The sequence below is a fragment of a genome, unplaced genomic scaffold, assembly GCF_019419815.1.
Source record: "Pyrus x bretschneideri cultivar Hongxiangsu unplaced genomic scaffold, Pyrus_bretschneideri_v1 Contig7, whole genome shotgun sequence".
Lineage (NCBI taxonomy): Eukaryota > Viridiplantae > Streptophyta > Magnoliopsida > Rosales > Rosaceae > Pyrus > Pyrus x bretschneideri.
The window spans coordinates 8046182-8112855 of record NW_025999809.1 but is presented as its reverse complement, the minus strand read 5'-3'; the positions used below and the strand labels follow the sequence as shown (position 1 = coordinate 8112855).

The 66674-nt window shown below is 34.5% G+C and overlaps 5 protein-coding genes and 2 long non-coding RNA genes across 9 annotated transcripts; 3 read left to right on the top strand and 4 right to left on the bottom strand.

Moving 5' to 3' along the window:
* Window positions 1-4543: 4543 nt before the first annotated feature.
* Window positions 4544-7174, bottom strand: LOC103933750. 2 transcript variants are annotated; one of them, XR_007254305.1, is made up of 4 exons: window positions 6874-7174; window positions 5503-6169; window positions 5335-5424; window positions 4544-4972 (listed from the first exon to the last, which is right to left on the bottom strand). It is a non-coding gene; the product is annotated as an uncharacterized LOC103933750 (long non-coding RNA). The 2 variants fall into 2 exon arrangements; XR_007254304.1 differs by having other exon boundaries at window positions 5535-6169; window positions 6874-7172.
* A 3659-nt stretch (window positions 7175-10833) lies between these two features.
* On the bottom strand, window positions 10834-14563 carry LOC103933770 (transcription factor MYB58-like). Its single transcript, XM_009343454.3, has 3 exons — window positions 14195-14563; window positions 12126-12255; window positions 10834-11857 (listed from the first exon to the last, which is right to left on the bottom strand). The coding sequence occupies exons 1-3, from the start codon at window positions 14334-14336 to the stop codon at window positions 11029-11031; spliced, it is 1101 nt and encodes a 366-aa protein (XP_009341729.2). The 5' UTR covers window positions 14337-14563; the 3' UTR covers window positions 10834-11028.
* Window positions 14564-30602: 16039 nt separating this feature from the next.
* LOC103933751 (ubiquitin-NEDD8-like protein RUB2) lies at window positions 30603-32765 on the bottom strand. The gene is made up of 3 exons (XM_009343437.2): window positions 32504-32765; window positions 31043-31302; window positions 30603-30867 (listed from the first exon to the last, which is right to left on the bottom strand). The coding sequence occupies exons 1-3, from the start codon at window positions 32594-32596 to the stop codon at window positions 30756-30758; spliced, it is 465 nt and encodes a 154-aa protein (XP_009341712.2). The 5' UTR covers window positions 32597-32765; the 3' UTR covers window positions 30603-30755.
* Window positions 32766-36720: 3955 nt separating this feature from the next.
* LOC108866079 lies at window positions 36721-37536 on the bottom strand. Its single transcript, XR_007254489.1, has 2 exons — window positions 37261-37536; window positions 36721-37164 (listed from the first exon to the last, which is right to left on the bottom strand). It is a non-coding gene; the product is annotated as an uncharacterized LOC108866079 (long non-coding RNA).
* Window positions 37537-40945: 3409 nt separating this feature from the next.
* Window positions 40946-42512, top strand: LOC103933752. Its single transcript, XM_009343438.2, has 2 exons — window positions 40946-41245; window positions 41794-42512. Exons 1-2 carry the CDS (start codon window positions 41021-41023, stop codon window positions 42331-42333), a joined length of 765 nt encoding a protein of 254 aa, XP_009341713.2. The 5' UTR covers window positions 40946-41020; the 3' UTR covers window positions 42334-42512.
* Window positions 42513-52258: 9746 nt separating this feature from the next.
* LOC103933753 (nucleolar complex-associated protein 3-like) lies at window positions 52259-59487 on the top strand. Of its 2 annotated transcripts, none has more exons than XM_018644118.2 (13): window positions 52259-52508; window positions 52998-53170; window positions 53288-53475; window positions 54026-54234; window positions 54720-54822; window positions 55060-55223; window positions 55880-56018; window positions 56431-56604; window positions 56695-56828; window positions 57517-57834; window positions 58207-58346; window positions 58427-58524; window positions 58851-59487. In XM_018644118.2, the coding sequence occupies exons 1-13, from the start codon at window positions 52342-52344 to the stop codon at window positions 59358-59360; spliced, it is 2517 nt and encodes an 838-aa protein (XP_018499634.2). In that variant the 5' UTR covers window positions 52259-52341; the 3' UTR covers window positions 59361-59487. The 2 variants fall into 2 exon arrangements, with proteins under 2 accessions (XP_018499634.2, XP_009341714.2); XM_009343439.3 differs by having other exon boundaries at window positions 52260-52508; window positions 53285-53475.
* Window positions 59488-60047: 560 nt separating this feature from the next.
* Window positions 60048-62936, top strand: LOC103933754 (sedoheptulose-1,7-bisphosphatase, chloroplastic). The gene is made up of 8 exons (XM_009343440.3): window positions 60048-60234; window positions 60538-60657; window positions 60861-61046; window positions 61301-61382; window positions 61508-61729; window positions 61940-62040; window positions 62138-62209; window positions 62455-62936. Exons 1-8 carry the CDS (start codon window positions 60115-60117, stop codon window positions 62731-62733), a joined length of 1182 nt encoding a protein of 393 aa, XP_009341715.2. The 5' UTR covers window positions 60048-60114; the 3' UTR covers window positions 62734-62936.
* The last annotated feature ends 3738 nt before the right edge of the window (window positions 62937-66674 follow it).

Sequence of the window (66674 nt, the reverse complement as noted above, 5' to 3'; positions counted from 1 at the left end):
AAGAAAGACCCACTTTGGCGTGATGAGATTATAAAAACAAAAAAGAATAATGTCGACCAAATCCAAAACGATTTATAACATCAACTGTATGATGAACACATAAATATAAAATAACATCCCGGTTATATTCTCTGCTATTAATTTATGACAAGGAAGGATTTGCATAAACATATAAAGTCGCGTTAATTAAAGCATTTATAATGAAAGAAAAATAATGAAACATTTCAAGAGGTAAAAAAATATTACAAGAAGCAGATACATTAACAAGAAAGAACCTATCGAGAAATCATTAGAAGCGTGCCTGTAAATATGCATGGCTTCTAATCTTTGATATCCATCCTTTTGCGTACGTCAATGTCACCGTATAGATCAGCTGCATTCGAGGTTTTGTGGAGCTTCTTAATTTCTGAACTTAATCGAGCAAAGAAGCTCCAAAAAACCTCAAAGTTGCTGCTCTGGTGATTCCGTAAGCTTGCGCTCGATCTGGTGGTGATTGTATACGATGGCTATGATATTTTGAGAGAGAGAGAGAGAGAGAGATCGGCATGAGAATTCCTCATGCCCTGTCCCTTATTTATAATAAAAAGGGAAACCGAAATACTTGCTCCCCAAACAACTCCAGATCCTTTTAGGATTCCTATATTTTCGGAAGCGATTGATGGTCACGTTTTCCTTGTTCAAAAGGATTTGATATCTTCTTTATTAGATAGGGTTTTTGTTTACCCTAAATATATATAATTAAATCACCAATTAACCAACTTCATAATCGTAACATTTCCCACACAAGATAGATACCAATGGACTTCTTTAAATTTGATTTTTGATTTTTGATTTTAAATACAACTTAAAAAATCGTGTGACATTTTCCACAAGAATCTCAATCCTTTTCAATTTCGGATTCAATCATTTGTTCTATGAATTTTTCATTTGAATTGTCTTGTAGGTTGTACTAGCGAATGCAGACTATGTGATTGATTCTATATGTCGTCAACTACGCCATTCGGAGATTAACCCTGATGTGCCAAATGTGCTAGCTGCCATGCTTTCCTATAGTGGAGTAGCTTGACTCTATTTGAGGAGCCAGTACGCCTACGACAGCTTGATGTTAATAGATCATTAAGGCAAATCTTGAAGATCATTAAGGCATGCTCAGTTCAGAAATACATATTTCGTGTCGATCCACTGATGAATGAAAAATTTATTGTCCACCCTTTTGCTCTGTATATGAAGGACGGGATTATGTCATTGGCAAAAGTAGAAGAGGCTTATCGCCACGAGAGAGTTACTAAGGAAACAATTGAAGAAGCGATTCAGTCATATTCATTATATCATCTCCAAGATGCATTGGATGGTGCTGATGAAGGGGCTGATGAGAACAGGTTGCTTCCAGCAGTGAATAAAATCTGGCTTTTTCTGCTTGTTTGCATTCGAAATAAAAACCCAGTGGTGCGTGACCATTCTTTCCCCTTACCAATTTGTCTGAGTCCTGCATAGCCGTATTGACATTTTCACTTGCTCTACTCCTTTTGTAATTTTGATGACCCTGTTGCTGGCGGCCTGGTGTGCCTTAAGCTCTTCATCAACAATTTGTTAACGCACGAGAGTGAACTGATTTTGTGGATCCTTTTATGCACTTTATGTTGCACGTCGGTTTGCAGGCTGTTAGAAGATGTTTATGTGTGGTGAGCAATGGGTGCAAATTTGAGGAGATTTCTTTTCACGACGCTCCACACTGACGGCTCCCACTTCTGGAAACTTCTATCTACGTACTTCCCCATTCCATAGAAAGCCAACTTGTTGAATTATAAGTTGTGAGCTGATAGTATTAGAATAAGTTTTGTGTTTTAAATGGTGTATCCATTTGTGTTAAAGAATGTCGAAGTGTAAAATTCTGATATGTAAGGGCAAGAGTGCCATGTGTTTTTTGATCTTTGTTATTAGTTAGATGAGTGGCTGTGATCTAAGCCTAGTGAGAGAAGGATCGAGCATTCTCTCTAACGGTAATATTCCCACTACACGACTTGTGTGTGAGAGAGGTGCGAGTAATCAATCAATGAAAAGTGAATCACTCATCTGTGACTTGCAGAGCGAGAGAAGCAATTGCTAATCTCCATTCTCTCTCTGTGTTTTCTTCCTTCTCAGAAATCACTCTCATCAGAATTTGAATTCAATCTAACAAAACTACTTGAAAGAAGAAAGAATCCCTCTGCAACTTCCTTACTGAAGCACTTCCAGTTCTTCAGAGGAGTCCATGGCTGAAACTTCTAATCTAAAAGTCCAGGTTGCGGTGCTCAACGTGATTGCAGAATTGTCACGAAATGGAAGGAGTGCTCCAGCTTTGGAAGCTGTCCTCAAGAAGGTCAGTGGTCTACTGGCAGGGATAGCTAGCTTGTAGTGGTGTAGTTGGTCATCGTGAGGCATCTGTCAATGCCCTTCAAGGCCTTGTATCTATCGTCGCTGATCCCATTTGGCTTCTTCTAGCTGGCGTTTACTACTCAATGAAGGAAAAAATATGTCATCACCCCCCAAGTCCGACATACCTGAAATCTCCGAAATTCTTCCCCCACCCTTGTCTCCGAAAGAGTACCTTTACGTGCAGTATGGAGGGCAGAGTTATGGTTTCGATATTGACTTAAATTCTGTAGAAATCGTTTTCAAGAAACTGCAGTCTTAGCTGGCAACCATCATCTTAGCTAGCAACCTTTAAGTAATCTTGTAATCATACTAAAAAGTTACAAACATCATCTTAGCTAGCAACCAATGAAGAAAACGAGAAGGGGAATGTACCTACAAAAAAACACTCCTACGCTAAATTAGTGATTGTTTGAATATAAATTATAGCAAAATTAAGAGAGAGGTTGCGTACCATTTTCTCTCCGTTTTCAGGTGAGCAAGTTGAAATTGAATTCTATCATTTAGTTTCACTAATAAATAATACATATATAGGCATTAGGCCGCAGGCCTTATAAACATTTCTACACATGCGTCGAAATGGTTGAAGGAAATACAAATATTACAGCCAAACCAATTTTCTAGACTTAAAGAATAACAAAATTAAACTAAATATCAGAAATTTTGACCACAAAAAGAAACTAACTATTAGAAATAAAAAGTGGCCAACAAAAACCTAAACTCAAACCAAAGAATAAAGGGAGTTTTAACGAAACATGCCCGGTGTTGTTTACTTTTAACGAAAAATCACATTTTTACCTTTTTCTGGTACTATTATTCACTACACATTTATTTGTCATTTTTCATTAAAACTAAGGTTTTTTTGGACTTTTCCTCAATTTTCCTAAGAATATTTAAAACCTACCATCAAAATACAAATTAAAAAAAGTTTAAATAACAAGAGATAGAGATGAGATGAAAAACAAATTAAATAAACAAACGCAGATTAACTTTGAGCATCCCACGAATGCAGAGAGTATAAAATCTTTAGAATTTCTAAACAAACTGAGGCCTGATGAAATTATAAATTGAATAATTTCAACCAAATCCAGAACAATTTATAACATCAACTGTATGATGAACACATAACTATAAAATAAAATCCTAAGTTATATTCTCGGCTATTTTAATGAGAAGGAAGGGTTTGTATAGAAAATATAAAGTCGCGTTAAAGCACAGAATTAATAAAGAAAGAAAAAAATAGGAAATGTTATTGGTACTAAAAAAATTTCATTTTACACTCCTAACAAATGTATTTTTTTTTTCCAAATATAGAAGTATTGGAGCGTAGAATAAGATTCTTGGAGCGCTAATAACAATTCCCAAAAAAATAATAAAACATTAATTTCAAGAAAAAAGCTATCTAGAAATCAGAAAACACATACCTGCAAATATGGCTTCTAATAATCTTTGGTATATCCATGCTTTTGCGTATGTCAATGTCACATAGAGCAGCTGCACTCGAGGTTTTGTGGAGCTTCTTAATTTATGAACTTAATCAACCAAAGAAGCTCCAGGAAACCTCGAATGTTGTTGCTCCGGTGATTCTTCATGGTTGCTGCTCGATCCGGTGATTGTACGATGGCTAGTATATTTTGACTTAGGCTTATAGGGTTTTCTTGTTGTAGGCCGAAAGTTGAGGGAGGGAGGGAGGGAGGGAGAGAGAGAGAGAGAGAACGGGATCGGCATGACAATTCCTCATGCCTTGCCCAAGTAACTCTAGATCCTTTGGGATTCCTATATTCGAAAAATTCCTATATTATTTCTACATTTATATATTTATAAAGGTGCATGGAAGCGATTGGCCACGTTTTCCTCGTTAAAAAAAAGGATTTGATATCTCCCTAATTAGCTAGGTATTTTTTTCCCCCCACAAGGGCTAGGGTTTTTGTTGAGCCTAAATATATAATACTAAACGTGCCCATGATAAAAAAATGTCTCTCGTATGTGCGTGAGCACGTGCCGAGAGGCTAGTATATAATTAAATCACCAATTAACCAACTTCATAATCATAACATTTTCCACAAGGATAGATACCAATCGACTTCGATAAATTTGATTTTCGATTTGTGATTGTAATTACAAGTTAAAATGAGTTCAAATATATATATTAGTTGTTAAAAATGAGTACAAACAGAAGCACATGATACCAACCAGCTTCACTTGCAACTGCTAGTCGATCACATTATCTTTGATTTTCAATCTGTAATTGTAATTACAAAGAAATGAATGAATGAATGGTCTGTCGAGTGCATCCGACAATCTAATTAGCAAGGAGGTCGAAACGACTGAGTGAATGGTCTAAGTCTAATATGGCAGGTTAATTAAAACTGTACAACCAGAGCCAGAAGGGGCAAAAATCAGTTCAGTTCTCTTCAAAACAAGGCAGATTCCATGCCATCTTGCCTGGTTCTCCACAGCGCATGCCGTTTATGAAGTCTGCAGAGGCAAAGAGCAGCCTACCCTGACCTGACCTTGAGATCCGGTGAGCCCCTTTAGCTCTGACATCTTCATCATAGCCCTGGAAAAATTCAGACCATTCTCGTCTGTTGACAAATTCTTGGATAAGATCTTAAAGCACATCAAGCCGCCAACAACAGAGTCATCCAAGTCACAAAAGGAATAGAGGAAGTAAAAATGATGATACGCCTATGCCAGACTAAGGAAAATAGGTAAGGGAAAGCATGATCACGCACCACTGGCATAATTTGATTCTTATTCAGTACACCAATTGATTCATAAAATGGCAAAAATAGTATTTAAGCCTTTCTCATGGTCAGAACTTTGTGAAATGAAGGAGGGGAAGAAACAAAGGAAACCCAAAGTCAAATTTAAGGAATCATTGCCACAAAAGTTAGAACCTACATGATTTCACAAGATTACCTTAGCAACAAGCACACATAGGGTCATAAAGGCTTCAATCCGAAGCTTTACATTACCTAGATGTCCTCATGCAGCCTCATTATCTGCAGCCTAATCATAAAACCCCAAAGGAGTAACATAAGAAAAATTTAAAGCTATAGAATAATCAACTGTCACAACTTAACATACTTTGAGAATAAGTGATAGCCAGTGTCCAACACCTGCAGAAGCAGTCTTTGACCGTAGAAATGCAAGCAAACAGTCATCTGGTTCTGAATCATACTTTGAAGTTCTACTGAGTGGAGCTTTCATGTCTCTGTATTCTAAAAGCATAAGTACACCAAATATTTGTTTACAATTTACATGCACAAGAATCATCAAAGCATGGAAATACATTCAGAAGCAGTTCCCCGAAACACTTAAAAATTCCTTCACGAAACTCTTCTGATGCATCAGATGGAGAAAGCAAAGCCCCATAAGTCAACTTCTTCAGAACTAAAACCAACTGCAAAGGATATTATTGTGCTTCAAATGTGAAGACTGCCTTCTAGGACAACAATTCACGGGAACAAACTAACTAATACAACATACAAAACAATTTTGAACTAACGGAAAAACCATGCCATTTCTTTGGCAGCCAGCTTTGAACTTACCTGATCTACAGATCCTAAACTACACTTCTTGAGCAGTTCTTCCAGGCACTGAAGCAACCTTCAGCAACACTATCGCTCACTTTGTGAGGCATTTTTAGGACCTTATGACTCGCAAGTTTTTCTTCAGAACCAAGCTTCTTTGAGGTTCTACAGTCAAGTCAACAGCTGCATCCAATCGAAGCAGCAACAGAAACAACATGTAGCTGAAAGATGAAAAACGATGTCAAGGAAATAATGCTTACTGATGTATACATACTTACACACTGGCATTTCGAAATTCTTTTGCAAATTTGTACGACAAGCATAAGTGATGAAACTATGCTTCCTCAGGTGTGGATCACTAGGAACTTTAATGTTGAACCCGCCATTCACTGTGACTTTGAACAATGGGACACCGAATCCACTAATGGAAAACTGAGAATTTTGCTCCTCCGCCACCTCGGATCATATCACAATATAGTACTTAACAAATTTCAATACCAGAAACTCAAAAACAATTTGACTTTGTGTACACTAACCCAACAAGTATAGCTCAACCACACCAACACGAAGTTCTGTGCAATCGGGGTGAGGACTTTGGTTTCTTTTAACATAATTCAACCCAATACCTTCCACTCTACCAATTCCCTCGACCTTCGAACATTGCACCGATCACTAAAACTTAAAGACACAAGCATTCACTCTTTAATTCAAAATTTTTAACGCAACAACTCGATTAAGTTACGAATGCTTCATCCAATTCCAACCCTCAAAGCTCACCCCCGGTGTAATATACGTATACATGCAAGCATATATAACGACACCTATATACATATATATTCATATACATAAATACAAGTACACACACATATAAAGAATGCAATTTAAGGCAAAGAAGAAAAATTTACAGAGAGGTTGAAGTGCTTACTCGAAGGATGGCTGGAGAGCATGAGGCGGAGACCGGCGAAGAAAATGGTGCAGAGAAGAGAGAGCAGAGAGGTGCTTCTTAGGGTTTTGGAAAAGCTAGAAGCTCAAAGCAATATGCTTTCAGCTGCCTAAACACTCTGCTTCCTTCTTCGTCCTCTGGGAACGCGAGCTCGTTGATTTCCACCACTGCAGACGGCGGACGGAGCGGAGACGGGAGTTGAGAAACGCCAAATTAAAAGACGATTCCATGGGGAGGTGTTTAACCCAAAACGGGTTGCCGACCGGTTTCAATATAATTGACCCGTTTTTGTTGGGCCTTAAGTTGGGCTGACTCTTGCGTAACATTGGTTCTCTTTATTTCTTTGGTCTTGAGGAAAACAATGGCTCGTTTAAAATTTATTTCAATTTCTTAAGAATATAATGAATGACTCGTTTGGAACACATAAATTTGATTGGAATGGATTACCTTCAAAATTTAAGGTATATTGATGGGAGAAATTATAAATTTATGATCATTTAGAGGATAGAAGATGAATTACTTACAAAAAAAACTTATTCGTTACAATTCTCGTTAAAATGGTAGGATTAGAAGAGATAATTTCTTTTATAGTTAGTCCTCTTCTAATCCCGGCCAAATAAAAATCTATTCACTTCCACCCTCAATATACCTTGAAATTTGAGAGGCCTCCATTTCTACTTTATCCAATCATGTGTACCAAACAAGTATAACTTTTCTATAATATAACAATGTTAAGTTTGTTTTGCATAGAGTGAGATTAAAAATAGGATTTGCTAGGTCTACAATTCATCCAACACCATCATGAACCATTAGGTTGGATTGCTGCAAGAATGAATAGCGAATACATAATATTAACAAAAAAAAAAAAAATTAGGAAAGTGATTTCTATACGCTTTTTTCTTTTTTCTTTTTCCACCTCCTGCACACTTCTCTTAATTATAATCATTGATTTTTTTTTTATTTGTTCAATCTCACAGCTAAAACAGGGGGGTATAGGGTGAGTGTGATCGTAAATCATTTTATAAAGATAAACCACTTTTTTTTCTTTGACAAGCAACAATAGAGATATTTCATTAACACAACAAAATTACAAGAGTATACATTCTCCAGTGACCAATTTCTAGATTTGAATATAATTTGCACAGCTAACAAATGAGGTAAAAGCCTTACATGACTACCACGCAGAAGAACTAGGTGCAAACGGTATAACTTGCTCCAACGTCAATAGAGACGCGAGAAATCAAGCATCGAAGCCACCACTAAATTAAACAGCGAGACTGCATCATGCTACTGCTAAAACAGCGAGGCCACAATACTCGCGGAACTGACACAACACAAACCAATAAACTTCTAATGTTGATTATTTCATGTTTCATAAATTTCAACTTTGAGATATTTTAGCTGTCCGAAAATTCTTTCAAATTGTTTACAATCCCGCACGAATGGATTTATAATCGTGTGTGTACTTTTCTTCAGAGACAAAAAAGGGTTTTGCTCGATCAGTTGTAGCTACTGATTCAGCTCACAGACTTTGACTCTATTTCCTGCTTGTATTTGTCCTAAATTCCTTCGAGGAGCTGGAAATGAAGGAAATATGTCAAACTAGTTGGAGTAAGTGGAAATTATCAACTACCCACTAAGATAATTAGTCATACAGTTAGAAAATACTGGTTTTGAATTTAATTGGACCAATGCACCAACCCCTCCAGGACCTTAATCATCCACTTGACAATAAGAATTATAACAGCAGCTAATTTTTATTTTTATTTTTAACAAACGGTATTATCTACACTAACAAAATTAGGGAGTAGGTTAAGCTTCACAATTAACAACAACTAATTATTAGCAATAAAAAAATAATAATAATTCTCTCTTTACTCAACGCTTGGTGCAGTTAAAGTTGATTTCTGGGTCAATTTTAGGTTAACTAATGATTACAAGTAATTTGACTCCCAGTGTGGCTGAAATTCAGATAAGAAGGGGACTGTTGGAATGTTGAGAAAAAACTTTGTACCAGATTGTACATGTCATATGATAGTGTTGATTGGCACAAGTGTTGGCATTTAATTGTGATAGCTAGTTACTCATAATATATACATACATATACATACATACATACATACATATATATATATATATATATATTCTTTTCACTTTTTAAACACATACCAAATTTTAATAATATTGTGCAGATGACCTTTTTTGCAATATCAAAAAATAACTATATATATGAACCTTAATGCGAGTTTAATCCATACAAATTCTCATCTCCCTAACTACTAACCTTACCTAGCCCACTAGCGCTACGTTTCTACTCACTTTTTCTTAACAATATTGTGTTGGTATATGATCCAGCCCATGATGAATGTTCTAGATTATTCTAGTAAGCAAGTGAGGTGGCTGGAGTAGACAATGCTAGCAAGTTATTAAGTTGGTGGAAGAAGCTAGAAAGTACTAGCTTCCCTGGTTGCAAATGGAAAGATCTAGAAGCTACAATTTTGTGGCTAGTCTAGAATTATCTAAATTAGAGGCTTGTAGAATATACTAGAAACTAGTTCTAGTTTGTAGAAGGAATTAGAAACTAGTAGAATGGCAGGCCCTCACCTATAAATATTGGTGTGATGTTGTAGTGATGTAACCAATCAAGAAAGAAGTGAGTAGAAAATGATCAAGTCCAAAGCTAGAGTTCCACTCCAAGAGTGAGAGTGAGAGTATTCCACTACACATTGTGTGAATGAAGTTTAGAGTAATAGAAAGCGTGTGTTATACTTTCTTGTATCCATCAAGCCTTGTCTTTGGCTTTGTAAGACTACTCTTGTTGTACTCATCTTTTTCATATAGTGAAGATTGATCCTTGTTTCGTGGACGTAGGCATAAATTGCCAAACCATATAAATTTTTTATGTCCATTTTCTACTTTACTTTGTGCATTCTCTATCTTGTAGTACCGACATTCCTAACATATTGTACCCTCATACTCAACATTATCACTTAACATACAAGCGCACAAAATTATTTTTCTATAGCATTAGTTATTGTACAAGTACATGTACTTGTTCAGTGAACCAAACTACTTTTTGATGTAAAGTAAGCTGAAATGCTGCATCTGTTTCATATGTATGTGTGATATTGGCCGTCCAAAAAAATGGAAACCAATACATAATCGCACTCTAAAATAAGTTTTTTATTTACAAATAATAAGATAATTTGTACTGAATTTATTTAAATTATAAAGAAAAATCGTATTTAAGTGAAAGAGGATATTGTACATTCTAACCGACTTGATTAAAGTTTGAAGTTTGTTGATTCTTATTCTATTCTATATATTGTAGTTTCTTACGTATATTAGGCTCAATTGAGATGATTGGTTGCATGTCTTTACCATATACATTTTCCCTCAATTTTTATTTTTATTTAATATCAAATGTTCAAAAAAAAAAAAATTGTTTATTACCTACTCACTGTGGGTAGGGTGCCTTTTCACTCAAATTTCATATATATATATATATAGTCACTGTGGGTGGGGTGAAATCAAAGTGGTCGAATTGCCTTGTTACTAAAACATGTGAATTGCTGCTACAATTTTCAAATGTATTTTTCATCTGAGCTAATTATATTTGGGAGTTTTAACAAAAAGCTCACGCGGTACTGTTCACTTTAACGAAAAATCACATTTTTACACTAAAAAGTCAATTATAGTACTATTCACTTTAACCTTTATTTTGTCCTTATCATTAAAACTTAAAGTTTTCAAACCTTTTTTTATTAGTTTTCCTATTATTTTTCATCAAGAGGGGAACTATCTCACCCAACCACTGGAAGATGTTTGAACATCATCACATGTAAGGAGGAGAATTTGTTTGCACTTATTATATATGTTATACATCTTTCTTCTTAGAATAGATACGTAACGTATAAACAAAACTTTCAGAAAAAGATTATAATAACTGGAAGACAAATACTTTTTTTATAAAAATATTTGATGATGTTTAATTGTTCAACCTACACTGTGTTTTGACATAAACTATGAAAAACTACATCAAAGATTCCATCATCATAACATAAGCAATTCCCCTATTTGTAACTTTAAAACTGTCGTCAGGATGACTCAACTAATATTAGCATTAATTTCACTAACTTAAATGGCGGAATTGTTTTCTGGCCAAGAAAGCCACGTTTGAAAGTAATCCATGCTCTCGTCATATCCTGCAGGGTTTGGCATTTTGTCAAAGGTCTCTGGGATGACTGGTTGTTCAGTTGCACCCTTTGGTAATATCTCCTGGTTGTTGATCTCACTCTCTGTTGCTGCGGCTTCAAATCCAAGCTCATTTTGCAAGTAACTAAGCCAATTCCCATTTTCCACTTGTCCCAAGCCTGAGCTCTGGTAATTAGCCTCATCAGCCTCATGAAGTACTTGGACTTTATTTGATTGGAGTGGCTGAAAGTCATCCAAAATGTTCCAAAAGTCAGAGTCAGACTCATGAAATGGATTATCAAAAAGTCCTGAAAGGTCAATCAAATCATCATCCATTTGCTGCTCTTCTGCTCCTGGCCTTGACATACCAACAACTTGGCTGGAATTACTTGAGCCGTTGGATTCATTAGATGAAACATTAGAAGAAGTGGTCAACTCTTTCAACCCCTTGGGATCATTTGTTAATTCCATTGGAGAATCCTGATGATTAGGGTTTTCTTGAATAGTCAAACTGCATGGCTCATGTGGCTTGTTGTTGGTGGCCATGCTAGTTTCTTGGTCAGCAGATTGATGCTCAATTATTTCATCCCCTCCTCCTACGGTTGGTTTTCCACTAGACAATAATGTAGTAGTAGTAGAAGAAGATGATGAGGAAGAGGATGTTAAGGAAGATAGGTTTCGGCAAGCCAATCTTTTCTTTAGATGAGTGTTCCACACATTCTTAATCTCATTGTCCGTTCGTCCTGGGAAATGTGCTGCAATTGTCGACCACCTGCACAAGTTTCTGGTAATTAGGGATTTGAACTTGAGGCATCTTTAATATTAAAAAAACGAATATATACCACTAGATTGAAAATAAGGTAGTAATAAAATATGGTTTTATTGTGTATCAATAATGAGTAATGGAGTGGCTTCAAACCTGAAATATTTTTCATATCAAAAATAGAATTATATACCACTATGCCGAGAATAAGTTAGTAATAAAATATAGCTTAATTAATCCACTAATTATATTTGATGAGATTTATGTTGGATCTTACTTGTTTCCCAAGGCTTCATGTAGCTTCATTATGGACTCCTCTTCCTCTCTTGTGAAGTTCCCTCGCTTCACATCAGGGCTAAGGTAGTTAATCCATCTCAAACGGCAACTTTTACCACATCTCATCAAACCTTCAAAACAAATTAATATTAATGTTACTGGCATATATTCTGAAACAAATTAAAATGGTCCATAAGATTTGCATAACTCCTCACTTTGATCTCTAGATTTGAAATCAATAGAAGTGGTCCCTAAGATTGTCCACCATCAATAATTTTGGTCATTCTGTGAAAAATTTCCATTAAATAAGAATAAATGATAAAAATACCCTCAATTTTTTGTCAAATCATTTTGGCCTATTGTTTATTAAATTGAAGGTATTTTTGTCATTTTGATCCGTATTTAACATAATTTTTCACGTAAGGACCAAAATAATTGATGGTAGACAATCTCAGTAACTACTTCTATTGATTTCAAATCTCAAAGACCAATGTGAGAAATTATGCAAATTTCAAAGATATTTTAGCTAAAAAAACCTTTATCAAATACGAAATATAGATTAATGTTGGTGGGAAATAAAAAGTGGAGAAAGGGACATTTCATCTCGCAGCCATGCAAAGACTTAAAGGAAACTTGATATGACTGATAATGTAGCGCACTCGTTCTCAATTCCTAACTTTGTTGACACAAAACACTTGGTATTTCTAGAGGTAATTGGTGAGATTTTCCAACCATATATATATATATATATATATATATATATATATATATATACATATAGTCACATGAAAGATACAAAACTTAGGAAACCTCTCCCTATCACTCTTCAAACTTGGACCAACATTCCACAATCTAGTCCAGCTAAATGATGAAGCCAAAGATAGATAACAACAAGGCCCTTGTGTGTCCATGCCACAAAGAAAACAAGAAAAAATTGTTTGTGACTGTAACACAAATACGTTGTATTAGTAATAAAAAGTAACATTGAATTTATAAAACCAAGTCAATAACATTTAGTTCGTTTGTAGAAAGGGCATTTTCATAATAATTTGTCATGGAAAAAAAAAATTCATAATTTGTAGTATAGAAGGTAAGGGGCATCGATATTCACGAAAATTTGACACATTCGAACAGGATATGCATGTTTCAGAAAGCAAGTATTGGATGCACACAATGGTCATGACAGTTAGGCAGATATGCAATAACAAGGATTAGGTATTAACATGGTAACAATCATTAATGTTATATAGCCTTCCAAAAAGTAATTCTTAGAGGTTGAATAAAAATTTAAAATCAAATTAAAAACGTTTCAAACTTGCCTTGCTTTTTATTGTTTTTGGTAGCTAATTAACAAAATTCTTGTCAACACACTGTCATAAACAATGGAAGCCATATTTCATGCCAGTTTAGGAATAAAAAAACAGATTCCAAATGAAGTTAAGGAAACTACTTTTTATTTTTTATTTCAACATTTGGATTCATTAAAAAAAAAACAACATTTAGGAGGACTTGAGAGGTAGAGTACCAATTTAAACTTTCGCGCGTAAAATAAGTACTCTATCTTTAAATCTGGTAATGGCCTTATTTCACATAAAGTGAAAAAAATTCAACGTTTACAAGACTTGAGAATTAAACTTCGCGCGTAAAAAAAGCTATCACTTTATCACTAAAACTTGTAACGGCCTTCTTCCATATAAAACCCCGCGAAAAAGAAAGCAAGAAACAAAAATGCAATTCATTGAAAGATAACTGAAAGTGTTTGCCAAGAAGAGGAATTTGAAGGCAATGACATCTTTTGTTGTCACCAAAAACATAATAGAATTTGAAGGATTCATTCTTTGAAAAGGGATGTTCAATGCAAGTTTGATCCAAAATATTGTAACCCAGATAAAAGAAATTACTTTGTCTAAATAAAAGATAGAAATTCGATTTTTTGGGGAATTTGATCAAGAATTTGTAAACTTATATCCTTGAACACCATTTCATTTTCTCATACATGCCAAATCTATGAAAAATCAACATGTCACCAATGACAGAGAGAGAGAGAGAGAGGATCAAGATTAAGATTACCTGCTCGCCTAGGGAGAGCCCTCCAGTTATGATGGCCATTTTTCTGAATGTAAGTAACGAGCTTCAAGTCCTCAGCAGGGCTCCACGGACCCCTCCTCACTTGCTCCTTATCACAACATAGTGATTTTCCCTTTTCCCCCATCTCTCTCTCTTTCGATCCAATCAATAGTATAACGATAATAGAGATTGATCCTGTGTTTTTCCAACGCACATGTCACCCGAATCACCTCACTCTCCAGATATCTATATTTACGATGTCTTTCTTTTTTGTATATATGAGAAATTCATTTATGCATCACCCTCTTTATATATATAGGGAAGAGGTGGTGATGGAGATATGCAGGAGGAATGTCTACAGAGCAAAGGCCCTCAAGGTTCATGCCTCAAGGTGGGGTCACTCTATGCTGTAATAAATAGGAGATCCAGGACGATTTCTAAATATCTACAATTCTTCCTAATTTACTTATTGCTGATTTCTCCTTCACTGTAACTGATATGCTTGACCTGAAATTCTAACAATATCCTCACTCATCATGAGAATGATATCTCAAACAATGATAATATAAATGTTATATAATTTACTGCAATCACAACGATCCACGTCAACTAGAAAAATGACATCATTTGCCACGAGTACTATCAAATGTCCAAGACTTTGGGTTCTTCGTTTTGGGTTCAACCTTTCATTTCTTCATGCTGCATGTTTATAGTTTATGCTATCCCAAAAAAAATTTTAGGACTATCTAGTATATCATTCCTTTGTATATGAAAAATAATATGGTCTGTTAAGGTAAGATAGTACAAATTATTTTATTGAATCTTTCTTTTTATAAAAAAATGAGGACGATTGGTGACGATCACGGTTATCCACCTTGTTCGGGGCACCTTATCTATGGTCACAATCAAACGAATTCATAGCTTACAAAGTATCGGACCGATGATATTTCTTGTGCTGCCATTTTACTCCTTTGTGCGTAGATTGATATTTATTATATTGTCACTTTTGTTATTATGTAAATTGTCAACAGTTGGATATCTTTCCATTTCCAGTAATTACAATTAAATAGCATATCCGGTGGTGGCAATATTACAATATTTACATGGCAAATAACCTAATAAGTCCCAAAATTTATCCTTAAGTTGTATTTTTATTTCTTTTGTGTAAATTCAACCAATACACTAGAGCAAATGTTTAATTATTTACAGAAATGATGTGAGACCCGCACCCAAAATGAAAGGATTTTTTCCTTGAGGATTGTACCCTCCTTGACACATAATCACAAAATGTATTTGAAAGATAAATACTCTTAAAACAATTAATATTAAGATAGGAAAAAACGTCATGTTTTTATCTGATCATTGCAAAAAAAGATATTACAGCTCCAAATTACCTCATGATTTTAAAGCATCGTTTAATAGTAAAATCAACAAACTCAAACAGCGCACATCTGGTACTTTGGTGTGGAAACTACCAAATTGACCTCACAACAAACAAACTCGCATATAGTGAGGATCATCATACTTACTTGTACCGTATAAAGAGATTACGTACAAAGTTTGCTTGAAGAGAGTCTGCAAAACACAAGCAACTCTTATTTTGATTATTACAAACATAAACTAAATTTGACAAGATCACCAATCAGCTCCACCTCTACAGAGTAAAATTAGCCAACACCATCAACCACTCCTAAAGATATCTACATCAACCTCGTGCTAATCAAGGCAAACCCCGCCATCCCCACCCCCAACACGACCCCACCCATAGAGCTGACAAGGCAAGAAAGGCAAACTATAGATCTAGTCAAAGAAGACATAGTAGATTCCCACACCCCCCCCCCCCACCCCCCCAAAACAAGCGCATATCTGGTACTTTGGTGTGGAAACTACCAAATCGACCTCACAACGAACAAACTCGCATATAGTGAGAGTCATCATACTTGCCTATACCATATAAAGAGATTACGTACAAAGTTCGCTTGAAGAGAGTCTGCAAAACACAAGCAACTCTTGTTTTGATTATTACAAACATAAACTAAATTTGACAAGATCACCAGTCAGCTCCACCTCTACAGAGTAAAATTAGCCAACACCATCGATCACTCCCCCCTCCCCCCCGGGGGGTCTCCCCCAAAAATAAAAGATCTGACAAGGCAAGAAAGGCAAACTATAGATCTAGTCAAAGAAGACATAGGTAGCTACTATGGAGAGACAAACCATATAAGGCAAAAACAATCAAAACAAACCTTACAAAATAGTAGGGAAACACAAATTTACACATAACGACTAGAATAAGATTATCTGTAGAGGGGTTCTAGGAGATCTCTAGTTTCTTACGGCTCTCTCTCGTTTTCCCTTTGTTATGCGGCTAGAATTTTAAAATTTTTGGTTTGTTATTCTTTTTTACCTTTAAGTTGAACAAGAAATTTCATTAAATTAATAAGTGAGTAATGTTTCATTGATTAATCTAAGCAAAGATATATAGCGGAATATCAAAATATTTATGTCATAAATTGTTCATATATTAAATATGTTACGGTGGTCGATAGGGAAGATTTTTTACTTTTCATGCAATTATTAATTCACATGCTATACGGGTGAATAATAGTATTTCATGGACTTGTGTAGGTTATTAATAAATAGATACATAACTTATAACATGAGTGAATTAGTAATACCACATGTTATTAAAAATTAAAATATTAGATAAATTAGAAAAACAGGAAAGAAGTATGAAAAGAATGACTTATTGTATTGCGATTGCCTCTTCTATGCTAAAGCTTCCTTATATCCATTTACATGAAGGCATAACGGTTTTTTTTATTAACAACGGCAACAGTCTTCAACAATTCCTCTAACAGCTTAAGTAATCACACAAGCTTATATATAGTGACAAGTTTCACAATTTTACCCTTTATATCCTAACATCCCACCATGAAATGAGATTTCATTGGCATGTCCATGAACTGACACACTTGCATTGACAAAAAAAAGAAATTATATGGTCAATAGTAAAAGTAAGATTAACTATAGTTTTAAACTACTCAGGACTACGAAGGTTTATCATCTTTCAATATATAATCTGTAGTATGGAAGGTACGATGTAGCACAGGGGTTGGAATCCAGCAGTAAATCAACTTTTATCATGCATGCATGCAGGCATGGTGAGTTGGTCCCTTTCATGTGAATGTTTGATCGTTCCCCACTACTGACTTAAAATTGTTAATCAAGAATAGAAGATGATCGTTGCATGTGACCGCGTGATTGGATATTCAACCTCAAGTGTAGGTATAAGACCAGCCCAATTTGCTCTGATATTTGACTTTGTTCGTTCTGTATATTGCATAAGCTCCAGTACCATATCATCTTTTGCTCTCTTTTTTTTTCTTTAAATGTAGTATAGATAATGAAGCAAAGAACTTTTGCATGAAAGTCTACAACTTTATACTAATTAACTCGCCAAATTTTACCCGTACTAAAGTCATCCAACCATCATTTAACCAACTTAAGAAAGAGTAGTTAATTACGTTATCTTACAACATCCAGAGAGGGTTAAGCTTCTTAAGCACATTGATGCTAGAAATAAAAAAAGGAAAACTAATGAAAATAACTTGAAAATTTTAAGTTTTAACGATAAGGACAAAATAAAAGGTAAAGTGAATAGTACTAGAATTGACTTTTTAGTGTAAAAATGTGGTTTTTCGTTAAAGTGACAGTACCGGAAACTTTTGTTAAAGTTTCCAATAAAAAAAAGTTTGAAGTTTCCCAAGAGCTTGAATAGGGACGTACTTACGTACCTTTTTTCAGTTGCTTTAAATAAAAGAGTCCGCCTATGAGAAGCTTAGTAGAAATTAAAAAAATGGGTTTGTCAACAGCAGTTGGGCACGATGGCAATCTTTAGCAATGTTGTTATTATTTTATATGAAGGTGAATAATCTCTCATCGCGACCAAAGGGACATTGGTACATATTTCGCCGGCTTAAGTACAATAAGAGATCGAGTATTAAAAAAAAAAAATCATAATTTCCCCTTTGTTTTTTAATCTTTCCCGAGTTTTATCACATGAAATAGCAAGTGGAATCAAGTGTACCGTGTGGATATGATAGTTATAAACGCCATGGTGACAAAACCTTGTCGTGTATATATGATTAGGTCACCCGCCCTAGTTCGTGCCTCTGAAAATGGTATCAGATATATATAAAATTGTTAGTTGATAGTTAGTATAATCCTTATGCCAAAACCCTGCCCCATGCATATCTAACATTGAGTGAGTAGTTTGGCAAAGTCTTTTTTCGGGATGAGCCGAGCAAAAGTCTATGTGATGAGAAAGACCCAAAAATAGTATTAATTTGGTTAGGGAAACTAACATTATAAGGCTTTTAGGGCCATTTGGTACCTAATATTGACATCTTTCCGTTTGGTTAGTAGAGTTCTACTAACCACTAAGACTTTTTATGAATATCCAATAGACAAAATCCAAGAGGAGACAGTAAAACAAAGATCATCCCTGAAACTGAAAATGCATTATGAAAAAAGAGGATATTCTCTCATATGGACTCAATGTGACTCTCTAATATTTACTGCATTTTATGTATGATTATGTAAACAATGAAAAATTCTCTTGATGATTATAGGAGGCTTCTCTATTTATAGAATGTGAGATACATTTTTGGAAAGCATGTGACTATTCATGAAGAGTCAAAAGTTGCAACACTTCATTTAAGTAGACATATCTTTCTACCAAAAAGCTCCACTTCTAATTTCCATTCAATTAATAAAATATCAGTTTACTACCCTCAAGTTTCGTAGTTTTCAACATTTAGTACATAAAGTTTTTTTCATCCCAGAGTCATACCTAAAGTGTTAATTTTGGGACAGTTTCATACATCCGTTAGTCAAACTGTTAATTCTCTTGTTAAGTGATGACGTGATGCCCATGTGGACAATGAATGGGGGTCACGTGTCATTAAAAAATATTAAATTAATTAATTAAATAAAAGTAAAAAATTTTAAATTTTAAATTTAAAAATAAAAAATAAAAACCCACAACCCTATCGTCTTCCCCACCCCGACCGCCCTCCCTTCTCTTCTCTGCACCTACCCAACCTCTGCACATCCATCCTTCCCCCTCCCTCTTCGACTCCACCCACTCATCCCTCATCATCTTCGACAGCCCCGTTTCACAGTACACAACCACCACCTTCCCCCACCCCCCATATTCCCCCCACTGTTCATCACTCTCTCTCACTCTCACTGCATATTTGACGGCAAATCTTGAAAAATCGACCATAACCTCTGCACATCCATCCTAACCCCCACCCTCCTCTTCCTCCTTATTATCCTGCACCCTAACCCAAACCCAGACCGAAAACCCCATCTTCTTCCTCCTGATCTTGCACCAAAACCCTAGATTTTTCAACAAAGCAGCAATTTTCAATATCTGTTTCCCCAACTTCGTACTTAGAAACCCAATCAAGAAAAAAGCTTTGTACCTTGTTATGGTTGCAATGCATGAAGAACTTGTCCAAGGAAGCCATCAACTCCAAACGGCTGTTGAAGGTGCGAGTGGACTCCGAGGGGAATTCAGTGAAGTTCGATATGGGGTTTCAGTCTGGGTTTGGGTTATGGTGCAGGATAAGGAGGAGGAAGAAGGGGGTGGGGTTAGGAGAGGAATGGTGGAGGAGATGGTGAATGTGGAGAAAGGGGGATAAAAATGGGGGAGAGAAAAGGGGGAGCCAAAGAGGGTGTTGCAGAGGGAAGAAGGAATGGAGGTGGAAGATGGGTGTGTGGGCACGGGTGGGGATTTGGTTTTTTTTCTTTTTTTTTATTTTTAATTTTTTTTTTAATATTTTTTACTTTTATTTAAGGGTAAATATCAGTTTACTACCATTAAGTTTCGTGGTTTTCAACATTTGGTACATAAATTTTTTTTCGTTCTAGAGTCATACCTAAAGTGTTAATTTTGGGACAGTCTCATACTTCCGTTAGTCAAACTGTTAACTCTGTCGTTAACTGATGACGTGGTGCCTATGTAGACAATGACTGGACGCCACGTGTCATAAAGAGGTCCATGTGGAAATTAAAAATTTTAAAAAAATAATTATTTAAAGAAAAGTTAAATAAAAATAAAAAAAAAGCAAAACCCAGACCGTGGGTTTCGCAGTTGGATAGAGAGAGGGAGACATCACGAAAGAGGGAGAGGGAAGAGTATAGGGGATACCTCGCTGAGGGTTTCGCAGTTGGGAAGCCATGCTGAGCGAGAGGGAGACGAAGACGGAGACAAAGACAGAGTCAGAGCGACAAAAAGAGGGGGAAAAGGAAGAGTGGGGATCTCGGTGCCATATCTGCAAATCCTTGATTTCATGAGTGGGAGAAGGGGTACACTCAAAGAAAAGCATGTGCTTCGTTGAGATTTGAGGGAGAGGGGTAGGGATCATGGCCAGTGGTCTGGGTTTGTCCCTTTGGCGAAGGGTGCAGGTTCCGTTTTCAAGTCGCACACCCACCACTGCAAGGGTCCTGCCCGCTTCCGGAGTATGGGTTTACAGGCAACTGTATGGGCTGCACAAAGAAAGGGAGAGAAAGACCTTGCAGAGAGAGATATCATCGGTGTTCTCAGTCTTCGACCCCCATGTCTGTTTCATTCAACAAATCAGCACCAACCCAGATATATTTTTAACATTTACAACAAAACTCACCAACCAAATTCCAGTAATTTATCCAGAACTCCCTCTATGTCACCAATTCCAAGTTTATAATTTCTTTGGAATATGTTTCAGACTTCTCTCAAAGCGTCTATGGCATTGAACCTAAAACACCACCCTTTTTAACCGATCCAAAAATTTCACCCTTTCTGACTCCCAAAATAACTGACTATTTATGGGTTGTTGCTGATTTCGCTGCCCATTCAAGCTTTACAGTGATGGCCTCGAGAGAGGTCAAGAAGCCGCCAATTGAGCCCATACTGCCACCTACGGTGGAGGAGATGCGCGGCCAAGACATTTGGAACAACTGCGCTTTCCGCAGTGTCATTAGTGGAGTTATGGGTATGGCTAAAGTTCTTTCTTTTGGCTTAATTTTTGGATTTTCTCACATGGGTTTTGATTCTTTTTTCGTCTTTCTCTGTTTGGTTGCTAAGAAAATGTGGGAAAGTTTACCATTTTTGGTATTGGTTTTATTTTTTCTCCTTTTTCTATGTTTGGTTGCCGATGAAACGTGGGAAAGTTACTATCTTTTTGTTCGTCTGTTGCCTCGATTTATATTCTTTTTTCTTTGGGGAAGACGATTTGGGTTTTGCCTTTTTTTTTATATATAAATAATTATTTTTTTGAATTTTTTATTTCCACATGAACCCCTTAATGACACGTGGCGTCTAGTCATTGTTCACATAGATGCCATGTCATCAGTTAACGTCAGAGTTAACAGTTTGACTAACGGATGTATGAGATTGTCCCAAAATTAACACTTTAGGTATGACTCTGGGATAAAAAAACTTCAGGTACCAAATGTTGAAAACCATGAAACTTGAAGGTATTAAACTAATATTTACCCTTTATTTAATTAATATTTTTAATTTTTTTAATGACACGTGGCGCCCAATCATTGTCCACATGGGCACCACGTCATCACTTAACGGGAGAATTAACAGTTTGACTAATGGATGTATGAGACTGTCCCAAAATTAACACTTTAGGTATGATTCTGGGACCAAAAAACTTCATGCACTAAATGTTGAAAGCCACAAAACTTGAGGGTAGTAAACTGATATTTACCCTAAATTTAATATAATATTATTATTATTAAATTTTCCAACAAATCCCCCACATGAATGTAAGTTAACTCAATACCATGCAAATGACAATGCAAACACTAGAGAGAGAATTCAGTAGGAAAAGTACCGCATCGGGATATGTGGCATTTGGCTTTGAACCATCCGTAGTGAATTACTATCGGATTTACTTGGCTAATCAGTGAACGCGATGTCTTGAACTGCTAAACCATTTGTGTAAACAGAGACAATAGTAACCACACAATACCCTTCCAGACACCTCGTGGTTGCTTAGTTGTGTTTATTTTGGCCCTGAACAATTCTTGGTTTCTCATGAGTGTTTTTAGAGAATTAAGCCCTTCAAAAAATTCTCACAAAAACGGCCTCATTCCTCACTCAAGATAGGTGACTTCCCATTAAGAGCATTTTGCAATACCCCGCTTGTTATTTCCAAGTATAGGAATCATTAAAAGCAAAGCTTATCCTAAATACGTTGCAGATAGCACTGTTTCATCATAGGACATGGGTAAGAGATTATCTCTGCAGTGCTCCCATTGAAGCATCCACAATTCGGTTGTCATTTTGAACCTAGATCTTGGGATCTCCAGTTAACTAGATTGGGTTGCCATTATGACGATTCTTAAGACGTAGGCTTTTAACCTATTCCCCTCGATGATACAACTTACTCTTTAGTCAAACCTTTAAAAATTGGTACCACTAGGTTGACTACTCATTATATGGCCATCACAAACTTTATATCCATGCATGGACATTATTTCCTTTGAGAGTAGTTGTTTTCCAACGTAATTTCTCCAAACATGTATTTTGGACTTGCTAAGTAATTTGCTAACACTTGGGTAAAATCCCCCACATTTAAGGTATTTGCTAGAAGATCTCCAACCTTTCAATACCTTAAAACTTCAATTATAAGAGATAATTGTTATATCTTTCTAGAAGCAAATAACTTTTACATTCTTTTTATGTATATCCTATTTCCCAAAAATAGCTAAGCCACCCCCACAATTCCCTCACATTGTGGTTGCTATTTAATGCTATCAATTTCTCATTTTTCATGAAATAAGAACCTATGAAGATATATATATATATATCTTCATAGGTTCACTTGGTCTATTTTCATTTATTAGGCCTTAAAACCCTCACTAGAACTTTCTGAGGAGAAACACTGCTAGCACTTTTTGTCTTTAGCCTTTAAACTTTCAAACTTCTCATGCTAGAACCAATTATGTCTAATGTGCCTTCCAATGAGAAAACATCACTTGAGTTGTTATCACTCGCATTGCAATTTCATTGGACTTAGTATGACTTATAACGGATCTTCTAAAGCATGTCAAATGTATATCACTGCAGAATCTGCATCTATTCCTTTAACCAACACAACTCTTATGATAAAAGAGTCTACCCTTTTCATTTGAAAGTGCATATTAATTGTGGTTTCTCTTATTCGACTGCAATCCATCAGCTGCATAGTTGAACAAGTAGCCATTTCCTTAATGGCAACTGACATGCCTCGAGAAAAACTACCATGATCTACATCTCGCCCACTTGGCTTCAAGGTAAGGGACATACATGAAGGTAGGAAATTAAACAAAGACATATCTAGTGAAATATCTCTTCACCATATGTTTCTGCATGAACAAGAATATGCTCCATTCATGTTTTTCCATAAACTTTCCAAGAGACCCATCTTCCCATTAATTGAAAGATTGTGTTCGCTCACACATATAGGAACACAAATATGCAAGCCATAAAAATGCATTTTTATTTCTGTAGTCCAAGACGCACCACCATTTACATGTTTACTTTTACGGTAAAGAAAATATCTACAATTGCCATAATGTGGCTTTTCGCATATACAACAAAGCCAACTGATCGATACCACTCAAACGGCATCATCGATCTTTTCTGTTTTTCCAGCCTTTTTGGAAAGAAGGCATCCCTTTCCTTCAAACATTTGTTCGGATTAAAACAGTTTGGGCTTGACAAAAGGATGCAATTTCCAGCCATGTAGACATATACATTATGCACAGATGCATATATACAACATAAGGGTTCACAGGTCAAAACAGTTCTACAAAGAAATGCAAGTCATATGTTCAAATAAATTACGTGTCAAAACTAACATTGCAAAATGACATTTTAGAGAACAAACATACAGACAATATTCATTACCTTTCATGAGACACAAGCACCGTTACACTTTCCAAAGTGTACTCACAAGGACTAGAAGTAAATGAAGAAAATATACACAAATATATATTCCTATAATCCAATGTGAAAATTAAGCAACTATAGAACACTCTAATGACCTATCACGCACGCATGTATCTAAATCGTGAGACAGATGTTCAATTGATTTTCAAAACCAAAAGTATAGCAATCAAACCTAAACTTGTCTTAAGATTGTTGGAAAAATAGGGTCTAACTGCTTTATTAAATCACATGAAAAATCAAGAAATAATTCATGCAATTATATATATATATATCACAATAATGCATGGAGTAACTAATGTTAAATGAACATGATATAATAGATTAGAAAAACCTAGAAAATACGGTCGAGACAAGTGTTGGACACTTTGTCCTTAAGATAAGTTTACGCCCCACCACGGTTCTCATGGTTGATCGGCGCATGTCTCCCAAGATATAACTACCATGTCTTATAATAGTAGCACTCCAAATCACAAGGCTCCATGAACCACGATTGTGTTGAAAACTCTCTCATATGGACTCAATGTGACTCTTTAACATTTAGTGCACTCTATGTATGATTATGTAAACAATGAAAAATTCTCTTGGTGATTATAGGGGGCTTCCCTATTTATAGAATGTGAGATACCTTTTTGGAAAGTATGTGACTATTCATGAAGAGTCAAAAGTTGCAACACTTTATTTAAGTAGACATATCTTTCTACCAAAAAGCTCCACTTCTAATTTCCATTCAATTAATAAATTTAATATAATAATATTATTATTAAATTTTCCAACATATTCATCATAATTGAAACAGTTCCTTTTTTTAATCATTTTAAGGATCACTTTTATAAAATTTATTTAATTCATGAAATTAGATATCCAAAATTAACCTTATTAGGTCTCAAATTATAGTGCTCGCAAGTATCTGAATCAGATGATAGCTAGTATATGAATCGGATGATAGCTAGTATAATGAATGACATGGATATCGTCCCACAAATATCAAATTGATTCTAAAAATCTTAAATTGAAACAAATTATAAAATTTTTTAACGGAAAAGATATGGGATTATGAATTAAACTAAAATATAAATTAAGCATGAAATTAAAATGCATGGAAACGGAATTCATCGTAACCAATTCTACTTAACCCCTTAATATGTTATGAACAAGTAACATCTAAGGTATCTGGTTGCATCAAAGGTCCTTACATATTGTTAACCATCTATGACATCTTGACGAATTTAAACAAGTGAGAACCCATTAGCTTTATGAAATCATTGAAAAATCACACAAACCCTAATTGCATGGCATCTACAAGAAATTCATGGTATCGACTGCAACTTGCATGTAATCAACTTAACAACACTTAGATGATGATCAAGCATCTAAATAAAATCCAAGCGTTATGAATAGCAAAAGATACTCAAAATGGACAAAAAGCTTGATAATAACAATACCAAAAAAAATTAAGTATTCATAATTAGACTACATCGTAGCTCTAAAAAAAATCTCTGACGTATCTTCCATTTTGTGCCGCAACCCTCTGTTTTGTTCTGTCTCTTTTTCTCACAAGAAGAAAGAAACTCCTTATATGAAACTCACGGTAAGGCAAGGGCAATTTATTTCTTAACCTAATCGACTTAGGTCCTTATTAAAAATAAAAAGAAAAAGTAAATTAATAACAAACTAGTATTAGATCTCCCCTCAAATAACTTGGACAGTTTTTTCAAATTCTCTAAAACCGAGCCACTACTTTCCTTTGCTTGCTTCAACACAACTTCAATATTGTTATCGCTTCGACTCGGATCATCAAATCCTTTTGCATGGAAAAATTACTCTAAGCACCCTAAAAGCTTGTTTTTCTTTTTGCTTTCGTGTAACTCTGAGCACCCTATTGTGTAACCCAATCGAAATACAATTTTTCTGAAAATATTCGTTAAAAAGATAACAAAATATGGACACATCAGAGCTATGTGGCATGCCCTTAACTATGTATATGGGTTTTAAGTATTAATTTTCAACCGTATGTGAGCTTTTCAATCGTGAACAGGATGGGGTTATATCGACTAGGGCTTGGATCAATTTCTTATTTAAGAGTTTTAAGTTTCAAAATAGTTCGATAGGTAGCTACCGATTCTTACAAAATGAATCTAACTAATGCACATTCACTTTAGTGATTTGGGAGACTAATATATCATGCATGCCGTCTATTTTTCAAATGGAGTGACTAAACTCGGAAGTTTGTTTATATGTTCATATTTCGAAGGGGGCAGCGTGGTGCATGGCCTAATGTAGTTAGTGATTATTAATTTATTGTAAATACTAAATGGCAGCGGATATGTTTTGAGATGTAGGCAAATAAATTATCAGAATTTTTTTGTGCAGACTAAAGAATGGACTTGCATTAATATTGTTAAAAATACATCAATAATATGTCAATATGATTTGTTGTAAGCAATTAAATTATCAATAATATATCAACAGTTTGCATTCATAATATATATATATATATATATATAACTGCTCTAATATTACCTTTGCATACAAAATCTATTCAAATACGTACTTTAATGCCTTGATGAGAAGATGTGATCATCTCAGGAAATTTTCAACTTGGACAGAAGGTATATGGACAAATGATTTTCATTTCAATAAAGGTACTAAAAATCCTTATCTCAGGCCTTGCAAGAATAAATATGACCTTTAAAAACGATGAAGATGAAGTCATAGTCAACTTAAATAATAAGCTTCTCGTCTCTTGCAGAAATAATATGTTCGACTCATAATAGGTTTAAGTTCAATAATGAGATGTATTTCTTTGAAAGCAGTGACTACCATTTATAAAGACAAACAATCTATACGATTCTCCTATTAAAATTCACGTAGAACACTAAAATAATCTCCTTATCAAATTATAAGTGGTAGCAACCAGTTTACATACTAAGTCCAATTTCATGTAAATTATGACAAAGTAATCTTATTTTCATAAGACTTTTTATGCATCAATTTGAAACAACCAGCTATAACAACCACTTACGTACTCATATTCTTACAAGTACGAATTTAAATTTTTTTGTACAGGATGTGTATTTACAATTGTATATTAAAAAATGGATGCGTCATCCCATATTATCAATAACAATAATGTTTTGAGCAACATGTTAATACATTTCATAACCAAAAAAACATGAAGAAACGAAGAGAAATGCACACTCCTCACTCTAAAGTGTCCAGCTACTTAAGGAAAAACTAATGAAAAAGGCTTGAAAATTTTGAGTTTTAACGAAAATGACAAAATAAAAGGTAAAGTGAATAGTATCATAATTGACTTTTTAATGTAAAAATGTGGCTCGTTATAGTGAACAGTGCCGGGAGCTTTTCGTTAAAGTTTCCTTAATTTAATCATTAAAAAAAAATTTATACTGTAGGTATATTTTTTTAGTAATACTAAGGAGATTAAATTTGGAAGCTAAATTTGTAAACTAAATAATGTGTCATTAATAAGAATAAACATGTTTATCAACGTTTAAGTAATAAACCAATCGTCAACTTCCATATCCTTTAGTTTCCAAAACCTAACCTCCAAATTTTATTTCTTTAGCATTATCCATATTTTTTTTATTGTGAACTGCTTTTTTGATAAGTTGTGAAGTATAAAGTAGGGACTCATTTGGATAGGTTTTTTTATATAAAATGGTCCTGAGATTTGCATAACACATAACTTTGGTCCCTGAGATTTAAAATCAATAGAAGTGGTCCCTGAGATTGTCCACCATCCATTATTTTGGTCATTCCGTTAAAAAAACTCCATTAAGTTGAAGGTATAACACATAACTTTGGCCCCTGAGATTTAAAATCAATAGAAGTAGTCCCTGAGATTGTCCATCATCCATTATTTTGGTCATTCCGTTAAAAAACTCCGTTAAGTTGAGAGTATAACACATAACTTTGGTTCCTGAGATTTGCATAACACATAACTTTGGCCCCTAAGATTTGCATAACACAAAACTTTGGTCCATGAGATTGTCCATCATCTATCATTTTGGTCCTTCCATTAAAAAGCTCAGGAACCACTTAACAAAGTTTTTTAATGGAATGAGCAAATAATGGATGGTGGACAATCTTATGAACCAAAGTTATGTGTTATGAAAATCTCAAATACCATTTTGGTTAAAAAGCTCATTTGGATATTCCGGAGTACTGGTATTCTAAATTTTTTAATTATTAAATCTTTATTTTAAAATATAAAAATATCTAACTGTTAAAACATTTGAGTATTTTGTACTGCATGAATTTTTGGTACAAAATAGGAGTTGACTTTGATAAACAATAAAGTAGGTACATTGACAACCAAAAAATAAATAAATAAAAAATATTAAGTAGGTACGTTGTATTGATTAGTACCTGTTAGGGGTGCAACTCAGGCGAGTTGGAAGGTCAACCCAATTATAGCCCAACTTTTACAATTCGAGCTCGGATTCGGATTGGGTTTCATTCGGGTTTATTTAGGTTCGGATTTAATTGGGTTAGGGTTTACTTAGGTTGGGTTTGGGTTGCCCAACTTTTTTAAGTTTAATCTTATAACAACTTAGTTTTCAAGAATTCCTTAAAAATTAAGCCAAGTAGCATCAAAGCTAGCTAACTTTAATTTCATAAATCCATCTACTATAAAGCTTTAGGATTTAAAGACTACAAATATGGGCTGACTAATCAAAGGATTTAAGTAATTATAAAGGGTAATTTATTAAAAAAAAATATTAGAAAGTGCGTTGGTTTTTGGACTTAGCTCACTTAGGTGTAGTATAAGCATTAATTAATACGGGTCACAATCTGGTTATACTGGGTTTGGTTAGTCAGGTTGGGTTGGGGATGAATGGGCAAATGATCAACCCAACTCAACCCAATCAATGAACGGGTTTAAATTGGGTTGAGCTCGAGTTGGTTATAACTAAAAAAAAAAACCACTTGTTTGGATTTAAAATCGGGTTGGACATAGGCGGGTTCGGATTGGCTCAACCCAAATGGCACCCCTAGTACCAGGTTTGAGCCTAGATAACGCTCCTACAAATATTTATCAAATCTATGACATATATATTATGGGTTATTCTTAGTCCTCATCATTTTTACTTTATTTTGTATTATATTTTCTTTCCAAAGCGCAGTTTTTAATGTTTCCTTAATGCTCCCACAAAAATTAATGATATATACATGTTAAAGAATTTTTATTTTTTTTTTATTTTGTCAAATAATGAATTTTTACTGACGGGATTCGAATCTATACCATCATACAATGATTCAATACATTTTCAACACTGTGATGTGATAAATGGTCACTTGCCATCTATGTTAAAGAATATAAGAACAATTACTTGTTGACACCCGAAATAATACATAATTGTTGAAAAATATAAGTTCAAATGGGGTAGCATGGTACGTGCCTCTTTATTCTTTGTGCGCAGAAGGTGCCGTATGGCGTAATGTAATTCCTCACTATTTTATTGAGAGAGTGGGTTTCCGAAATTTAGTTGAAATAGAGTCAGCTTTAGATTGTTGTGTTTTTTTAATTGTTTTTGTTGTGGTTTAGGAATAATTAATTATAAAATAAAACAATTAAATGTTTAATTTATTATATTTTGAAAAGTATTCTGAGTATGAAAAGTAGTGCAAACACGTTTAATAAATTTTAATGTAAAAGTGATATAATTGTATATAATAACAAGAATAGACATGGTAATTGGGGTGTTGACGACGATGACGATGGTGGCGGCGGCGATGGTACGAGCAGCGACAGTGGTGGGCGTATGGTGGTGATGCCAATAGTGTGTTGTGATGGTTGGTGTGCATAGGTGACAATTATGGTAGGAGCAGTGGCAACAGCGGTTGTGGTGGGGGTGGTGGTAGTGGTGGTAATGGCAATAGTAGTGTAAAGTTGGTGTTTGTAGTGGTAGGTGATGGTGGTCATTTTGTTCTCTAAGGGATAAAATGTGTGTAGAAAGATTTGTAATGTTATTTTTAGAAACTAATGAGAGTATTACATGAATTGAAAATATTCATTAAAGATTAAACTCCATTTTTTATAAAGTTGTTATCTAAAAACTATTGCTTTTAAATAAACAAAATATTTTATTTTTACCAAACATTTTTTTATTGTTTAACTTTAAAGTGAATCTGTTTTTGACAAAAAAAAAAAAAAATTATATATATATATATCAAACGGGGCATTAATCCTGCACTAAAAAATTGTGATTATTGGCTTCTAATTTACTTTTACTCCAGCATGAAATGACTATTTAGGTCCTAAAAGGTTTAAATTAAATTTCTTTTCTAAATACACCCCAATCATTTATAACGTTAAATAACCTACATTAAGATTGTTTTATTCAAGTTATCAAGCCTACTCTCGCTCTCTATTGTAGAACAAAACCCTCCTAGAGGCGCAAACACATTGATGAAAAATGCTTATTTTTTACAAATGGAACATGAAATTGACTGTTTGAAGGCTTCAAAAGGTTTGGCTTCATTTTTGACACATAAATTTTTAGGACCTCCGATTCGAAACCATAGGGCCTTTTGTGCCTTCTGTTAATGACTGCCACCCCTAAGTGCAAGCACCAGGTGAAGCACAGAGCCACCCTCAATGTTGTAGTCTTTAGCTGTTCTGTCATCTCCAAGCTGCTTGCCAGCATAAATAAGCCTGCAAACAATTGTAAATCCACACACGTAAATGAAACGGCAACAAACAATAATTACTTGAAATTGGCCAGGACCCCGGAGCTAGAATACCGGTTAACCATCAGAAATTACTTTGAGTGAAGTGTTCAACTTATTAGCAGTTAAAAGCTAGCATAGCCCGGAAAAATAAAAAGTACCTTTGTTGCACAGGGGGAATTCCCTCTTTCTCCTCAACCCTTTCCTTGATCCGGTCAATGGTATCAGTTGGTTCAATATCGATCTCAATTTCTTTTCCAGTCAGAGTCTTCACCTTAATCATAGTTCCTCCCCTCAGCCTCAAAACCAGGTGAAGTGTTGACTCCTTTTGGATGTTATAATCTGCAAGAGTTCGGCCATCTTCCAATTGCTTACCAGCAAAAATCAATCTCTGCTGATCAGGAGGGATGCCTTCTTTATCCTGAAAACAATTATGTAGAGTAACCATGACATCCCATAACAACAATTACAACAAATACTCCCCTCGAAGCATGGAAGGTAAAAATAATTGCAAACAAAAGCCTACATGTAAACTTTGTGGAGCTTTTCATGATGTATAGTTTTTTTTCGATAAATAACAAAAAAAAATAAAAAATATTAATCGTGTACCACTTATAAGTTTTTCTTTAATATTATGTATACTAGTCAGTTCTCCAATCAGAAGAAATTCTACGCAATAACACAGACGCCATAGTCTCAATTGCTTTATCAAAAGCTGCTTTTGTTGAGACACCTCACTGGTTTACCACACAAGCCTGGATAAGAAAACTTTTAAGTTTCTTCTCTGTTAACCATTGATTTTCACCACCTCCATGCTTGTATGATTGTATCTCTTCTTTTCTATGATTACATTCCACATATTGAGTCCTAGATCTGCTTATCTTGATCCTTTCTTATTGTATATTTTCTATCCACAACTATATACATCACTAAACTCCTCTAATCGCATCAATAAAAATTAAACCACCTGATAATAGCATACACCAATGAAAATCATTACGTGTTAATGCTAATTTGGATGAGGGACTATAAAGTACCAAGAAACTTTAGACTCGAGTATTAAAATGCACTACAAGAACACTGCCAATGAAAATCAAGCACTGCAAAACTACAAGGCTATTACTAAAACACAACAAATGGACACTAAACAAAGGATATATTGCACCTACTCATTTTCAAATCCCGCTATCTAATTTTCGTAGTTCATTCCTGACAGATTGTCTTAAAATCCATGGAACTTTAAAGTCCCCCGTCCAAACGCACCAAAAGTGTTGATCAAAAACCAAAATCACAACATTCAAAATCAAAATTTCCCTTTTCTCTCTGCAACCAAAAGTATTTAACCACTAAACAGACCATCATCTCCTAATCACATTGAAGCTCTTATGCTGTACATACTTATACCCACTAAGCCAAATAACTCTTAACACAAAATACTAATTAAAGATTATCACAAACCCACCAATTCAACAGATACCTAATTTTTATAGAAAATCCAGCCATAATTATACTTTATACAAATTTTTCCCATAAATTACAGATTTTCCTACCAATAAAACAAATAAATAAACAAATAAGCTGAAAATCCACTATTATAATAAAGAGGGAGAGAGAAAGTGTACCTGGATCTTGGCTTTGACATTGTCGACGGTGTCGCTGCTCTCGACCTCCAAAGTGATGGTCTTTCCGGTTAGGGTTTTCACGAAAATCTGCATTTTTTTCTCTCTGGTTTTGGGTCTCCTCTGAGAGTGAAGGTTTTGTATTTACTTGATAAAAAATTGTTCCTTTTTCTCCACCGATGCCCCCGAAGTATTTATCGATTATCAATTTGGTTCCCCAACTTTCAATTCCATCATTTTAGTGCCTGAATTATTGTATAGGAAAATCAACGTGGTTCTCCAAGCGATATTACTACTTTGAACTACGCTATAAGAGTGGGAGATAGTCTGAATCCGCGACACAGTGAGTTGACGTGAAAAGCTTTATCCACTAGAAACTTATCTCATCCTAATGTTTGATTGTGTTTGTTGCCCTATACAAGTGTCCGAGCACAAGACTCTCTTTCTTACGACATCATTATCTTATGTGTTATTTATGTCTTAATCATAATTTTTGAAATATTAAGTTTTAGAAAAATGTCACAAAAGCTAATTAAGAATGACAAAATTGAAAATTTCACTACCACTTGCATTTTTTCTAGTGAATAAGAGAAGTACATATTCACCACCATCCCAAATTGAAACTTTCAGAACTTCTTTTGGTGTTGGGTATACTTATCAAATGCATGGGTGTAAATACCCAATTTTGGTGTACACTAGCCCAAATTTTCTAGCCCAAAAGAGGCCCAAGTTTTTAGGCTGGATTAGTTGTCAAACCAAAAGTCCTCCTATTCCTATTTTCCAATTGTACAAACCAACTCAGCAATTTGGTTTCACATTATTATTATTTTTGTTTTTGTTTTTTTTTTTTTTTGATAAATGGTATTTCACAAATGTATTATTAATTGCAGCATTGAAATTCATATAAGAAAGGCTAAGGAGACTTTCTCAAAAGTGGAATTCTTGGTGTACTTTCTGTCATCTCATGTTTTTTGTACAATATTTATAATATTGTTATGAAAATTGATGTTAAACTGTGAGGTAGTAAGAAATCCATAGATAGTCCTACTTTTGAGATAGTCTCTTTAGCATTTCTTAATTCATATTTAATACATGTACCTTCCTTTGCCTAAATACATAGACAACGATAAATGCGCTCCCTTGTATTTTTACTTTTCTTATAGGTTATGAAAATACGAAGCTCAAGCATTCAATTCAGTCATGTACTTGTCCACGCAATGCTCATGACTGCAGTGTGGTTTCTTTCTTTGTTTGTTTGTTTGTTTGCAGTGTGGTTTCTTTGATAATCTACGTAAAGAAACCATAGGTTTTAGCTTAAATGGATACAAGATGATGAGTGTGGTGATAGTCGAAATCCTAGGTATCGAACTCACCACACATATAATATCGGTTAATCTAGCCAGATTAAACACGGTGGGAAGAATGTCAAGTCTAATACGCTAAGGAAAGTGATTTTCACAAGTTTTTTTAGCCTTGTACACACTCATGTTTAATCATTGCCGTTGATTTTGTTTGATTTATTTAATCCAATAGTTATAAATAAGAGGAGGGTGTGCGAAAATCACTTCTCGTACGCCAAATACTTACTTGAAATGATGCTTAACTTATCAAATTAATACAAAATTTTCTAAAATTACCAAAAGTATCATGTATTTAGAATATATGAAGAGATCCTCTTCCGATCTCTCCCACCAAAACCACCCAATCCATTAATCCGGGCCATTAAAATTTGATCCAACGACTACAATTATTATAACTTTTAAAGGAGCCTCCTGTTTGTAAATGTTGGATCAAATTTTAATGATACGGATTAATGAATTGGATGGATTTGATGGGAGAGATCTGAAGAGGATCTCTTCCCATAACTTAAAACAAACTTCATGCAAAACTACCTCCACAAGCACCTACCTAACAACTAGCTACTAGGAGATTTTCGTTGACGTCTACACCCAAAACCCAATATCTTATTTGTTTTTTTTTTTTTTTTTTAACAAACAATATTGTCTACATTAAAGGGAAGGGGGTTGGCTAAGCCTCACAATGAGTTAGCAATAATGTGGTTCAAATTTTCTTTTGAAAAAAATCGAACTTAAGACGTCATTTATTTATTGACATCTGACCATTGATTTAAACCTCACTTAACAGTTAACTCTCCAAATTATTTTCTCAATAAAACAATTAAAAACTAAAGATAAATTAAGTTAAAATGACTTGAACTCGCGAATATATGTCTACCAATATTTCATGGCATTCAATGTTATTATTGCTTGCATGCCCCCTGTCTCTTTGTTCTTTGAATTCCTCTCCTAACTCATTAAATAAACCAAAATGCATTTAACGGAACAATCAATCTTGTAGCTAATCACACTTAACTCCTAATTATATCACAAGCCTTGAAATTATCAACCAACTAATCTTTACAACTTTAATAACGTCGTGATCAACCACCGCGAAGCCCTAACTCAGAAGCTTCGTGGTCGAGCACGCGTACGGCCACGAGGAATAATAAACTTACTTTTTCTTGTGCGAGAAGAAATAATTTTTTTTTTCATTTTACCTTTTCTTGGACAATCTTGTTTAGGGTTTTGGTAATCACCGTCTTCACGTAAATCTCAATTAATTATCAACGTACGTAGTGAAATAAACATCAGCCATACACATAAACGAACAGTTAAGATTCATATATGTCACTTACCCATTAACAAACGGTTGTCATTTGTCTGCGTACGTGACAATAGTTAGACTTTCTCAATTTCTAGTATTTTTATTTATAAATGTTATTTGTCATAATTCTTGTTTTCTTTTGTTGATGCACTCCTCCCTCCACTTCACATGCCATGCACCTTCAAAACTGATTACGAGATAAAAATTCTGAGGTCAAAAGAAACTGGAATTATAATTTCCCAAGGAAAATGATTTGATTCCATTTGCCTTCAATAATCGCACCTAAATTCCTAATTATTCATTTCAGTGCCCAACAAAACAAATAGATTTTATTTTTCCATCGATATATAAAAGAAAATTCAAATCTCATAGCATAATCAGTGCCCGACAAAACAAATAGACTCTTTTGTGCAAATACACAAGAATATTATTTCTTGACAGAAGCGATAAAGTGTTTCTTTTGTTGGAAAATTAGTTCTAGTATTATTGTTATTTTATTGATTTTCTTTTGTCGGTTAAGTTTATTATTTCTTGCATTGTTTGCTTTCATTTTCTCTATAAATAAGATAAGATGCCTTGTAACTCGTATCATACAATTCAATATAATGTAGTCCTCTAATTTGTAACCCTCATGACAAACCTTTTTTTCTTCGCTAGGATAGTAGAAGACTAAATTTGTACACTATATTGCAAATTAAATGATGTGTTACCAATAAGAAAGAAGCGCGTTAATTAACACTTGAGTGATAATCCAATTATCAACTTTCATGTCATCATTTAGTTTACAAAATTTAGTCTACACATTTAGTCTCCCTAGCATTACGCTTTCCGTTAATAAACTTATCTTCATTTATAGTCTATTTGTTCTTCGGTTTGTTAGTTTGTTCGTTATGCGTACTTTAATTTTTAACTTTATTACCACAAACAACAAGTATAACAGGTGCCAGAGATGTACATATTCTTCATTGATCAATTTCTTAATTTGAAGATAATTCGCACAAAATACAAATCAATTTACACCCTTACGCCATTAGAACAAAGATGGTGTCGGACCCTATTTGTCAAAAAAGATATAAACGTGACAAATTCCTTAACACCGTGAACCTCACATAAAACCACCGCAAAAAACGAGGCCACCATATATCACTGAAGTGACCCAAAGCTCGCTCTAGGCCGTGTAAACACCAAACGTAAACTAAACTAAAGTCGATGACGTGTCTGCGGAGGAACACACATGACTACGAGTAATGAAGCACTATTAATTCGTGCTCCTCACGAATTTCGTTTTCCTTTTTCCCAAGTAATTAAGATATTTAAAAATACTACTGATGCAGTAACCTGTTAATTCATTTAGAACAATCTAATAAGTCATGCTTTGGTGTCAAACTCACTATAAATTCATTAGCCTTCTCGCTTATGGGTATGCAGAATATATTTTTTGAATCATGGCGTGTTACACGTTTTAAATATATTTATATGCGTAAATTGACAAAAGGAAAGTCAAATATTTGAAGTAAATGAATAATCTTATATCATGCTAAAAGAAATCCCTCATAAACCAATTAAAGTAGCTGAATTCACGTAATAAAATCGATCTTTATAAAATTTACATTAAGAATAGAAAAAATAATATTTAATAAACAATTGATTGAATCACATTATTACTAGCTCATTGTGAGGCTAAGCCCACCTCCTTAACGTGGATAAGATCGACCCGTCCCTCCAACCTTTCTCCACCATCCTCTCTCTCTCGCCTCTCTCTTCTCTCTTGCTGGGCAACTTGCATCTCCAAAATCCCAAAACCCAGAATCTCATTACAAATCCAAAAATCCAAAATCCCATCAAAGCCCCAGTTGGTATCCCTCTCCTCCTCCCTCACCAATCTCATTAGAGCCAAGCAAGAACATAATAAATCAAGGGAGAAAATGCTTACCCGGAATTACTTTAGCGATTGCGAGCTTGAAATTGGCATGGAAGCAAGATTTCAACCCAAATGAATACTGCAGCAAAGTTTCATTCGATTTGAGTATTAGACGTGAAATGCACTTCAAAGTTCAAAAAGTGATAGAGATATTAAGTGAGAGCAGATCATTTACCCATATCCAGAAAAAGTACATAATTTGGAATGCGTTCTGCATGTACCAGAAAACTGATTAGACGATCAGTAAAATAAAATATGGGAGAAATCCACACATAACACTCAGAAATTGATACAAATTCAGAAGTTGGTCGATATGCAGGACGGATACAAGATTTAGAGAGCGGAGAGGGAGGAGAGGGATACCAATTGGGGCTTTGTGAGCTTTGGGAGGTTTGATGGGATTTTGGGTTTTAGATTAGTAATGGGATCCTGGGTTTTATGATTTTGGGGATGCAGGTGCCGACAGAGAGAGAGATGTGGATCCCATAATTTTATATAAAAAAATATTTTTATTTTTAATTTTTTTAATTATTAAAAATATATTTAATTATTTTTTAATCCATTTGGATTAGTGAGTGGGCCTCGTCTTTAGCCACGTCAACACTTAATAGAGAAATTAACAGATAAACTGACAGAGGTCTGACATTGGAACAAATTTGTAAAATGAGGTATAACATTGTCATTTTTAAAAGATAAGGTATGAAAGTGTCGTTCGACCCATAGTTAAGGTAATTTTTTATAATTTACCCATAAAATATTGTGAAAAAACATGAAATTATAAAGAATCTATGAAGTGTCTCACTTTAAAAGAGTCAATTTCTCGTAATATAAATACAAATGTCAAAATGCAATGTTGCATACTACATATTCTGATATGGAACTTATTAATCATTGAATACAATTAGACCAATAATTAAAAGAATAATACACTATGAAATGAACCTTAGTCTTTGATGCCAGCTACTTTGCTGCTAAGTAATTTTCTTAATTATATAGAGTGTATTTTTGCTTACATCCCTTAAGTAATGGTAATACTCACTGTATCATTAACTACCGCTATATGAGTTTGAGAGTTAAACTCATCTAACGACAAATCAATTGGGTGATGAATACCAATTATGGTGAGCGCAAATATTTCCCCTTATGTATATTCATGCACACCAACTAAAATTCATTTAACCACTACATAATGGCTCAGTAGTTAGGACGAATTTCAGATCCATATTCCACACGATGATGGTCAACAAAGGCTAAAATGTATATGTGAGTTTTTCCAACCTTCGAAAAAGTAGATTGTCGTGCTTGCGTTGGCAACCAGTTGATCCCTTTTTAAGAAAAAAAAGCTAAAACTCATTTAATTTCTTTATCATCATCTAAGTTTAAGTGGTCAAATAATTCTTTCTGTTTCGTTGTAAATTTGTAACAATTATAGCACATAACAACCTCTTTCATATCAATCTATGTGCTACTTTTTACTCCTTTTACTCTTTTAAATATTTTCTAATTTCTAGAATATGGATTATTATTTTTTAATTAATGTTCTCTTGGCTCTAAAGTGTAAGGTGAGTTGTTTTGTTGCTTGTTACACTCACATATTCGCCAATATTGTGGCTATTAAATTGGCTAATTCACCAATTTTTTTTGCTTTGGCTTTTTTTCGTTTGTTTGAATGACCCTCATATTTAATAAAACCGTTATCGTTTCACTAAAAAAATCACAATACATTAAAGATACACACAAACACAAATCTTGACATGATTGCAAAAAATAAACTTACTTTTGATCTAGTGGTATGTCTCTTTACTTAAACATTTTATTTCTAAAGAACATATTTCAAGGAACAATTATCATTCTCATTCATATCATATCTCCTATGTTTACTAACCACCAATGCTAACAAATTCAGTCTCACATTGATTTTGGGTAATTGAAAGTAAGTAAAAGCTCTATTAGTTTAAGACGGACTCAGTTTTGTGCTACACAAATGATGAGGATAACATAGTGAATTCGATATCTTATTGTGCCAAGTCAAATTGTGACCCTATAATCTTATTGTGGCACTATGAGTGCATTATGAAAGTCTTATAAAGATTCTACCATTTTCTTTGATCTTATATAATTTCAATTGTTGTGGATTCACTCATGTGGTTAGAGACATAGTTTGTTAATTAATAAGATATAAATTATGAAATCTTAACAAGTTTCAGTTATAAAGACTGGATAATAGTAGGGAGACCATCTATTTAAATCAAAATTTGTAAACTATATGGTGTGGCTGTTGGTGATTGAATTATTACTTAATTGTTAATTATCGTGCTTATTTCCTATTTGTGACTCATCACATAGTTTGCAATTTTGGTCTAAAAACTTGGTCTAGCTATCATTATTCATAAACATATATATGTTATCTAAGCATAGGGAGTAGGATTATATCTCCCCTCTAGATCTTCTCCCCCTCCCTTTCCTCCTCACTAACTATAAATAAGTCGCCACTCAATACTACGCTTTCGTGGTATTCCTCTTCACTTGGAAGTGAGAGATCTTAGGTTCGAATCTCATGGATGACAAATTCGAAACCAAATTAGGTTGCCCATTGTGTGGCTTAACTAAAGTCCCCCTGCCTTAAGTGTAAAAATATCGATGTACTAAAAAAAAAAAACTATAAATAAGTTAAAATATTGACGTGATTTAATTGTGACCATTCAAATAGAAGGGACTAAGGGGAGGGGAATTTAAAAACAATGTGTTTAGAACACGGAAAGAAAGTTGAACACATGAAGATTTCTCACCCTCCCAAAGCTTTCTCTCTAACTAATCACAGTTAGCTAACAAAGGTTTTGATGGGATCTCTGCCACCCGATGAATGTCCTGAAAAGTGCAGATAGCGTTAGCAAGAGTAATGTGAGGCCTACGAACTCCTATTATTCTATTGATTAAATCATCCCAACTATTAGATGGAATGCTCCTAAATTCAGTGCTCTCAAAGTCAATTTTGATGTCTCGGTTGGACAGAAAAATTTAGAAGTAGGGAATTATACTGAACGAGTCGATTCTCTCCTCCGTTTGTTTCAGCAACTTTCGGTCATAGAATGCTTTTCGAAATAGCACTTATCAGATGCTTCATCATGATGTATTTTCAAGTGTCTTTTTTTTTTTTTTTTTTTTTTTTAAGAATACGTAAAAAAAAAAAAAAAAAATGATGAATAGCAAATTTACATTCTGCCATTAGAGAATTTTCTAATAAAGAAAGGATGTAAAATGCCTTAAAATGGTCATTTTGCATCTCTCATAGGAGATGCCCTTACAAACGTTTATGAGTAGAAATACTTCATATAAAAGCAATCTCAAACAAGCTTCAAAAAATAGAAAAATGTTAAGGGGATTCTCTCAAACGTGGAACTCTTCATGGACTCTCTAACACCTTATATTTTTTAGACAATATTTTATACTGTTAAAACTGAAATTAATATTAAGTTATAAAATAACAGAAAATTTCACTTTTAAAAGAATCTTCCCAATATTTCTCAAAAAAAAATAAATAAATAAAAAATAAAAAGAAGAGAGCCTATTCCAAAAGCATTTAATGCCTACCATAACTTTAGGTGCCTCCTTTCCTTGAATTCTCCTCCCACCCTTCCACAACCCCATCAATTAATATCCCAAACAATAAATGAACGCATTAACCAAATTGAATTAGATTTATTATTAGCTTAATTCAAATTCAAACTAATATTAATAATAGCAAATAAAATTAGCAATCAATAAATAACATAAATGTATTTTTTAATTTATTTCCAATTTATTTTTTAAATATTACATAACGGGCTATATTTATTTACTACCATATACAGTTGGACTCTATAAAATCCCAAAGACCCCCTCTCCTTCTCTCTCTCTCTCTCCCTCAGAAAACGAAGCTCTGTAAGGCCCCAGTAATGGCTGCTGATGTTAGCTCTCTGTTTCGGGTTCTTAGTGGGTACAGCGACGACCAACATCTGAGCGTTGGGAGTGATTCTAGTGGTGAGGAATCAACGGCCCTGATTACAAGAGACTTGCTTGGTGGTAGTGGGTCGTCTTCTTCCAAGCTTCCCAACGACTCCCAGGAACTGGACCTCGACTTACAGGTCCCCAATGGCTGGGAAAAGCGCTTGGACTTGAAGGTTGGTCGATTTTCTCATCTGGGTCATGTTTGTTTCCAGAGAATCAATCAAACAGTGTGTTTTTACATTTCTTGGTGGGAAAAACTTGGGAACTTGATTTTGATGTGGTTTTGTGTTCTTGTTTTCTTGTTTTCGATTAGGTTGCTTTGAATTCTGATTTCATGACATTCAATTCTGTTTCTTTGATGAATTTAACTGATATTGTCTGTATGTGATGTGTTTTCTTTTGCATAATTCATTGATTTGGAAATGTCTGTTTGGTTGCTGAGAAAGTCGTTACAATCTTTTGTAATTATCTATTGATATTGTTTCAACAAAAAAAAAATATTTTCAAAAGGGTGTGTAATTAATAGGATGAGGATATATTTCTGTACTTAATCAATTAATTTGGTGATGTTCTTCAATGCTCTGCAAGTTTTAATCCCATTTTACTTTCTTTAAAAGCTATATCTTTATGTCAGTAAATTGATTAATTGTAAGTATTCAACTCACCTTTTTATTATTATTTATTTATGTACTTAATATATTTGTATATTGATTGTTTGCAGTCAGGGAAAGTGTATCTTCAAAGGTGCAGTGCCCAAAATTCACATTCAAACTCAGATCAAAAGAGCCAAACCAATCGAACAGTTCCAAAGATGCAAGATTTGAACTTCCCTCCATCGGCGTCGTCGAAAATCCCACTAAATCTCTTTGATGAAACCAGCACTAACCTTGATTTGAAGTTAGTTTCATCATCACCACCACCGTCATGCAATTACCAGAGCCTATGCACTTTGGACAAGGTAAAATCCGCCCTCGAAAGAGCAGAGAAGGAGCCGATCAAGAGGCGGTCTTCGTCCATGTTGAAGTCATCGATGTCATCTTCGCCAACTTACTCATCGTCGTCGTCACCCATCAAAGAAACTCAGGAGGAGGACAGTGACAGTGAGGACAAGCAATTTGCATCACCATTTGCAGCAGGGTGTCCCGGTTGCTTATCTTATGTACTCACCATGAGAAATAACCCTAAATGTCCTCGGTGCAATTCGGTTGTTCCGCTGCCAACGGTGAAGAAACCTCGGATCGATCTCAACAGATCAAATTGAGAGGAAGAGAAGACTTGTTCATCGTGATTGATATGATTTTTGTATATGATATTCTACAACTAGTCTTTTTTCTTTGAAGAATTAGATCTGTTAGTTCTATAGAAGAGTATATGTACATTCAAAAGGTTGGTTGCTTTTTCTAGCATAATTTTCAAGACTTGCATCAGTTTATGCCTTCATTTTTTCCCAAATTTGATTTGCTTGTGTATTATTGATTTTATTTTTGATAAACGGCAGATAATTTACATTAAATTCATCGTATAAACACGAGAAAGAATATTTGGAATCGGATGCATAGCGAATAGCACACTAGCTCGGGTACAAAGCTAATATTAAATCCGTGTTGAGGTACAAAAAGTTTTATGAAATTTGGTTTCCGCATTAATTGTAGTTGCTTTTGTGGCAAGTTATTGGCAGCATGCTATATATACATCATACATGGCCGTTGGACCACAATGGTATGCCAAAAAGAGGAAGTGTTTTATGTCTAGCATATTTTGCAGAACTTGAATGTATTTTAGCATATCTGTTGGCAAAGAAAAGCAAAGTAATGTTCTCGAGCGATATTCTAATTTATTTAAATTGAGACATAAATTTAACTTTGAGTGCAGATGATTGAGTACAATATTTTAGCCAACGTAACTACGTCTGCAAGCACCTATTCTATTATAGAATTGGATCCTATCCGGATCCACTTTGTTGGGATTCCTAGTTTTAGATATTCATCGTGTATCTTGTGATCTTAAATCATTTAACTTTTTTTTATGAAAATTAAACACAAATATAATTTGACGAAAACTGACCGCATGATATACGATGAACAGTTAGAATGTGAGGATCCTAAGAATCCCAACAAAATAGATCCGGAAAGGATCATTTTCCTTCTATTATGACACATAATGTCATAATCAGCTGCAGTAAATGCACTCTAAGTTTTGAATAATTAAAATCTGATTTAATGAACCTTAAGTGAGGATGCTTTACAGTTGCCACCGCCCCAAGAAAAATCTATTCACTTCCATCCACCCTGTTTTTTCAAATTTCCTATTAACCAAACTTGGTAGTAGTTTTCAACTTCCATATGATCAAATCAAAAGCCTTAAACTCTTTTCTTTTTTATTTGAAAGTGAATGCGATATGCATTTGATGAAAAATATATTTGTACGAGGAGAACAACTTATAACGTGTTTATCACAATTGTGGCTTTCAGGTCTAATAATGCAAGGTTTTGTGCAAAGAAACTTCACATGCCATTGTATTTTTAAACTGAAATGGTAGAATGTCACGGTGGTGACAAACTTGTTTTACTTAAGTCCTTCTTTGATACAAGAGAATATGGTATGATAATGTTGTCTCGTTAAAACTTTGTGGAGATTTCAGCATAATATATGAAAAATAGTTCCACACACTAAAATAGATAGATCAAATATTGAGTAATATTACACCTGTCCTCAGGCAAAAACATCGGCAATGAAATCAGGTGGTTCTTCAAACCATGTAATAGATCACGAATATGTATTGCAAAACAAGCATGATAATTATTTTTGGTTGAACGATATTGGGGGAGGAGAGATTCGAATGTAAAACCTCGAATGCAGTGGCAGAGCAAACATGGGGTCATTGGTTGCTCATGACTCCAATAGCTTCATAACTTCAAGTATATTTAACTGTATATTTGTGTATGAACCCTATACATAGCTACGACAAACTAAAAGAATGAGTCAAAAACACTGAATTACAAACCGTTGCTTCGTTTGTGCAACCCCATGTATTGTTACTTGTAGATTTTCTTCTTTCGTACCTTTGTCTTTCTTCTCATATTTCTCGTGTTGATGAAAACCTTCACTCAATAGGCCTTGGAAAAATTGACATGATGCGGCATAACTTGGCAGGTACTCAGTAGAAGCTCAACAAAATGATCCAATGATATTTTTCGCTAAATTCCCCATTACCATAAAATTCTGGCTCCGCCACTGCTCGAATGCATAAATGAACACTCGTAATAACTTAAGCTACAAGCCTCTTACAATCAGACTAATTTTACTCACCATAATCTTATCTTTGTGGGGGCAAAATATGTGTTCTTCATCAAAATAAAACCCATGATTTTGCTTTTTGTTTTATTTTTTTCCATCTAATTGTAATGAATCTAATGAGTTTTAAGGTTCCTTGTTGAGTTTTGCCATCATCACAATAAGTCCCCCCGGCCATTTCAACTATTTAAACACGCATCACCAAATTCCCAACCAAAATCTGACGTCAAGGGTTTGCACCACAATATCTACACATGTTTTTTGGTCTTGTTTTGAAAGCAGAGTAGCATCGGGTTCTCACCTACCATGGCGCCCCTTCTTAATTTGATTATAATTCAGAAAGGAAATAATGCCAGTAAAAACTCTTCCCAAAATTAATCAAGGGGAAAGAGGATCATGAGCTACAAATTCAGGAGAAATTTTTCTGTGTGTTGGAAGTACGGCCCGATAAATCAAGTGTTATAATACAAATGGTCGAAAATTTCTTTTTCAAGTATCCAACCACTTGTGTTATGACATTAGGTGTATTGGATCGTGTTCCCGACACATTGAAAAACCTCTCCAAATTCAAGTTAGGCCTATAAATGCTCATGCTAGCATTCATGCCTTATTAAATACACACCCTCCTCTTCCTGACTGTCCTCTCTTGGTATATTTTATCCAAATAATCCTCATCAATACTCATCTATATGTACGTATATTGTATATGTATCATATACCGTATAATAGGGTCATTCATGTACGGGACTCCATTTTGACGAACCCGATTCGATTTTAGTAGACGAGAGACGAGCGGTCGACCATCAACACACCACGGGGGACAGGCAACATGCCGGATCAATCGGTTGCCTACATGTGTATGTGTGTATGTCATGTATGTATACATGAAGTCATCATAATACAAGCACATACATAAAGTGTACATAGATAAGTACATACTTTTGTGTAGTTATGTCACCTATGAAAATGTAGCGAGGACCTGCCTAATTAAGGAAACTCATTAATCTCTGATTGGGACTTGTATCCATGTATTTTGAACATTTAAATGTTTCAACACATAGGCCATCCTTCGCATTAAATCACATGAATAGTGAATGTACTGGTGTTTTTTTTTCTCTCTGCATCATCGTATCGAGAGCACACTGCTCCAATAGAATTTTGTGTCAATGTTATAAAGATGTGTTAACTTATCCTGTATTATTAACACAAGATACCACTGTAATGGTGTATCCATACAATACAAATTGCTCTTTGTAAAGAGAGTAGAGAGATATTTGATGCAGGGGGCGTGTATGTAACTAAAGTAAGGAATAAATTGTCGTTTGACCGTCTAAATTACTATCTCAGTTGAAATTGACTCTATGAACTATTTTTTTGGAAAATTAACTTTCTGATCTATTTGAAATCAGTCAATTAACTCCTCACTGTCAAATTTGATGAAAATGCATCCACTTTACCATCAAATACTGGCACATGACCACACGTGATTCACTCTAGAAGGTAAAATTGTCCCAATATTTGACGACAAGGTTGATGAAATTTTATAAAATCTAATGATTATAGGTTAATTAGCTGATTTCAAATAGTTCAAGAGGGTATTTACCAAAAAAAAAAAAAAATATTCCAAGGGTAAATTTTCAACTAGGATAAGAGTTTCAGGGTCAAACGGCTATTAAAATAAGGGATAGTGATGTCAAAAAAATATGGTTGTATCACATAAATGTTTGAAAATAGCATTCAACTACAATTTGTCAAAGTGATATCGTTTAATGGCTTCCTGCGTGGAGCTAATTATGTGCATTTAGTAGACCAATTCATTAATATACCTAACGGACATTCAATGAGAATTTAATTTCGTCACACTCCTTCAAGTTTTGCCTACCAACCTTCTTGTCACAATTTATTTTAATTATTTTATTTATTCATTTTCTCATGCGACATGTTTTGCATGGATAATTCCAAAGTTATTATCACACTTATTGGCATTATATATAGTATAATATACACATATTACACACATGGATGCAACCATTTGAGATATGTACTTCACATCCAGATAACTAGTTCTTTTTGTGGAGAAAACAGTGTGCCAGAAACATCGTCGAGTATCGTACATTAAGTGTAATAATACAATTGGTTGGAAACTTAAATTTTTTTTTTTCAACCACTTGTACTATAACACTTGGTATTTTGAGTCGTATTCTCAGCACATTGAAAAATTTCTCCTTTTTGTTGGGTTGAAACTTGAAACCCTAGCCCATCTTTCTTATGGGAAGAAATTAAATTATGGCCCAACGTGATAGCAAAAGTGATTCAAATTTAGGTGCAAAAATTCGAATATGGTCCGGCTAGGTTAAAATTGAAACATCTTCCATACAAATACATTTTGTTGGTAGGATTACATAAATATATTGACTATTTATAATAAGTGGGAGTCATTTGGGATTCATGTGAATCCTTATATTGTCGTGAGTGCATTTCAACTTTGAGTGATATATATAGCTAGTTGTACCTAACCCAACCAACTAATCCTAGTTCTCTTTGAGGATGAGAAATTTTTCAGTGTACTCGGAACATAAGATGATACAATATGTGTCATAATATAAGTGGAAATGCATTAAGAAATATATCCTAAAAGTTGGATACAACAACAATATCGTTCACTTAATATAAACCGCCAAATAACCCTCACGTAGTTTGTATCTTTTTTAGAATTATAATGCTTGTGTTCTTTCATGGGAACCTACTTGTCTCATGTATTTTCACCGTACGAACATTGTAACATGAACTGTTTATTATCTTTATCATCATTGAAAGATCATAAGCAAAAAAATTATTCAAACAATAGGACTTTTTTCTTTCATTAAGAAGGAATTCTTTTTTTTCCAAATGTATTAGAGCGTCTCTAAAGGAAAAGTCAAAAAGTTGACATCAGCAATAACAGTCAAAAAATACAACACTAGTGTATTCCAATAGAAATGTAAATTCCTATGTGGTATGATGTAGATTGACAACAACTTCAAATCTATTTGTAGTGATTAATAAATAATTTTTCTTATTATTTTTTTGTTCTAAAAATACTTATTACAATTATGAAAAGTAAATATGTAATAAATAATAGTTTAATTTAACATATTCGGTGGAGAATAAAATTAAAAAACAAAGATGAAACTGCCACATAAATTTTAAGTTTAAGTATATTTAAAATTTGAGATCTCCTTTAAAGATGTTCTTATATTTTTAGATTGTTAAAAATGTTGTTGGTAGATTGTTTATCTAAACTATTGTAGAGTAGAATTGTAAGTTTGAATGCGTGCGTCATATTAAATCTGATAACAAGGCATGCGTAATATTTGATAATTGAGAAACCCCTTCTAGTTGGAGGAAGGGGAAGAGCAAATACATAACCACGATAATGCATGTTGTGTTGAAAAATATTATTATTTAGGATTACTTACTGTTTGGTTTTTTGGGCTTAGTTCGTTAGTATTAGAGTTTTGATTTTTGATTTTTTTTTATTTTTATATTTTAGGGTTAGGTTTAGTTTATTATAAATAGCATACATGTTATTTAGTTGAGAATATCGCAATGTAGTTGTCACATCCCGGCCCGGGGCGCACCACTTCCCCGGGCCCGCTCCACCACCGTAGCACGATATTGTCCGCTTTGGGCCCCGACCACGCCCTCACGGTTTTGTTTCTGGGAACTCACACGAGAACTTCCCAATGGGTCACCCATCCTGGGAATGCTCTCGCGCACTACTCGCTTAACTTCGGAGTTCCTACGGAACCCGAAGCCAGTGAGCTCCCAAAAGGCCTCTTGCTAGGTAGGGATGGGATATACATATAAGGATCACCCCTGGGCGATGTGGGATGTCACAGTAGTCCTTACGGTTCATGTAACCTTCTTGGCAATTTCCTATTTCTTTGTTTAATAAAGTTTTTATTATTATTTATATTCAGTTAGTTTGTTGCGTATTTTGATATTCAACTTGTTGAGGTTATAAATGAGAAAAGTAAAACTATAATAGTAATCCAACTCTTAAACTAGTGTAATTTGGCTTGCCTGGGTGCTGGCACATTTGTGTTAAGGGTGGAACTGCTCTTAAGAGATAAACTCATTCCCCCTTATGAGTAATGTATTTTTACCAAACAAATTTTATAATCGGAACATTTCAAATTTATTAATTTTCATTTGAATATCACCATACAAAAAATTATTTCAATCGAAAAATCATTTAATCATTCAACTGTATGGAACAAATCGATGGTGTAAGTACCATCCACTTATTTGAAACATTTGGATGATTGAATACTTTCGAATTTGAACAATTTTTATAAGATTGATCTTCAAATGAAGATTAATAAATTGAACAATTCTGATTGTTGATTTTATATATTATTTGCAAATGGGAAAAGATGAGTATTTTTTTTCTTTTTCTCCCCACATAGAAATTCAAGTATTCGCACGCGAGCGCGGACACATCAAAAAGTTAATAAGTTATCATCAAATCATACCTTAAAGAATTGGCATAGGGAGCACTTCAAACAGGCTTCCGAACTGATTGAACTATCTTACTTGGGCGGATGGGTAGAAAGGCGTCTTACGACACCCCTGTTAAGGGAGAAACTTTCCACTTCAAACAGGCTTTTGGACCCTATCCGACAATAATTAGCCATGGGGAGCACTTCAAACAGGCTTCCGGATCTGCCCCCCCCCCCCCCCCCCCCCCAAAAAAAAAAGAAAAAGAAGGGGCTTTACGTATTTTGATCAGGGGACAAAAGGTAACAAAAAAGATCCGAGAACTTTATGATCGTTGAAAAATGAAGGAGACGACCGGCCGAATTCACATCAGAAATTAACAACATCAACAAAAACGAAAATACAAGGGCTTAAATTAAAGAGCTAGGGTGGCGGCGAGAGTTTCTCACAAACTCGAGTTCAATATCTTCGATTCTAATCCGACTGACTAGATCCGGTTGCATGAACAAAGAACTATTCATGAAGAATTGAATATAGTTTTAGTGTGTCAGCATCAACATTATTGAATTAGTTCAACCAAAAAAACCTTCCACATTAATGAGATTTGGAATTTATGGTTACAATCTATAAAAGAGGGAGGGCAGGAGTTGAAAGGTCAAAACACAACATTAAATCTGAATGAATGAAGAAATGGACCACAACAGACAACACAACCCAAAGCCTTCTTCTTTCATGTCAATATGTGGTGGTGTTTAAACACACTTTTTGTTCGAGAAAATGCACGTGTGGGTGCGCGCGCCAACGAAATGGACAAGTCAAAGGTTAAGTACCTAGTTGCAGTGATGAAAACTTTTGTTACTTGGAAATTGCAAACAACATGGGAGCTTACTTTTCAACATTACGTCTTAAATTCAAATCTCATGAATAATATTTGTTAAACGGTTTAAACAAAATCTTCTTTGGAGTTCTTCACTCCTTGTGTTGTGTCTATATATAATAAACCTCATATCTTTAGTCAAATAATAATAAAAAACTAGTTTGATAGTGACACACCAAAATGAAAAAAGATAGGGTCTCTGAATCATTCCTGCCCAAGAAATAGTAGATTGTCATGATTTTGTCATTAGCTGGTTCATTTTTAAAGGATTTCTATCACAAATGGTCCATGAGATTGATCAAACTTATTATTTTGGTCCCTCACTTTCAAAATCAATCAATGTCATTCATGACATTCACTGTCGCATATCAATTTGGTCATTTCGACTATTATGTAGGTTTGTATGTGGGACCCACGAATCTAATGAAATAATGACACGTGGATTACACAAAATAAAGATTTTTATCGCAAATGGTCCCTGACATTAATCCAACTCTTCATTTTGGTCTGTGAGTTTCAAAAATCAATAAATTTGGTCCCTAACTTTCAATACCGCATGTTAATTTAATCCTTTCGTTAAAGTATCGTCTATATTTTTTATCCCACTAATCCAATCATATGGCGCCACGTGGATTAGTTACAAGAAGCTTTTTTTTTTTTAATATTTTTTTAGAAATTTAAAACTAAGAGTAAAATAAAAAACTAAAGACCAAAACTAAAAGAAAAAAAAAATCATCGTCGTCTACATCATGGTATGCTCAAAAAGAAAGGGAAGACACCATGACACTACTAAAGTACTTGGCCTTCTGAACTCACTCCTCAATCTCTCTAGTTTGTTATAATCTTATCAAACTTGAATTGAATTTGGATTCGATTTTATCAAATTTAGATTGAATTTTTTTTTTTTTTTCCAATTGGGGTTGTGGGATGCGAGAAAATGTCAACGCGGAATACTCGTCTGTTGGTTCACTCTTAAAAAAAAGAAAAAGGTTTCTTATAGTTAATTCACGTGAAGCCATATGATTGGACTAGTTGGACCACATCAGCACATAAACGAAAAATATTGATGAAATTTTAACGGAATGACTAAATTGATGTGTGGTAATGAAAGTCAGGAACCAAATTTATCAAATTTTGAAACTCAGGGACTAAAATGAGGAGCTGGATCAATGTCAGGGATCATTTGCGATAAAAACCCTTATTTTGTGTAATCCACGTGTCACCATTTCTTTGATTCATGAGTTCTACATACAAACTAACAAAATAGTTGACGGAATCTTAATATAAGGACCAAATTAATGTGGGGTGGTGAATGTCAAGGATGACGTTGATTGATTTTGAAAGTAAGGGACTAAAATAATGAGTTTGATCAATCTCAATAATCATTTGTAATAAAAACCCTTTAAAAAAAAAAATTCTCATTTTGTTTAGTCAAAAGGAAATTTAGCAACCTTTATTACTTTTTTTTTAAATGCAGCAAACCTCGTTCATTTTACTTGAGCTCAAAATCTCTTCTAAATTAAATGAATACAAAGTTAACTAGATTAAACGGTCATTATGACAAAAAATTCTACTCAGCATTAATTTTTATCATCTCTTTATATCTCACATTACCCTGTCCAATGCAAAACTATCCAGTTCTTCGTTTTAATTTTCAATACGGTTCGAGTTAGCTCCATCTTGTGTAAAACCGAGTCCATATTTCTTATATGCGGGTAATCGGGCCCAAATCTTTTGAGGATAAGCACTAAGCAAACTGTTCAGATTAGCAAGGACTAAAACTAAGTTTTCCCATAACAATGCTTCCACTGGGGGTTTTGGGAATATCATGATCCGTAGCCTGCTACTGCTACCATCGAAATTCAATTTTCCTTTTCCTTTCAAAATATTTGTATTTAATAGTGTTAGTATCACTATCATTAAATATTTAGATCCCTACTTTGCTATCAAATATCATGATCACTGATCCATTATATTGCTAATTTCTCTAGTCTCATTTTTATATTGTTGTTTTTTTTTATGCTAATTTCATCGAACGACCCACCTGTTTTGATCCCTTAAAAGCTATAATAATTTTAGACCGTTGGATGAAATTTGAAAGGCCCGAATCACTTTATCCGGTAGCCTTGGTGGAAGAGATCCGAAAAGATTCTCTTTCCACGTATGATTGAAAACAGATCTGTTCGACTATAGTAACAAGACCGTATCAAACAAATCTAATGAACTGGTTCCATTTACAAAAATACATAAAGTCAGACCAACTGGGACTCGATTACAAAAAACAAGTTGAGTCAGAATCCATCATACCAAAAATGAACCTAGCTCGACCTGCGCCCACCCTACAGATGACCACCAAAAATTTGGCCATATCACATACTCTACAACCTAAAAGCCCATATCTTCAAATGTACTAAAATTCCAATGGGCCCTTTTTAGTGGGCTCAAGCTAGGAAATGGGCTGACAAGTACCAAAATTAGGCCCACAGTTTAGCCAGTTGAGATTTCATCTTCACCTTCTCTATCTCTGAGACTGTCTAAAACCCTACTGATAAACACAAAACCCTAATCCCCAAAATCATCGACCAGGAAGCGGGCAGTTAGGGTTTTAGGTACAGAATGGGGGCGAAGAGGAAGCAAAAGCAGAAAATCATTCTACCTCCTGATCTCCCACCGGAGGTCTCAGAGGACGAAATTGAAATCTCCGACGAGGACAAGGACTTCGTCGACAAGAACAAAGAATACGCTGGCTTCCTCTCCACCTTGGACACCCAATCCATTACCAAGTTCGTTCCTTTTATCTTATTAACTGGTTAATTTCCTTCGATTACTTTTCTTTATATATACATTTATGATGGTATATTATATGAAATTTCATTGAATGGGTCTATATTTTGAAAATTTTAGTTTCATTTTTGTTCGTAGCAACAGAGGTGTTCTTTTCGTTGTTAATTTGGTTATGTGAATGATAATGTTGGTTCTGTTACTAAGTTTTGAATTGGTAAATAACCACTTGAATTGGGTTTTTTTTTTATTGGTTCTGCGAAGTGGAGCTTTACAATTGTAGCATATTTCGATTCAAAAATGGGTTTTAACTTAAAACTGGAATGATTGAGAAAAGGACTTTGTTTTTTAGTTGCAACTTGCAAGTTATGTCAATCTTTTCATACTTGGCAGTGAAGGCGTTTTGTGGTTACATTCTGTTGATTCTTCTATCTTGATTTCTAATTTTGCGTTCGTTATAACATCTGATTGACGTTTGTGTTTGTACAAAGGCATGTTACCCGGGTTGCCGATGTGAAGGAGGATGCTTTGGAAGCTTTTTATGAAAAGCGCTTAAAAAGGAAATCCTTGCAGAAAGAAAAAGAGGAGGATACTGAGCTTCAAGTTGATCGTGTAGATGCCCTTCCTGTTAAAACCTTAGATGGACAACTCTACTATCGAACAGGTTCGTTATTAGTATTTTCTTTTTTCTAGTTCGGAAAAATGTGAAGTGGGGCAGTTGTCTTTGAATGGTGTTTGGATGTATACTGAGTGTGATTTGTTCAAATTCGTGGTGCAGCAGCAAAGACACCAAAATTATCCGAGAATGATCCCACTGAAGAGGAAACCAGTGGCGCCGCAGATAAAGGCATAGTTAAGTTGACAAAGGCTGAAAGGCGGGCAAAGCTCAAGAAAAGTAAGAAAGAGGCGAAAAAACAAGGGAAGGATGCTGAACCTGAAGTCGAACAAACTCTGCAAGAAGCAGTGCTGGTATCATCTGATTGGACTAGCTATTCTTCTATTATGTTCCAGATATTTTTAAGGATAGATATATAGCATCAACTGTCTTGATAATACGTTGTTCAATGAATAACCTGAAATAGTAGAACTTATATTTCAAAAGAAAAGGGGAAATAATCCAATACATCCCAAGAAATGGTGATGCTCTGTAAGTTTATGTTACAATATGTGACATTAATCAAGATAATCGCGTGTGACAAAGTAATGATGTACATCTACCGGGGTTGTCCATTTACCAATTTCTATATAGATTTCTACATGCTCATCAAATATGCATTCAAATTTCAAGTTTCATTCAATGAATAAATAATAAGGCATGAAAGAAAGAAGTTACGAGTTGTGTATTGTCAGCCTCAAAGGACTAGAGTTGGTAATAGTGAATGAAGTTATTTGTTTATTAATTATATCTGCTTATTTTGAATATAAGGTCCATCTGATAATGTGGTATGGAGGATATAACTTAATTCTCTTCAGCTTCTTTTGTGTGTTTCATGTAAAGTAACCTTTCTTCTTCGTTCAGGCTGAGGTTAAACAAGATCTTACAGCTGAAGAAGCATTTGAAAGTAAGAAGAATAAACTTGCAGAGCTGGGAATGGCGCTGCTTTCTGATCCAGAGTCTAATATAAAATCTTTGAAGGAGGTGTTACAAATGTGTAAGGATAATAATCATGCAATAGTCAAACTTGGACTCCTATCTTTGTTGGCTGTGTTTAAAGACATTATTCCTGGGTAGGACCACTGTTCTGTTGAATGATGTACATTTGATCTTGTATGAGTTGTTGAAATGTTGCTTTGCATAAAAGTTGTTGCCGATCAATTTCTAACACTCCCTTGTCCTTGGGGGAAACTGCCTTCAGAGAAAAGCAACTGTTATTTTATTGATTTCTCTTGAGAAACTTATATAGGGTTGATGTTTTTGTTTACTATGTTGGTTTTTATTGTTTTCTGTTCTTTTCATATTTTTCTTCACCGGAAGAATATTGTTTTATTGAATATACATTAATTTGTCCTAATATTTAAAATTAAAAATACATACTTGTACTATATGTCTGGGTGTTATTTTTGGACACGCCGTGTTTGTGTTGAAGCATGAAACTGGGGTTGCAAACTATTGTGCTTGTTTTACTCATGATCAACATCTTTTCTATCTGCATTCCAATTTTGGATTTGAACTTTATTTATTTATTTATTTTTTTTTTTTTCATGTATTGCAGATACCGGATTAGGCTTCCTACTGAGAAGGAGCTGGAAATGAAGGTTTCAAAGGATGTTAAGAAAATGCGGCTGTATGAATCAACACTGCTATCTGTGTACAAGGTTGGCAATATTTTCTATGGAGTCCTGATGGCAAATTAGCATTTGAGTGTTGTTATGATTTCTGTTTCTTAATTCTGTTTTTCTAGTGGATATGCTACGCCTTTGTTTAAGCTAGTGAAACCTGATTGTACACCTAAGTGTACTGGTTCAATATTCTGTGATAGTGTATGGTAGCAACTAAACAAGTTATACTTATGAATCATGTTATTTTTCTTCTCCTTTAATGCACATTCTCAGGCATACCTGCAGAAGTTGGCAGCATTAGAAAAACAGCCCTCTTTTCAACATGTTGCATTTCGCTGTATCTGTACATTGCTTGAGGCAGCACCCCACTTCAACTTCCGGGAGAGCTTGTTAGGTGTTGTAATCAGAAACATAGGCTCCCCAGATGATGTTGTAAGGTTTTGCTCTATCTTTACTCTTTAAGCCCTAATTTGTCCTTTGTGTAATTAAACTTACAAGGTGCCTTTGATGGTTGACAGAAGAATTTGGAAAATGAGTGTCTTAAAGTTGGAATCCATTTATGAGCTCTAGAATTGAGCATCAGAAGCATTTATTATACTTTAGGATTAAGAAAAGGTCTTGAGTTCTTTGTTTTAGATTTTCAATTTTACTTTTATTTGAAAAAACCATAAAGGTTTGTAAGCTTGCGGTTAAGGACTTGTGACAAGACCATGGATGTTGAAACACCTTCATTCACTTAGTAATAAGAGTTTAAAATTGTAAAGGGTATTAATCAGTTTTGTCAATGTATATAAAGATATGATTCTTATTTCATAATTATATTAATGACCATGGTGTGGTTCTCATGGAAAGATACATTTGAATGCAAAAATATACATATGTAGGCATAGAAAAGATTCAGATGTATGGATGTGTTGTAGTTTTCATAATGAAGTTGAGAGAATACCTCGTCGCTGATTCCAGTCTACACATGTTGCTCATGTCTGGGTCGATGCATGTCGCTTATTTACTCACATGAAAAGTGTGTCAACAATCATACCCAAATTTCTTTTTCACTCTTTCATCCATCTAATCGTGGACTACTTGATAACAGGAAACTATGTTGTTCAACCGTAGAGTCACTTTTTACAAATGAGGGAAAACATAATGGCGAAGCTACTGTGGAGGCTGTTCGACTAATTGCAAATCATGTGAAAGCTCAGAATTGCCAAATGCACCCTGATTCATTGGAGGCATGCGATAACTTTTCTAATTGTTAATTATGTTTCTGTTTATTCGAATTTTTTTGGCTGATTGACTCCTGATTGACTCAATTCTGGATTGTTTTGCCTTTCCTAAAGAGAAATATGATCAATGCTGTAGTTTCATAACAATAACCTTGAACTTAGCCATAAAGATGTTTATGAATTTGTGATTGTATGGATTTAAGATATGAGTGTTAGTTCCATTGTTATGGCTGTCATCTACTCTTGGACTCCATGTTCAGACAACTAGATGGCAGATTTATTTATTTATTTTTGTTTAACGGAGCTTTACTTTTTTACGTTAGCAAATGTAGAGGGCCTTTCCATGCTTATTGGTAATTTTTCTTTACATGATGCATGTTGTCAATTTCCATGCTTATTGTTTTGAATACTTGTGCAGGTTTTGTTGTCTCTGTCATTTGATGAGGATCTTGGGAGGGCTGCAAGAGATGAGAAATTTAAACCACAAAGCAAGAAAAGTAAGAAAAAGAAGCATTATGAGGAGGCTCGTCAACAGAAGGAAAATGAAAAGAAACGGAGTAGGCAAGAATTATTGGCGAAGACAAGAGAGGAGGTGTTTTATTTGTTCCATTGACTTCTTGATTTTGTGCTTGTTTCAGTGTTTTTGCTCCTCAACATGTTGACGTTTGTAATGTATACATAGGTTGTTGCCGATTACAAGGCTGTTGCTTTTGCCCCAGATGTTATGGAGCGGAGGGGAATGCAGACAGAGACACTTTCTGCTGTATTTGAAATATATTTTCGTATATTGAAACATACAACGCAATCAGCTGCCAGGTTTGTTACGCATCATGATTTTCTAATAACTTTCAATATGAAATATCCTATGAGATTAATTTAGCTTAAAAAACAAACTAGAGCAAGAAATAGCAGATTGCTCATAATGTATGGAACCTATGTACTCATATACATATCATAGCATAACTGACAGCATTTCCTTGACAAGAAATAAGTTGCATTCAACACAAAAGTCCCAGCCAATGTAGATGATTTTGAAATGTATATGCCTTAAGTGTTTAGCCAAGCCCATAAAGGAGCTTGGTATCTGATTCTGTCCTTCATAAGATACATCTCCTCTGCTTGTCATTAATAGTGCTGTTATTTTGAAGCTATTTATTGTTAAAGTAATCTAGTTATTGTTGATCGTATTCGTGTATCATAATTTTTCTACCTTTTGGTAAACATGAATGTTCTTCTATGTTAATTTGTAGACGGCATGAATGAGCTTCTTTATGAATACGCTGAATGCATGTGCTTTACTTTGACGAACTAGATATTCACAAGCCGTAATGGTTGCTTTGAGAGTGATATTTGAAATTGGAGATGTATTCAGTTTTTGAGTCTCTCATTAATATGAAAGTGGCAAGCATTTATAATTTGCTTTTGGGTAGTTGATGATATTTTTACTTCCTCAATATTTAGGATTTCAAATGAATTGATCAATGTCCTGTTTTTATCCACTCAGATCTGAAGCAAATGCTGGTTCATCTACGAGTACACCTGAGCCCCATCCTTTACTTGCTCCGTGTCTGAAAGGACTAGGAAAGTTCTCGCATCTAATTGACTTGGATTTCATGGGGGATCTTATAAACTATCTGAAAAAGCTAGCTTCTGCTGGTAGTGATTCTGAGAATACATTAAAATGCTTGACTGTATCTGAACGCCTCCGCTGCTGCATTGTTGCATTTAAAGTGATGAGGAGCAATCTTGATGCCTTAAATGTTGATCTTCAGGACTTCTTTGTCCAGCTTTACAATATTATACTTGAATATAGGCCTGGAAGGTATGTACCAAACTTAAAATCCCAAAATTTGCTATGGTAAAACATTTCTCTACCACATTTTAGATGAAGTAGATAAACATCCCCAGATTCCTAGACCCATTTATGCTGGAGTTATGAAACTAAGTTTGCATCTTTCTACTGAAATATTTGTTGTGATAAGCTTGTTTCCCGTGATGGTTTATTGATTTTTCACCTTAGTATAAGTGCATGCTTTCGAGGTCAAATTTACACTCTCTCTCTCTCTCTCTCTCTCTCTCTCTCAGGCACACACACACACACATCTTTTTCTGGGTTTCTGTGTGGTTTATGTTTGATGATCATTGTAATGACTTAGCTAAACATTTTTTCTACTGTTTGTATTTATGGAAACAGAGATCAGGGCGAAGTATTAGCTGAAGCTTTGAAGATGATGCTGTGTGATGATAGACAACATGACATGCAGAAGGCTGCTGCATTTGTAAAGCGTTTGGCTACATTCTCATTATGTTCGGGATCTGCTGAGTCCATGGCTGGTATGTTATTGTTAAGCAATGAAGCTAATCAATGCCTTGTCATGGATTGCTTATCCATGTTCCCTTCTGATCTTTTGCAGCTTTGGTTACTTTAAAACATCTTCTTCTGAAGAATGTCAAGTGCCGGAATCTGTTAGAAAATGATGCTGGAGGTGGCTCAGTGTCCGGTTCCGTCGCAGTAAGCTCTCATGCTACTCTTGTTTGTCCGTTAATCATGCTTCATGATATTTAATAAATTGCAGCCAAGATTTGTCTGTTATTCAACATAGCTTTTATCTAAATTCTGATCCACGGTAAAGAGGCACAAACTATCATTAAAGTGTTTAATTCAAAAAGCAATCTTCATTAAAGTGATTTGTATAGTGGTTTCCTTTTATTTATAAATGATTTTTTATTATATGTGCTTCTGGTTTGGTACATTTGGAATTATTACGCGAATAATCTCGTTATATTGATTGATCCAACTCTTCTGCTCTCTCTTCCTCTCTCCCTCCCAATGCACAGAAATATCACCCAGATGCTTCAGACCCCAACTTAAGTGGCGCTCTTGCTTCAGTTCTTTGGGAACTCAATCTTCTCGCCCAGCATTATCATCCAGCTATCTCAAATATGGCTTCCAGTATATCAACCATGAACACTGCTCATAACCAGGTTTATCTCTCTACCATTTCTCCTCAACAAGCTTTCATGGATTATTCCTTGGAGAGGCAAGAGTCTTTCAACCCACCAAATGACATCAAAAAATCAACTAACAAGAGAAAAAGAGGAAGTGGGTCTTCATTATTAGCTGGGATAGAACCGTCTGCAGATACAAGTCCAATTGATGAAGATGATGTGAGACAGAAACTTTCTGCTCATTTTACGCTTCTTCGTGACATTAAGGAGAATCAGAGTTTGAGGGCTAAGCTAGATAGTACCACATCATCCATACAGATATATGAAGAGTATAAGCAGCAGAAGAAGGCTAAAAAGCCGAAAACCAAGATAAGGAAAACTTCGTTAACTGTCAAGTGACGTTGTGGTCTGAAAATTTTGTATTCAGGCAAATGTACGAGCTTATTGTTCACTATATGTTCTTTCCATTTTGGAATCATGTGTAATATTCTTCTCATTCTAATTAATATTTCGGCTTTTTTGTTAACAAAGTTTATCCATCTCACTTTTTATCATTTACTCTTGCTAAAAAATGATATAGAAGGTTGAAATGTTATTGGAATATATAGACATGTGAATTTAGGACCAACTTGTTATCCTAAATTCTAGGTCTTAACTAATGTTAGTGTTCATTAATGCTCCAATGATTCCTTCGTTCACTGTCTAACGCCAATGATTTAATGAAGACGTCTAAGCTACTTTTTCCTTGATACAATCAATAGTGTTGAACTCGAGACCTCGAGTACAAAAATGAATGCTCTTAATTGATTGAGTCGTTGAACTCCAAATTTGCTTATGCCCATCAACTAGTAAAGCACACAAACAAAATGAAGAGTGGAGCTCCCATGAAGTTAACACATTTCTTGTAAGTGGGGTCTCAAGTCTCAACCGTATCCCTTCATGGGGACCATAGCATAGCCACAGATATTTGAGTGATGCTAATTAACTCACCCCAAGCCACTTTCTCAGCTTACCAAATTTAGCATGTGCCACGTGGCAAAACACTATTAGCTGGTTATATATCCACAATCCCAACTCATTATTCCAAGTTTCCAAGCCCCAAGGAAGAACCCTTGAGCAAAGACTTGCTTGATTCGAAGCTCAATATTCAAACATGGAGACCAGTGTTGCATGCTATGCCAGGGGAGCTTTTCCAGTGCGGAATAATGTCTCATCTCAGCATTCAAGCTCTCTTTTCTCTCCTGCTTCCATCTCTCCATCCTTCAATTCCAAGGTATTAATTGTTTGGTGTTTTCAGCCATTAATATAATAGACGTACATAAATGCTTGCACATATTTTGGCATGTGAATGCAAGTAACTTCTATCCAGACCTAGGTTAAGTTAGTTGGTTAGGACAGTGTACCTGTCGCCTTTCACCCAAGTTTGAATTCCTCTTTAGAATATTGTCTTGTAAAAAAATAGATGCATATGACGTCTATTTAATAGATTTGGTTTTTTGACATGTGCCCAAATGGCGCTCAAATGAAAATAGTGAGTGAAGTTAACTAAAGGGTTTGTTTTGTGTATGCATGGCAGGTGTTGAGAACAAGCTCTCTATTTGGGGAATCATTGCGGACGGTGCCAAAGTCATCCCTAAAAGTTTTGAAGACAAAGAACACTTCAATTGTTCCCAAATGTGCAATTGGTGATAGCTTGGTAAGACAAAAAAGAACTTTGTGATTTGTTATTGGTATTTCCTAAAAGTAAAAAAAAAAAAACTTTGTGAGTTGTTATTGTTATTTCCTAAAAGTTAAAGAGGCTTTAGAGAAAAGAGCTTAACAACCAGTTTAGGCAAAAAGGTTTTTTTAATTGGAGCTTTAAGAGGAATTATTTGTTAATTAACTTATTTGTGGTTGTAGGAGGAATTCTTAACCAAGGCAACCCCAGATAAGAAATTGATCACATTGTTGATATCAATGGGGGAAGCATTGAGGACCATTGGATATAAAGTGAGGACAGCATCTTGTGGAGGAACAGCATGTGTGAATTCTTTTGGAGATGAGCAGCTTGCTGTGGATATGGTTGCTGATAAGCTTCTTTTTGAGGTCAGACTCAATCTTTGTATATATTATAATGTTGAAGAATATAAAGTCAAGTCACACATTAGAAAGTTACATGAAGAAATTCAATACAACTTATATTGAATGATGTTACAAGCTTATAATTGCATCGAGGCAATTCTCTCTGAAATCTTGACATGGTATCAGAATGACAGATATATGGGATGATTTGAAATTCGTAGAAAAGAAGTCGCTTCTCTTCTATTGTGAAAATCTGATTTATGTGTTTGAACATGTAGGCCTTAACTTACTCACATGTCTGCAAATATGCTTGTTCTGAAGAAGTTCCTGAGCTCCAAGACATGGGAGGCCCAGTTGAAGGTCTGCTACTCTTATTTCGACTCATATATTCATATCGAGCACACAATATTTGAACATTGCATATTTTAAAAGGGATGACTGAGAGTTTGAGAAGGTTACTTACAAGTTAAACATAACATAAACAGGTGGATTCAGTGTTGCTTTTGATCCATTGGATGGATCCAGCATCGTCGACACGAACTTCACAGTGGGCACAATTTTCGGGGTGTGGCCAGGAGATAAGTTAACTGGGGTAACAGGAAGAGATCAGGTTGCTGCAGCCATGGGAATTTATGGGCCTCGAACGACATATGTTCTTGCTGTTAAAGGCTTCCCCGGCACCCACGAATTCCTTCTTCTTGATGAAGGTTAGTTTTCAGATCATAGAATTAAATTCCATGTAAAGTTGTTCTCGAACAATAATTTGATAGCTCACTTCTGTTATAAACATTGAACTTAATGCATGGATTCCCACATACTTTTCCTGTACCTATAATACAAAAGATGAAAAACTAAAACGAAATAGTTATCAAATGGACCTTAAATTTTTCTCATTTCTTTATAAATGCATTGGTCAGGAAAATGGCAACATGTTAAGGAGACCACAGAAATTGGTGAAGGAAAGCTCTTCTCTCCTGGAAACTTGAGAGCTACCTTTGACAACCCTGACTACAGCAAGGTCATTTCCTATTTCTTTTATTTTATTTTACACTTGTTTTAGAGGACTGTTAAATTTTTTTACTGATGGGGCAATTTCTTGAATTTTCATCTACCAGTTGATTGACTTCTATTTGAAAGAAAAGTACACGTTGAGATACACTGGAGGAATGGTTCCAGATGTTAACCAGGTCTTTACTTACATCAACTGCCATGTTTGAGTTTAGTTAAAATTTTCTCTTCATACATGCGTTATTCTATTTTACATTAATCTAAATTGAGAGAGGATTTGAACTTGGGTGCATAGGAGAGCACAATCACTCCAATATGACACATCTACTATTTTTTTCGGAGTTGGACACATCTACTATTAATTTATACTTACTAAGCTACTATTGCATCGATCTAAAATGTTAAACATAATTTTGGTCTGCAGATTATTGTAAAGGAGAAGGGTATCTTCACTAATGTGATATCTCCAACTACCAAGGCTAAGCTAAGACTGTTGTTTGAGGTTGCTCCATTAGGGTTGTTGGTTGAGAATGCTGGAGGGTTCAGCAGTGACGGACATCAGTCCGTACTCGATAAAATAGTCGTTAACCTTGACGATCGAACTCAAGTTGCTTATGGATCGAAGAACGAGATTATCCGCTTTGAAGAAACTTTGTACGGATCATCCCGGCTCAAGGGAGTGCCTGTTGGAGCTGCTGCATAGTAGAACTTTTACATTGTTCATTATTTCAACATTTTTTTTTGTTATGTTCTTTTTTTGTTGGAAAAAATGAAGCTATATATATCTCAAGTAGTTATTGTGAAATTAGAGACACAAGGTTTGGATTTGTATTGAGAAGTAAAAATTGTTGAAAACATTCTATGAACTCATTACTCTCTGAGAATTATGGAGGTGGATTACAGTAAGTGGATTTATCTGCAGAAATTAGAAGATATACAAAGAGTTACTACCCCAATTATGTATTGACAATACTCTGTTTTTCTTAATAACTAAGACGATATATTTACCACCCATTGAGTGAATGCACGAAAACAAAACTGTCTGTCTCTACCTTGTGCAGACACAAAAAATGTCACCCAAAAGACCTTTGCAAAAGTTGGAAACGGTCACAAAGAAATGTACTTTTCATGCAAAATAACAAGATAACAGAAATGTTGGACTATTTTAACTGGTCTCGAACCAACTTTTAGGCCCAATATGCAATGCCCTAATCCATAATTTTGTTTTTCCAACCATATCATGATTCGTGGCGCATCAAACTAAACATGCTACAAATTGGAAATAGTGGAGATTGAACAGAGAGATATGATGGTGGTTTGATTCCATATGTAGCACCCCGGTACCTACTTTTATTTGGTGGTTTAATTAGTTCATAGCTCACCGAAAATATCAGGGAAAAAAAATAGTCGGGTAGGAAATAGACACCGACAAATACATGGAAGAGCCGCCGGAAGGAGAGAGACCAGTTGGGAAAAAACCGAGTCTGAATAAAATTTTACTTTGTATATTTAGTAAAAGTATTAAGAGTTATTTGCAATATTAGTAGGGATTTTGCACAATTTGCAAGACTATTAAGATCAAATTGCAATATCAGAAGTTAACCAGAACAACTAGATACCATACGCTTATATTTAAGCTAGCACGTACTTGTATGGAAGTCAGACTTGTGTTCAAGAAGAGGCTAAAATGCCTCCGTGAGTCTTCCCGGTCCTCGAAAGTGATGAATAAGCGTAACTTGTTACCGGTTGTCCCCTCCCCCCCTTTTTTTTTTACTTTAAAAAAAGAAAAAAAGAAAAAAAAAAAAAAAAGCTAGCACGTACCTCGTTAGAAGGAACCCTAAGCTGTAGAAAATGATACCTGATGTTTAGAAGCTGAGTCCTTTTATTTCCAACTCCTATTTGTTTCAACTCATGCTTTCATTTCTCAAAACAAAACTTAGAGATTACTTTCAATTTACACTAGTGGATAAATCTTATTTTATACTTAATGGAAGTATAACATTAACTCTTAAGTGTTTGTTAAATCTATCAATTTGATAGGATATGCATTCTACGAAACTAGTTTCAACAATCCAACTGTCAAATATGTTTGTATATACTCCGAGATAGCATGTGTAAAAAAAAAAAAAAAAAACAGTTAGAGATTATTCTGGTGGCGGTCCAAAATTTTGCTCTGTTTGTGTCAATTATATCTGACAGGGCCATGAGTGAAAAAAAAAAAATTAAAAACATGTTTTTTTATTTATTTTTAATCAATATAACATTTTAAAATAATAAAATCAGACATGATAAAGTACACCAGATGTTCATGTGTGTTTATATGCCAAACAATGTGCTTTGTGACACATTGAAAAAAATTGTTTGAATTTCTTTGTATCTTGTTGCTTGCCTGTGAGGGAGCATAATCCTTATTACAAAAATGATAGAGCTTCAGATTGCAGTCTGTTGTTATTATTCTCTCAGAAAATTTATGGCTCGTGAGAATTGGGTTCATTAGACTTTAGGGTCATGAGTGAAAAAAAAAAATATTTAAAATATGTGTTTATTTATTTATTTTTAATCAATATAACATTTTAAAATAATAAAATTTTCATTTCTATCGGTTATAACCGCCAGAATACTAAAATAATAACCGCCAGAAAGTAAAATAATAAAATAGTCAATTTCTATAGGTTATAACAGCCACCATTAACTTAAAAACCGCCAGAATCTATAAAAAATATTAAAAAAAAAAGGATTCAAAAATACTGTCGGATATAACCGACAATGTTTTTTTTATAGCTGCGACTAAATATAGCAAAATTTATGTTGGATATAACCGACAGAATTTTTGTATTCGCCACTAATTAAATGATGTGTCAGATATAATTTATCCGATAGGATTTTTTTTAATATCCGCCACCATCATCCGCTACCTAAAGCTAATATTGTAGTAGTGTTGGCTTCATTAAACTCACAAGTGCTTCCGAACTGTCACGCGTAGTATCTTTGATCTAACATGATTCTTTTAAATATATTGAAATATATGTTCATATATTTTTAAAGGGACGTGCTGAAGATTGAAGAAGAATATATATGTATATATACATATATATACACACACACTCATCAACTGTCACCAAATTTCTTTGTATCCAATCATGAAGTCCACGTCGAACCTGTGTTTTTTTATATACAATATAATATATATATATATATATATATATATGTGTGTGTGTGTGTGTGTGTGTGTGTAAAACTCATGCAGCTGGCTGGCCACATAAGTCAAGTACGTAGCCTGGCATAAAATGGGGTTATGCCTTTAATTATGCATGCATGCATGCATACATACATACATACATACATATACATACATATATATATATATATATATATATATATATATATATATTAAGCTGTAAAGCCCTCGTGGAGCCACCAGGCCCACCACCTCCAATGCTCCAGCTAAATTATTCCCTCGGAAATGGCTACGGTTTTGTTCCTTTTGGATTAGCATACAATAAGCCTTAATGAGGGCCTGCAATCCGACTCCACTCTGATTAAGTACCCGATCTATAATTCCAACTTAGCTAGAGATGATGTCAAAATCTTAATTATTAATTTTTTAACATGTCAGTAAATTTGTTAGCATTTTATTCTTTTATTAATTAAATTTATGTTGTTCGATTGTGATATTTTTTTATTATTTTTTTTAATAAGAATCAACATGATTAATGTACATTATAGTTCATGATCTAGTATGATAATGTTTCTCTACATATGTGACCTTCTTTCTTATACACAAAGGCAGGAATTACTTTCCCTAATTATCGGGTTAATGTACTAATCGGGGTAAGGGTCAAAGGTCAAATTAGCACAGCCAAGTTGGTAAAGATATGACTCTCGCTTCCAAAACAGAATACTAGCTAGCATCAAAGTAAATATTATAGAATCATCCGAGCTTATTCTCTAATATTCTACTTCAGTATAGCAATCTTGGATTCTAAAATGATAAAGATTTGTAGAAATACAGATAAGCAGAAAATCCTCAATGATATTATTCTTTTCACTTTTATATGTATTTTGACACATATTTTTATAAAGTTCACTTCGTAATGTATTTCAACGATCAAAACGTCTATCTTTTAGGTCTTTCCTCAAGAATTATGTCTATCAAAATACCCAAATCTTAAACCATATGACCATGTGGGATTAAGGATTTAAGGTTTCTTTGTAAAACCATGTTCGTCCATTTTCTTCACTACAAATGAATGTTTTAATGGTGATTTTGTATTTGTCTAATTTTTTGTAAGAATTATCTATGAATAATGTTTTACAAAATAAACAGTTCGAATCGTTAAATACATTACGGAGTAGGCCTGCAAAACGTGTGTAAAAAATTGGGTAAATACTCTTTACAGATTTCACACTTAGATGCTGCATCTCTTGATCATATTATTTTGAACAACACATATATAGAGAACATCCATCAAACACTCTTCTAAGGATATATATGATCTGGTAAAGTATTGAAAAGTTGGTTGGTCACACATTTCGGCCAATAAAACTCATGTCACTCGTATGGTTGAGCTTAATTTCAGATAAGGTTAAAATTGATTCCGAATTAAGAAAGCTAATTAACAATAATCAATCAAGTGAATGGTG

Coding starts and splice junctions, on each gene's coding strand:
- LOC103933754 (XM_009343440.3), top strand. CDS start 60,115: ATGGAGACCAGTGTTGCATGCTATGCCAGGGGAGCTTTTCCAGTGCGG. Junction 61,383..61,507: donor CATGGGAGGCCCAGTTGAAG/GTCTGCTACTCT, acceptor TAACATAAACAG/GTGGATTCAGTGTTGCTTTT. Junction 61,730..61,939: donor ATTCCTTCTTCTTGATGAAG/GTTAGTTTTCAG, acceptor TGCATTGGTCAG/GAAAATGGCAACATGTTAAG.
- LOC103933753 (XM_009343439.3), top strand. CDS start 52,342: ATGGGGGCGAAGAGGAAGCAAAAGCAGAAAATCATTCTACCTCCTGAT. Junction 53,171..53,284: donor ACAACTCTACTATCGAACAG/GTTCGTTATTAG, acceptor TTCGTGGTGCAG/CAGCAAAGACACCAAAATTA. Junction 53,476..54,025: donor CTCTGCAAGAAGCAGTGCTG/GTATCATCTGAT, acceptor TTCTTCGTTCAG/GCTGAGGTTAAACAAGATCT.
- LOC103933752 (XM_009343438.2), top strand. CDS start 41,021: ATGGCTGCTGATGTTAGCTCTCTGTTTCGGGTTCTTAGTGGGTACAGC. Junction 41,246..41,793: donor AAAAGCGCTTGGACTTGAAG/GTTGGTCGATTT, acceptor GATTGTTTGCAG/TCAGGGAAAGTGTATCTTCA.
- LOC103933770 (XM_009343454.3), bottom strand. CDS start 14,336: ATGGGGGAAAAGGGAAAATCACTATGTTGTGATAAGGAGCAAGTGAGG. Junction 12,256..14,194: donor GGCTCTCCCTAGGCGAGCAG/GTAATCTTAATC, acceptor TTTGTTTTGAAG/GTTTGATGAGATGTGGTAAA. Junction 11,858..12,125: donor CATGAAGCCTTGGGAAACAA/GTAAGATCCAAC, acceptor AAACTTGTGCAG/GTGGTCGACAATTGCAGCAC.
- LOC103933751 (XM_009343437.2), bottom strand. CDS start 32,596: ATGCAGATTTTCGTGAAAACCCTAACCGGAAAGACCATCACTTTGGAG. Junction 31,303..32,503: donor ATGTCAAAGCCAAGATCCAG/GTACACTTTCTC, acceptor AATTGTTTTCAG/GATAAAGAAGGCATCCCTCC. Junction 30,868..31,042: donor ATTCCCCCTGTGCAACAAAG/GTACTTTTTATT, acceptor AATTGTTTGCAG/GCTTATTTATGCTGGCAAGC.